At 35.9% G+C, this 72,089-nt stretch overlaps 4 protein-coding genes across 5 annotated transcripts; 2 read left to right on the top strand and 2 right to left on the bottom strand.

Moving 5' to 3' along the window:
• Positions 1–13,343: 13,343 nt before the first annotated feature.
• Positions 13,344–35,733, bottom strand: ndfip2 (Nedd4 family interacting protein 2). The gene is made up of 8 exons (XM_058777348.1): positions 35,478–35,733; positions 27,730–27,892; positions 21,450–21,580; positions 18,567–18,654; positions 17,579–17,703; positions 17,334–17,400; positions 16,383–16,488; positions 13,344–14,420 (listed from the first exon to the last, which is right to left on the bottom strand). Exons 1-7 carry the CDS (start codon positions 35,511–35,513, stop codon positions 16,385–16,387), a joined length of 714 nt encoding a protein of 237 aa, XP_058633331.1. The 5' UTR covers positions 35,514–35,733; the 3' UTR covers positions 13,344–14,420; positions 16,383–16,384.
• A 1,861-nt stretch (positions 35,734–37,594) lies between these two features.
• On the top strand, positions 37,595–47,077 carry tuba8l2 (tubulin, alpha 8 like 2). Its single transcript, XM_058772258.1, has 4 exons — positions 37,595–37,738; positions 44,448–44,670; positions 45,817–45,965; positions 46,047–47,077. The coding sequence occupies exons 1-4, from the start codon at positions 37,736–37,738 to the stop codon at positions 47,019–47,021; spliced, it is 1,350 nt and encodes a 449-aa protein (XP_058628241.1). The 5' UTR covers positions 37,595–37,735; the 3' UTR covers positions 47,022–47,077.
• A 1,399-nt stretch (positions 47,078–48,476) lies between these two features.
• stk16 (serine/threonine kinase 16) lies at positions 48,477–55,082 on the top strand. Its single transcript, XM_058772269.1, has 8 exons — positions 48,477–48,626; positions 49,921–50,054; positions 50,809–51,028; positions 51,132–51,265; positions 52,025–52,145; positions 52,242–52,337; positions 52,617–52,738; positions 53,588–55,082. The coding sequence occupies exons 2-8, from the start codon at positions 49,969–49,971 to the stop codon at positions 53,727–53,729; spliced, it is 921 nt and encodes a 306-aa protein (XP_058628252.1). The 5' UTR covers positions 48,477–48,626; positions 49,921–49,968; the 3' UTR covers positions 53,730–55,082.
• Positions 55,083–66,809: 11,727 nt separating this feature from the next.
• mnx2b (motor neuron and pancreas homeobox 2b) lies at positions 66,810–71,126 on the bottom strand. Of its 2 annotated transcripts, none has more exons than XM_058784143.1 (3): positions 70,112–71,126; positions 67,771–67,931; positions 66,810–67,184 (listed from the first exon to the last, which is right to left on the bottom strand). In XM_058784143.1, exons 1-3 carry the CDS (start codon positions 70,563–70,565, stop codon positions 66,810–66,812), a joined length of 990 nt encoding a protein of 329 aa, XP_058640126.1. In that variant the 5' UTR covers positions 70,566–71,126. The 2 variants fall into 2 exon arrangements, with proteins under 2 accessions (XP_058640126.1, XP_058640135.1); XM_058784152.1 differs by having other exon boundaries at positions 70,136–71,126.
• Between the last annotated feature and the right edge of the window lie 963 nt (positions 71,127–72,089).

The raw sequence follows: 72,089 nt of genomic DNA, 5'->3' as shown, positions 1-72,089 counted from the left end.
AAGTTCATTTTCAAGCCATTTCTGCAAAAGGTCCAGTTCAACTAGATTTACAGTGGTGTGAAAAAGTGTTGGCCCCCTTCTTGATTTTTACATTTTTTGCATATTTGTCACACTTAAAAGATTCAGATCATCAAACAAATTTTAATATTACACAAAGATAATGCAAGTAAATACAAAATGCAGTTTTTAAATTATGATTTCATTTATTAAGGGAAAAAAGCTGTCCAAACCTACCTGGCCCAACGTGAAAAATTAATTGCCCCCTCCTATTAAATCATGAAAGAACTGTGATTAACCACATTATTTTAGAAAGCCGAGTTAAATTTCACTAGCCAAACCCAGGCCTGATTACTGCCAGACCTGTTGAATCAAGAAATCACTTAAACAGAACCTGTCTGACAAAGTGAAGCATGCTTAAAGAGCAACACATCATGCCGCAATCTAAAGAAATTCATAAACAGATGAGAAACACAATAGTTTACATGTATCAGTCTGGAAAGGGTTATAAAGCCATTTCTAAGGCTTTGGGACTCCAGCGAACCACGGTCAGAGCCATTATCCACAAATGGAGAAAACTTGGAACAGTGGTGAACCTTCCCAGGAGTGGCCGGCCTACCAAAATTACTCCAACAGCACAAAGACGACTCATCCAGGAGGTCATAAAAGAACCCAGAACAACATCTAAACAACTGCAGGCCTCACTTGCCTCAATTAAGGTCAGTGTTCATGATTCAACAATAAGAAAGAGACTGGGCAAAAACTACATCCATGGGAGAGTTCCAAGGCAAAAGCCATTGCTGACTAAAAAGAACACAAAGGCTCGTCTCACATTTGCCAAAAAATATCTTGATTATCCCCAAGACTTTTGGGCAAATATTCTGTGGACTGATGCGACAAAAGTTGAACTTTTTGGAAGGTGTGTGTCCCGTTACATCTGGCGTAAAACCAACACAGCATTTCATAAAAAGAACATCATACCAACAGTCAAACATGGTGGTGGTAGTGTGATGGTCTGAGGCTGCTTTGCAGCTTCAGAACCTGGATGACTTGCCATAATTGATGGAATCATGAATTCTGCACTCTATCAGAAAATCCTGAAGGAGAATGTCCGGCCATCAGTTTGTGACCTCAAGCTCAAGTGCACTTGGGTTCTGCAGCAGGACAATGATTCCAAAACACGGCAGCAAGTCCACCTCTGAATGGCTGAAGAAAAACAAAATGAAGACTTTGGAGTGCCCTAGTCAAAGTCCTGACCTGAATCCTATTGAGATGCTGTGGCATGGCCTTAAAAAGGTGGTTCAAGCCCGAAAACCCTCCAATGTGGCTGAATTACAACAATTCTGCAAAGAATAGTGGGCCAAAATTCCTCCACAGTGCTGTAACAGACTCATTGCAAGTTATCGCAAATGCTTGATTGCAGTTGTTGCTGCAAAGGGTGGCACAACCAGTTAGTAGGTTTAGGGGGCAAGCACTTTTTTCACACAGGGCCATGTGGGTTTGGATTTTGTTTTCCCTTCATAATAAAAAACTTAATTTAAAAACGGCATGTTGTGTTTACTTGTGTTATCTTTGATTAATGTTTAAATTTGTTTGATGATGTGAAACATTAAAATGTGACAAACATGCAAAAAAATTAATAAATCAGGAAGGGGGCCAACACTTTTTCACACCACTGTAGGTCTCTTCCCAAACAATACAAATCTTTGGAGGAAGCCGGGGTGGATATAGCTCAATGACAACAGGCTGTGCGTGTCTGTGTGTCTGAAGGGTCACAGAGACCCCTCTATGACCAGTCAGCCTGGAGAGCAGGTGGTCCTTATCATCGTCTTTCCAGTTTGACTGGGACACTCGCCACATTGTGCTCCGCCAAGTTTATAAGCAGCACCTGTGGGATCGCTGGCCCCCCGGCTCAAACATGTGGTGGTGGAGTAGACCTTAGGGGAAGTTTCACAAAAATATTTTGGAGCAGTTGTGCTTCAGCTGAACTGTAACTGGACCAAATGAACAATAACTCAAACAAAAAAACAATACTGAATGTAATTTAAAAGTCATTTATCATGATCTAGAATCAGCTGTATCTTATTTCTTGAGTTTAAATGTATGTATGCATGTATTTATTTATTTTTCTTAAAATGTATTTAATTTACTTCATTTTTGTACTAGTTTGATTTATTGGTTTATTGTGGTCCTTAGAACATTCTCAACACATTCACAGATTTGGAAGCATCATCATGAGTGTTTGCACATCTTTGCATAATTACATAGTTTGCATATGACACCTCTGTCATGGTACAGGTTCTTTGTATTGCGTTGCAAGAGAGTGTGTTATCAGCTCAGGTCAGCAACGTGGAACAGAGCTATGGTGTAACTGTTCTTACCACATGTAAATACAAACTGTCGCTCAAAGATTTAAGAGAGTATAACATCCAGTACATTTGCTTGCAAAACATAAGAAACCTACTGGATTACATTTCATTATCTGCTTTAATTCATTGCACTAACTCTTAGTGTTAGTCTTGTATTTAGTATTTTTACTTTTTACAGAAACACACTCTTGGCAAGGATATAATGTTGTGCATAACATGCATTCTTGCATTCATGGTCACAGCAACAAACCTTGAGTCTCTAACTTCCATTAAACCGGATGTGTTCTAATGCAGAAGCTGCAGAAACATGTCAATTTTAACACTGAAAATACAATGCTGCACTACAAATTGCATTCAGGCACATCTCTGAATGCAATGACATGTGAAATCGCATAACAATTTTGCATAGCAAGAACGTTTTGCATGCACATGTTTGCACAGAGTATGTTTCAAGCATAAAATGTTCTTCATAAGTTTACCCAAAAATGAAAATTTTCTGAAATTTAAGCCAGCCAGGATGTAAATGAGTTTGTTTCTTCGTCAGAACAGATTTGGAGAAATGTAGCATTACATCACTTGCTCACCAGTGGATGCTCTGCAGTGAATGGGTGCCGTCAGAATGAGAGTCCAAACAGCGGATAAAAACATCACAATTATCCACATGTAATCCACATGACTCCAGTCTATCAACTGTTACAATGTCTTCACAATGTGAAAAAGGAAATCTGTGTGTTTGTAAGAAGCGCATCCATCATTCTAGTTTTAAACCATCACTTCTGGCCCATAATCCTGAGTCCATAATCAAAAAAAAAAATGCATATTTGTAACAACATATTCGTTTACAACTGACTGTTTTCACTTGTTTTCACATATTTCCCTTCTGATTCAGACGAGACAACTTTTTCACTGGAGACAGAGGACTCATATTTTGGCCTGAAGCAACAGTTTGAAGTTAAAATATCTTAATGATGGATTTGTTTCTTACACACACACACACACACACACAGCTTTTCACTATAAAAGATGCTAATTGAATTTATGTACTGGACTGGTGTGGATTGCATGTGGATAGTTGTGATGTTTTGTGATGAAATCAACTTTGGTCCCAACTTTTGGTCACAGTCTGCCTTTGTAGATACCAACTACACTGATATGCTACCTAATCATCTATCATCTCAAAGTGTTGAGATGTTAAATTTTCTCCGGAAAGTATTTTGCATACTTCATATCATCGCCACACTTTAAATGTCACACTGTACGGAGACTCTAATGTTGATCCAAACGTGCCTCGCTCGTTCACCTCAGCCCTCTGATAAGTGGAAAATTGAGTTGAGGAAATTAAGCCCAAGTTTATTTTGGGTAGTTTAGCACCATCATATAATTGGTGTTCATTTGGTACCATAATTATGCTCAGGAAAGGACAAAAATAGTCGTACTTGTCAAATTATTAATGGCCCTATAAGTGCGAAGATAAAAGTTCCCCTGTTCAGACTGTGTTTATTAAGAAAACACAGAGGTGGGTTGTGAAGGGTTTAGCCACCAACACCACGGCGGTACAAGCGAGGCTTTGCCACGTGTTATGTTCTGCCTCATAAATATTGTAACAATCCAATGATCAGCAATCAACTTTTAAGTTTCCTGTGTTATTTCAAACCTTAAAAATAAGTTAAATTCAACATCAGAATGTAGTTTTGTTTAAATGTATATTTTTTCGATTTCACAAGGGTGTGAAACTGAATGATGTTTACCAAACTAGAGCTAGAAAATATTTTGAATATTCACAACATATTTATATTTATTTAAAAGTCAATTGCAAAAACTTTTGATAAGTTTGATTAATTCATTGATTCATTAATTCTGTTGGTTTGGTTGAATCAATTAAACACTTATTTAACAACTGAAAATGTTCTTGGAAGTCTCAAAGATAAAAAAAATAAAAATAAAATAAAATGTGTAGAAAAAAAAAGTCTTTTTTTTTTTTTTTTTAAAGTTACACTATCTTATTTAATAGGCTACACTATGACAAGTCTATTAAAATGCTGGGCATCTTTAAACAGATATCTTCATTTCATAATTAAAGCTACATATCTAAAGCTGCATGATCATTATTACCATGCATTCTAAATTCTAAAATAAGATTAGTTATATTATATTATATTATATTATATTATATGTTGTATTAGAGAATAACTAAAAAAGAATAACAAAAAGCTGCTAGCGACTGATTCATGGTCAGTATTTACTTTCACACTACTCACATGTTTTTTTTTATTTTTTTGTGTCTCTATAAAGTCGCAAACTGAGTTGTGGTGAAGTGTGAGTCAATAAAGGAGGTAAAGGGAACTGTTTTCATGTGTGTTTGTGAAATATCACACCCGATAAAAAAGCAATTCATAAACTTTATGGGAAATGGAGCGCTGTGAGCGCTGTGTCAGCAAGAGTCCATACACTGAAATACAACATATTTCAATCAATCAATCAATCAATCAATAATATATATATATATATATATATATATATATATATATATGTGTAAACACACACAGTGGCCAATAATACCGGTACCCTTGGTAAATATGATCAAAGAAGGCTGTGAAAATGAATCTGCATTGTTAATCCTTTCGATCTTTTATTAAAAAAATTCACAAAAAAATCTAACCTTTCATTGGATAAGAATTTAAAATGGGGGGAAATATTATGAAATAAATGTTTTTCTCTAATACACATTGGCCACAATTAACGGCACCCTTTTATTCAATACTTTTTGAAACCTCCATTTGCCAGTTTAACAGCTCTAAATATTCTCGTATAATGCCTGATGAGGTTAGAGAACACCTGACAAGAGATCAGAGACCATTCCTTCATCCAGAATCACTCCAGACCCTTTAGATTCCCAGCTCCATGTTGGTGCTTCTTCTCTTCAGTTCACTCCACTCATTTTCTATAGGGTTCAGGTCAGAGGACTGGAATGGCCAGCAGAAGCTTGGTTTTGTGCTCAGTGACCCATTTTTGTGTTGTTTTTGAGGTTTGTGTTTCTCCAGCTGTAGTCCTTGGAGAGTCTTTAGTCACTCAAACTCTCCTTCTCACCATGCATTAGGACGATATAGACACACGTCCTCTTCCAGGCAGTTTCATAACATTTTATGTTGATTGGAAATTCTTAATTATTGCCCTGATGGTGGAAATGGGAATTTTCACTGCTCTAGCTCTTTTCTTAAAGCCACTTCACTAATTTGTGAAGCTCAATTATCTTTTGCTGCACACCAGAAATATATTCTTTGGTTTTTCTCATTGTGATGGATGATTAAGGGAATTTGTGCTATGTTTTCCCTCCTATTTATATTTCTGTGAAACAGGAAGCCATGGCTGGATAATTTCATGTTCATAATCACCCTGGAGTGCTCAAAACTGTGAATATGAATGGAAATATATTTTACTCATAAGAATTTCTAGGGGTGCCAATAATTGTGTCCAACGTGTATTTGAGAAAAAAAAAAAAAAACATTTATTTCATAATGATATTTCCCCCCATTTTAAATTCTTATTATCCAATGAAAGGTTAGATTTTTGTGCATTTTTTAAATAAGAGATCAAAAGGATTAACAATGCAGATTAATTTTCACAGCCTTCTTTGATCATATTTACCTGATATTTTTGGCCATGACTATATATATATATATATATATATATATATATATACACATATATATACACACATACACATATACACACACACACACTGCCCGTCCAAAAAAAAAGTCACATGTTGGACATTTCGTTGAACCGCCTTTAGCTTTGATTACGGCACGCATTCGCCATGGCATCATTTCAATAAGCTTCTGCGAGGTCACAACATTTATTCCCGTCCAGAATTTTTTGCCAAGATCTTGTATTGATGATGGGAGAGTCGGGCCACTGCACAAAGTCTTCTCCAGCACATCCCAAAGATTCTCAATGGGGTTATGGTCTGACTCTGGACTCTGTGGTGGCCAATCCATGTGTGAAAATGATGTAGCATGCTCCCTGAACCACTCTTTCACAATTTGAGCCCGATGAATCCTGGCATTATCATCTTGGAATATGCCCATACCATCAGGGAAGAAAACATCCATTGATGGAATAACCTGGTCATTCAGTATATTCAGGTAGTCAGCTGACCTCATTCTTTGGGCACATAACATAATCATCCATGCAGTAATTATCCAATGGGAGGATCTTACCTATTTGCTAAGTTAAATCCAGGTGGTGACTTTCAATTTCCCAAATTTTCCTTTAATAAAAAACTGTACCAACAAAAAGTAAAAAACAAACAACAACAAAAAATAAAAAATAAAAATGTAAAAGCTTCCAGGCAGCATTGGGTGAGCATACAAATGATGTTGACTCTTTTTGCATATCGTATGCGCTGAATCAACCAAACTGTTGCCATTACACTGCTTACAAACAAAGAAAGCATGTTGAATGAGCTATACAGGATTGTGGTTTTTACTGTGGATTTGGCCTCCGCCAATGATTCATTGTTCTTGTGAACATATACCGCACCGCTAAGTTGTTATACAGCCTTGGACACGTTCCACAATGATGTCAAACAATATTCATTTGTCCTCTTTGTCAATACCACAATGCCTGGCGAGTGGGAGGTTTGTGGCAAAGGTTGGCCAGGTGGCGTCTTCTAAACAGTGTGTAAATGTTTACAGACGTTACGGCCTGTTCGCTTAGCATTATTTGAGAACGTACACTAAACAACACAACGGCTGAAATATTATTTTATTATCGGATTATTTCATGTGACTATTTTGTCCTAAAGTTGACCCAGCTCGACCCAAGCGTCTTCGAATCCCCAGAAGTGAGAGAGAACTAATTGAAGAAAGACAGGGAAAGTTGTTTTTCTTGGGACAGCTGCACCGAGCTGGTCTGCACTGTCTGTATCAGATGTCCCCCCACACATCCTAATACAAATATTGTGCGGCAGTTGCCATGGTCACGACCAGGCAACAGCTGGCGGGATTCAGTTCACCTAGAACCTGTTCCTGTTGGCATGAGTCCAGGCGCTCCGAGCTGGAGCTTCTTACCGCTGAATAGGAGATGCCACGGAATATTTGTTCTGCGTTTTAATTTTTCCCTCCTGTTTTTTTCGTATGCCCCCTCTAGATGTCTGCAGCTACTTTTATTTCTTTTTCAGACCAATCCTTATATGATTATATTTTCGCTATACTACCAAAATGAATCATTTTGTTTGTTTGTTTGTTTTGTAATTCAGTTATTTGGAAAAAAAAACAATAATAATAATTCTGTTATACATAGATGTAACCTGAATAGTTGTATTATTATTATTATTGCTAGCTAGATGAAACATGAAACCTTGACTGCAGAAAAATAAATAAATAAAAATGTGGCAACTTCCACACAAGAGATAAGATTTTTTTTTAGATGGATAGATGGATAGATAGGTAGACAGATAGATAAAATATGCATATCATATTTATAATTATTTAAATACTAACATAAGTGTTACATATGAAACATCTGAAATATGCCTCCCAAAACGTGTACAGTATATATATATATTTTTATTTATTTATGCGTGTATATATATATATATATATATATATATATATATATATATATATATATATATATATATATATATATATTCAGTCAAGATTTTGTGTTTCGTAGTTAGCAATAATAATAATAATAATAATAAAACTATTCACAAGTTGTAAACAGCAATTTATATCCATTCTTTAACTAACCAACTAACAACACTGAACAATGTTACATCTGAACGTACACGTACACTTTTTTTTTTTTTTTTTCCACCAGATACTCATTCTCTGTCTGAAAAGAGTCCAAGTAATGAAAGCATTTGAGGAGGTGCGCGCGTTCCTCTCCGCAGCGCGTCTGCTCGGCTCTCGCGCTCCTATCTCGCGCGCAAGGTTCAGGTTACGGTTATCGGAAGGAATCTACGAAAAAAGCGGAGCCAAGCGCAACTGCTCATCATCAGGACAGATTAACCTTGTCAAGCGGGGGTGTACCAGGAAGCGAAGGAGAGAGAGAGAGAGAGCGAACGAGAATGAGAGAGAGAGAGAGAGAGAGAGAGAGAATGGCTGGCAGGCAGGCAAGCTGGCTCCACTGCTAACTCAACACCACTGAGGCCTTTCCTCGCTCCTGAGGGAGTGCAAACACGCGTCTCCTTTTACAGCCTCTCCTGTGCCATTACACGCGCATATCCTCCCAGAAAAACATGCGAGCATTACACCCTTCTCTCATTCGGCCCTGCTTTATTTTCACACTGCTCTCGTAGCATAATATTTTGTTCCGTTTCTGTTGCTCTCAGGTTATCGGTTGACTTTATCGCTGCATGAGTACATGCCCCTAAGTTACAATTCATTCATCAGCAGCAGTTAAAACACTTTGGTTCGGTTTAAGAGGTTTTATACTTGATCTGTAACTCGCGGATTCTTATCTATAGATTTTTTTTTCTTTCTTTTAATTTATTGAATTACTGTTTTTCATGGGACAATTTGGCGCTGATTTTCAGCATCATTACTCCAGTCTTCAGTGTCACATGATCGTTCAGAAATTATGAATATGCTGATTTTGCTGCTCAAGTAGGCCTATTTATTAATATCATCTGTTAAAAACCTTGTAATATTTCTGTGGAAACCTTTTTTTTTTTTTTTTTCAGGATTCATTTTAATTAGTTTGAAATATAAATCTCTTGTGACATAAATGTCTTTCCTGTCACGTTTGATTAATTTAATGCATGCTTGCTGAATAAAAGTATGAATTTATTTATTTTTTTTAAATAATCTTACTGACCCTAAACTTTTGAACGGTAGCATGTACTAATAAGCCATTATAAACAGACTAACCTCCAGAAACTCCAAATCTTTGATCGCATTTCACACCAAACTGCAGAAATCTTGCCAAAGTGACAGGATGACCCCTCAGGTCAGAGTTGTAAAAGCTCTGGCTCTGGGAAGTGGCCTCTACAGTCTCCTGTTGAGCGTTGGAAGCTTAGAAACACACATAAGCAAAGCTTCGCATAGCAACAAGACAAGTCTTTATCGTTAGCAAAGCTGAGGTGATTTATTAAATCCAACAGCTGCACTGCCTGTGATATCGACCTCATCAGATCTGTCCAAAAACCATAAAACAATAAATTTTTATTTGTTTGCAAAATAGCACGTTCCTCAATAGCTTTGAAAATAGCGCTGGTGTAACATATGGCCGACGTATTTTTAGACATATGTCTGACAGAGCACATTATGAAACTACTGTAAACATGGACTTTGAGGCACAAGTATAACAAATTTGGTGGGAAATATGATTCATAATAGGTGACGAGTTCAAAACTCCTCATGTGCACTTGACGTTTTAGACATATAGTTTTAAAAAATGGAAATTAAGTTCTTTAAAAAAAACTCTCTTCATGCATCTCTGGAGATTCTTTGAGTAAAATTGAACTTTGCTGATCTCCTACTCATACCAAAAGCAGGCATACAGCCAAACGGTTTGCGGTTTTCTGTCAATGATCTAGAAAAGGCACGGATGTTCTTGCCAGAAAAACAAGTGAAAGCCAAGCCACTGTGGTGCTTTTCTTGCCCACTTGAAAGGCAGTGGATCTGCTCTTCATCTCCACCCCGGTGTTCCCTGAAGCTCCGAGAAGGCATGAAAGGTGTCAGGGTTTAGTTGCGAGAAGAAAACTACAGCTAGACAGCAACACATTTAACGTGGTTTACTATTTCATTTGTTCCTAAAGCTACGTTCTGTTATTCGTCAAGATGATAGGTTTTGTTTTCAGCCTGTTTTTCATTGAATGAGTCTCAACGAAAGCCTCTTGCGAGAAGCGTGTTGAAAAACACAGGTGGAAGTTTTTCGAAGTATCTGACAGGCCGTTGACAACGTACAAGAGAGGTGTGGCACCGTGCCATGCTGGCCCCGGGCGGCACTTACCCTCAACCCATCCACTGTGGGCAAACGCCTCACGCTGCATTCAACACACACAGAGAGACAGAAAGAAATAGAGAGAGGGAGAGGCTTGCGTTAAAGGGATAGTTCACTCAAAATTGAACATTTTGCAAAAATATTTAGTGAACTGTGCCTTTAAAGAAAAAAAAATATTTTATGCAACAACAACAAAATTAAATAATCAAATAGATAAAAAAAAAAAAAAATAAAAAAAAAAATAATAATAATAATAAGTAGCATTTCTGAGAGCAGGTACATTTTAAACATGATATTCTTTGAAGTCAGAAATGAATTTTATAGAAAAAGGGGACATGTTTCTAACCATAAAAACATATTTTCTCTCTCCTTCTTATTAAAATGAAGCCTAAATCTGCATAATTCTATAGGTCGTTGCCAATAAATTCAACATCAACTAATTTTATGTAATATTTAGCTTGTTTTATGGAGAAACAAACAACAACAACAACAAAAAAAATAAAAATAATATATATATTTTATTTAAAAATATATATTTAAAAGGAATTAAAAGTCATATTGGTAAATAAATATAAATAATTCTTAAAAATACTTTTTATTTATTTCTTTTTTATTTATGCACATAACCAGCATTACAATGCAGCAAGTACCAATAAGAGCATGTAAAGTGTGTAATATTTTACATATTTTATGAAAGAAAAACAATGATACATAATCAAATAAATATTATTTTTAAAAGGGCATTTTTATTTTACTTTATGCAAATGAGCAGCATTACAAAGCAGCAATGAGAGCGAGTAGCTTTGCTTGATGGCAACCAACTTTACAGCAATTAATTTTCTGCATGAATGCACATAAACCACTGTCTTGACCAAAGGAGAGAGATGAAAGCTGCATGAATAAACGCCTTGCCATGACAACTCTCATGTAAAACGAATGACTTGGTCAGTTTGTCACCGTAAGTCACTTTGAACATCCGTTAACCCTCTGAGAGCAAACAACAACGTGTTAAAATTTTGTATGGGATTGCCTTTTTTTTTTTTTTTTAAATCAATGAATCTATCTGCATCGCAATTGCAGTGTAGAGTGGGAGTCATCCTTACAATGCACCTACACTATAAATAAAGGGTGCAATGTGACCAAACTAGATAGATGTGTTCATTTTGTTTTGTTGCATATCTCTACAGTGTCAAGGCCCAGAAATCCAGAGTGAACAGGGGGGAAAAAAACGTACAGGCTGTGAGTGCAGGTTGAGACCCAGCCCCTGACATTCCTATCCGTACCTGTGCATGCTGAGGAGTGAGTGGAGGTGTGCCGGAGCTTAAGAGAGCCACTATTTACCCGCTGGGCCGGAAAGCCTCAAGGAGGAGGAGGAGGAGAGGCCAGTGGGTGCATTACTTGGTTTAGACGTGGCCAGGAACAAAAAATAAAAAAGCCTTGAAAATGCTGCCGACAGCAATTGTCAGCATGGCCCTTGCGCTTTCTGACACACACACACACACACACACACATAATGCAGTTCACACAAACATTCATTCTCTCTTTTTATTGGATACATGTGACAGGATTTGCTCTGTATTGCTCCTGCTGGGAGGAACTTACAGTTGGTGGAGAACTGAGGAATTAATAAATAAGAAAAGAAAAAGAAAAAAAAAAAAACTTATGATATACTGGATTTTGGATGTGGCATCAAGATGACAGCATATTTCTTTAAACAGCAGTACCATTATATTATTTGACCTACAATGAAATTAATTTTTCATTGGGAGTAATATTTCTAACCATATAAACACATTGTATGTCTCTCTTTTGCTTCCAATATTTCAATTAAATTAAGTCTGTGCATAATTATATACACTAAAATATAAATGATTTATTCCAAATAAATAATTAAATAAATCACTAAATATAAATAATAATTAGAAAATAAAAATGTAAAATCTAACAAAATTTAAAAAAGGAAAAATACATTTAATTACATTTTTGGTGCAGTTTTGCCCTGAGCCCCTTTTCATTTCTGACCTCGACTTAAAATAGTTTACATAAATCAACAGTATGTGAATATAGTAATCTGTCAGTACCGTGGTGTGTGTACATATTTGAGCAGTGAGCCATCCATCCAGAAGAAAGGGCCGGAAAAATGCAGTCCACAACAGTAGTACCATGTGCCGACCGGAAAAACGTTATGTAAATGGGTCACTCATTAAAAGTTTATTAAGAATAATAAACTCTCTTTCTCTCTCTCTCTCTCTCTCTGTGTGTGTGTGTGTGTGTGTGTGAGAACTTGGAAAAGGGTAGAAGGGAAAAAAGTGCCACTCAGTGGTGGAGATGAAGGAATAGCCTTGAGAAAATCTGTACTGTGGTACAAAGACAGTGATACTTTGACATATAATACTGAACGATACATTCATATATGAAGGTTTTCACATGGTAGTAGAATATCAAAGTATTACTGCATCGATATTACTAAACAAACATGTAACATGATTAGTCCATTACACTACTTGCTTAAGACTTACTTCCTACAAAATATCATAGTTGCTGTTACTACAATTTTTGTTACTTAGTTTTAACCAGAAATGTCATTAAAATGCAACAAAACGATTCTGAATAAACTATTGTTTTACTGAATTAGTATTTTGGAAGAAACTATACTTACTATGGTAAATTATGGTAAAGGTGCAGTTCATTTGTCATAAAAATAACATGTAACATAAGCAGTCACAAGAGCAATTATAAAATTGTATTTCAGAAGGATATGGACCATCACTTTAACAAATATTATTACTTTAAGTGTAATAATTGCTATAATTTACAACCAACCAATGAATTAAATACTCATAATTACAGTGGAATTATAAAAGCGTCAATAAATCACTTTTAGTGAGAATAAAGCCAACACTGCATTCGCAACCCATTTTCCACATGACATTTTGGATTGAAACATGTCAACAAATAATGGCTAGGAACGAAAATGCATGTTAAGAATGCTTGTTAACTTGAAACAAAAGAAAACAAAATAAATGTATCTGGAAGTTAAAATTTTATTGGTATTATGCAAGACAAGAGAATAAACATAGCACACAATCATCTCTGCCAATCAGAGAATATCCAAAATCATTATTCCAACAAACGTTGGTTGGTTGTTTTACATACATTTAATAAATGTAAGTTGCCATTTTTTTGTTTGTTTACTGGATTAGTCGTTTAAACTGCTGTAACCGATTTAACCATGCATTTCTTTTAATATTCGATATTGCTAAAGAGGCTTGTGATTAATAGAAACAAATGACAGTTGCATTCAGGCATTCAAGTAACTAAAGTCATCTAGGCAGGTCACAGCTTGAGCAAAGTCACAACTTAAAACAACCAATAACCCTAAAAAACAGGGGGGAAAATGAAGGTGCAAAAGGCAAATATATATTTTAGGATAAGTACAAATTCCATTTCCAGTTTGAAACACATCAATGAAGTTTCTTAATCATTTACTATAAAGTTAAGCGAGACACAACTTAAGAAGAAGAGAAACTGTGCAATTGTACTTTACATCGCCGTTAGCTAAAGTCACGCGTCAAATTCTATCTAAACTTATATATTAATACTGCAATGCAATCAAATTTGCCAAGGCCTTGGATGCAACGAAGCAAAGAGAATTAAACTAGTCTAGTTTCATCCGTCTAAGACTGCTAACCCAGTTTGGTGAAAGACATTGCATAGGATGTCTCGGCTGCATATTTCTAGCCATCTTTTGCAGCTTTTCCGACCCAAGTACACTAATCCACTACTCCACATGCAGTGTGTGGAAAGATTAACCGTAAAGGAACTTTTTTTTTTTTTTTTGTCTTGTCCAAATCTAGTAATCAACCAGACGTTTATGGGCCGAGGCCAACTGGGATGAGAAAACTGGATATTAAGAGCTCGTTCAGAGTGCAGAAAAACCTTCCGCTTTTACCGAGTTCAGTTCAGAACGTTTGGCAGAGATACCCGTCTGATTTTTTCTCTTCTTCCTCTTCCCCTCAGTGGGATCCAGTCCAGTTCATTTGATGGGTTGCAAATCATCAAGGAATTTCACATTAGGAAGGAATGTTTTGGTGAGGCGACCTTGAAAGAGACAGAGTGAATGAGAGTGAAGCTTGTTTTTTGGAGGTTTGCCACCATGGCCTTCATTGTGCAAACTCCATATAAGCAAGGTTATGAGAGCCATTATCAATGAAGCAAATTACATCCGGCTTGCGTGGCCAAGTGAACAAAAGCATAATCAGTTCTTGTGTTGTTCTGGAACAAACTCAAGCCAAGAAAAATATGTTCAACATGCTTAAATCTGTTATTTCACTAAAAGCCTCCTCCACCATAGGTTGAACGTATATTTACTTTTTTTTTTTTTTTTTTAAAAGAGACACACATCTCATGTTATTTTGTTGTGAGAAACATTACTACTTTCTAATGTAGATTTAATTTTTCGTGAAAAGTGACTAGTTTTATACTAAAGTCCCTCCTTAAAATGGTCATTTTGGTCTGTCCCAAGAGGTGTTTAAAACCATACCACAATGCCATTATGAATTTATATTCAACTAACCATAATTTTGAATGACCACATATTGCACAAAATCATAAAATCGCAACCTTTGTAGTAAATAATCATATGTTAGCACAATAATCTTTTTAAATTTTACACAAATTGTAGTTTGGCCTGAGTAAGTCAAGTACAAGCATTCAATCCTTCTATCAAAGTTAGTCTAGTTTATGAGAAATATTGGTTTGACTTTCAGAAAGACAGACTAAATAAATGAATAAATAAAATGACCTTTTGTTCAGTCATTTGAGACATTGAGGTAACATATGACATATCAAAATATGTTTGGCTATATCGCCCAGTCCTAGTCACATGTCCTTTCCCAGAATGACTGAAATGCACATGCTTTGCCTTCTATTTTCCTGCTTGGTTATTATGCATATTGGGTAATTCCTGACCAGAAAGGAAGTGTTCCTTCTCAAGGCAGCATTCAACAAATAACATGACAGCCACAGTAATTAGGTTCACCGCAAAAAAAATAAAAAAGTGATCGAGTAAGTGTCGAGTTGAAGTCTTAAGTAAGAGCAGCCAAATATTTAACCACATTTAGCAAAAACAAGTCAGAGACTACTGTAACAGTAGAAACATAGGAGTGCATGCTGGTTCATCAATCAAACCAATCTATAGACTGGTATCAAAGCATAGAAAATGCAATTCTTGCATTAAAGTATGATGGAATCTGCAAATAATTTCACAATCTTTTTTTTTTTTTTTTTTTTAAATGCATTTCTGTTTTGACAGAACAATGGCTGATAGGGGAAAGACTTTGACTTTTTTTAAAAAACTTTACTTGTGCAACCTGGCTTGCAATGTACCTTTAATAACAGATTATAATGAATATAGTAAAACCTAATCAATTTACACGCATTAAAATAAAATCAAACATGGCATACATGTTAATGCATAATTCAGCCTCAGTACAAGCACTTTTCACAAAGACTTAAATACATGAATAAAATTACCCTTTTTTTACTTGAGGAATTACACACAATGAAATCTATGAAAAAGTTGTTTTTGCTATTTGGTTTTCAAAAATTGCAATGCACCTCTAAAAATCAGGTATAGTTAATATAACAAAACCTAATCAATTACGCTGTCATTTCTTTCCTGTATACAATTCTTGACCAGTTGTAAAAGTTGTTGTGTGTGTGTACTTGTTTTTCTATTCAGGTGGGGACTTAAACCTGAATACACACAGACTCATGGGGACTTGTGTCACGGTGGGGACCTAAATTGAGGTCCCCATGGGCAAACAAGCTAATAAATCACACAGAATTAAGTTTTTTGAAAATCTAAAAATGCAGAAAGTCTCCTGTAAGGGGTAGGTTTAGGTGTAGGGTTGGTGTAGGGCAATAGCACATACAGTAAGTACACTATAAAAACCATTACGCCTATGAATGTCCCCACAAGGATAGTGAAACAAGTTGTGTGTGTGTGTGTGTGTGTGTGTGTGTGTGTGTGTGTGTGAGAGAGAGAGATGCCATCCTCACCTCTAGTACAGGAGAAAGAAGCGGGTTCGGAGTGAAGACACCGTACTTTCTGACATGTTACGCACTTTCAGGTAGTTCACGAACCCTCTGAAGAAGAGCAGGAGTCCTGGAGTGCAAGACAGACAGGTCATAGGTCAATAACTAGTTGCTTTAATGAAAACGTGAGCGGCGCTTCCCACTCACATCCATCAGACAACAAAAAAAGAAAAGTAACAGTACACCGAGCTGGTCTTAGCAAACAGCACTAATTCAAAATTCCCAAAGAGAATATAAAGGTTACTGCAGCCATATTATTTCACACAATTACAAGATTTCCACATTTTCCAAAAGCCTCATCACAGCAGCAAGTACAATAATGCAATGATTGTTGTTTATTAATACTATCTACTCTAATTAACAAAATGCATTTAGGTCATAATGCATTTATTAATGAAAAACAATGTGCATTTTGAATCGTGTTGTCATGAAGTCAGTCAACCAGCAGATGGCGCTAGAGTACTGCAGATGAATGACTAAAACTTCTCAGTAACTATTTTAGAAGGATAGTTCACCCCAAAAAAAACAAAAAAAAAAACAATTGTCATCATTTACTCACCCTCAAGCTGTTCCAAACCTATATGGGTTTCTTTCCTCCGCTGAGCACAAAAGATGATATTTAAATAGCACTGGTAACCCAACACTCGCTGGTAAACCACTGACTTGCATACTATGCAAAAAAAAAAAAAAAGTACCATGGAAGTCAATAGCTACCTGCTCGATTACCAACTTTCTTGAAAATATCTTCTTTTGAGTTTAACAGAAGAAAGTTGCACAGGTTTGGAACAACTTGAGGGTGAGTAAATAATGACAAAACATTCCTTTTTGGTTGAACTATCCCTTTAATACTCATTCGGATATCATCAGATCATCAAAATAAAAAAGTCCTACTTAATTAACAGGAAAACAACTTACCAAGAACAAGGAAAATCCACCAGAGCCAGTACTGCCCATTGAAGTATCCAGTAAAGTAATCTGAAAACTGAAAAAGGAATAATACCGTCGAGCATAGAGTTTAATAACGATTCAATTCACATTCATAACACAATATTTAACCAACTTCAAGATAACCCCTGAGTTTTTGTAATAATTAAATTGCGAGTACCTTATCCTCCTGTGTGTGTGTTTCGAGTTAATGGATTCATTACTAAGAGACTCACCCTCACAATGAGGATCCATTTGATTAGAGAGAGGCCAAAGCCACAGATGGCACCATATCGGCCAGCAATGGTGTTGGTCAAACAGAAAGACAAGCAAAACCCGATCCAGTTGAACAGAAAGGCCACTGGTTACACAAAAAATAGAGAGAATACTGCATTAATAAAGAATGACTGTATTTAAAGTACACGTAAACACCTTCATACATAAATACGGTAACTATTTTGTATTTTTATGTGCAGATCAACAGATCTTGTAAAACTGCTTACATGACTAATCATTTATTAAACATGACTGGACTATGATCGACCGCACTGCAATGTGTTATGCTACTGACTGACTGACCACATACTGTGAATAGAAAAACTTGAAGTGCAATACAGCACAACGCCACCAGATGGCGCACACACAGCACTAATGGAGGAACTCAACACGCCATGACAAACAAACACACAAACGCTGTGACTGCATCTGGAATCGCATACTTCTCAGTGTTTGATTGAAGTAGCATGTCTTAATTCACAGCACACATAAACGAGTATGAAAAAAAGTATCCGGATGACATACTGCTTCCAGCGAGATTCTGAAGCGTGGACACTTTACTATCCTACGAGGCCATGGCAGTGAAGAGATGCAATCGTAGGTCAAACATAGTATGTCCAGATTACATTGATACTATATTGCAGAGTAATACCTCCTCAAGAGAGTATGTGATTTCAGATACAGCCAATGTTTCTAATGGCACACTTGCACACTACACACCATCATCAAAACAAGTATGTCTTAAGTGTATGCATTCTAAATCTTTAACTGCTCATATGCTAATAGGCTGATGAAACCTTAGTAAATTGCATGTTTAATTCAGTGGTTATTTTGCATGTTATGCCCAGTTTTGTGTAAAAATGTAATGCAATTTTTAGTATGATTATAATAGTATACTATTCTAAACATGCATATGAGTGTAAAGCATACGCATACTGCATGACTTACTGAAAAAGGCCAGCATAAAGATTCCATCATTTCCCACCCTCAGCTGATCAGCGTCACTGAAGTCATCCCGAACCGGAAAATCATCATCCTTTTTAACAAGAAGAGGAATAAAGAGAAACATTTAGGAAGCAACATAAACTGGCTCAGAATTCACCATGGTTGTGATGCAACCTCAATGTTTACACATCAGCAACTGCACCAGCTACATAAACAACAGTGTACTAGATACAAAGATGTTAGCCAATCACAAACAAAGTCATTTACTTATAGCAGAAACAGTAGCACAAGCTGCGTGTTTAATGCTTAATGCATTAAACCCTTGACAAATTATTGCAATTCTCTTCATTGAATTTTCTGAAAGACATCACTTTATAAAAATCACATATAAAAATTAAGACAACAGCATGGTGATATAACTCGGAATTCCTTAGCCTGATTACTCCCTTTCAAGTATACTAGCAGCAGACAGCCTCTCCAGAGCAACCTGAGGTTAAGCATCTAGTTCAACGGCTCGCATCAATAGATATTCTGTGCAATTATCTAACAATTATCTATGTTTTGTTTGTAAAGGGAAAAGTTCACCAGAAAATGAAAATGTCTTCTGTCTTCTACTCAACCTCATGTTGTTCCAAACCCATATGCTAAAGAGTTATTTTGAAAGTGAATAATGACCAACTATCACATTCCAAAAATAATTTAAAAAAATTAATAAAAAAAAAAATAAAATAAAAAAATCACCATAAACGTATCATAAAAGTGGTCTCGAACTGGGGTCTGTGGAAAAAAAAGAAATACAATTAAATAAAAACGGTGTAAAAATAAATAAATTACAAAATAATAAAATAGATTGAAATAAAAAAAAAATTAAATAAATAATAATATTTAGATTTAAATACATTAACAGTACAATTCTATTAGAAAAACGGGGGGAAAAAGAATGAAAAAAAAGAAAAAAAAAGGACACTAAATATTTTCCAAATAATGTGTTATATTTAACATTTTTCACAGTATAAATGGGTTCTTTATATACAGCTGTCTTTTAAATTTAGTATCATTTAAGGGGAGGACTCTTGAACACATATGAACATATTTTGGGGTTCATGGCACCTAAAAGATTGAGAACCCCCGGTCTATACAACTTTAATCAGATATTTCAAGTCTTCTAAAGCAGCTTTTTACACCAGCTTTAACAACATTCATCAGTTGGCTCTGACATCAGGAAGTGTTGCATCTAAAAAAAGATGTCTGTCATTTCAGCAAACGACATTTGACTGCAGGACAAGTGTTTGAACTGAACTGCTCTGTAGACATTCACTCTCACTGTATGATTTCACTTTTGCACAGCACGTTTGTGTTCCATGGGTTTGGAATGACACGAGGCTGAGAAAATGGCAAATCTTCATTTTTGTGTGAACTGCTCCTTTATGACCCAGCCTACGCCTCTGGTAACTCAGCCCGGCTCCACGCTGATACCGCAGCTCACAACAGAGCTTCTGAGGTTGTATAACAAGTAAAAGTCTTGAATAATGCTCTAATTCATTCTTTGTTTCTGAAGTGATTTCATAACAGAGCTCCAGCACTTGGGTGCTTGCACCTTTTCTCTCTCTCTCTGCATGTCCTCAATTTGCAATGAAGCTACTTTCCAAAAGAAAACTTTGGAAATTTTGGAATAATTAAAATATTTTTTAAAAGAAGTCTCTTGTGCTCACCAAGGCTTCATTTATTTGATCAACAATATAGAAAAAACTATTAATATTGTGAAATATTATAACAATTTAGAAGATCATTTTTCTATTTTAATATAGATGTAAAATTTTAATTATTCCTGTGATGCAAAGCTGAATTTTCAGCATCATTACTCTCGTCTTTAGTGTCACATGATCCTTCAGAAATCATTCTAATATGCTGATTTGGTGCTTAAATAATATTATCCATTATTAGTGTTCATTTATTAATTATGGTCTTTATTATCAATGCTAAAAACCATTTTTTGCTGCTTAATATTTTTGTGATACTTTTTTTCAGGGTTCTTTAATGAACACAAAGTTTCAAACCATTACATTTATTTGAAATAGAAGTCTTTTGTAACATTATAAATGTTTTTGCTGTCTTTTTGTATCAATAATGTACGGTGTCCTGACTAGAATTAATTTACTTACTTCAAACATTTGAGTGGTAGAGTATCAGGGTTCCCACAAAGATATGAAGCAGAACAACACTATTCAACATGTAATAAATGTTTCCTGGGCATAAAATCAGCATATTAGAATGATTTCTGAAGGATGACACAAATAGCTGCTGAAAATGTTTTAATTATTATTATTTTATTTTTTTTAAGTCAAGTCACAGTATTCAGTAAGCAGTAATTTAGTACTCCATTTCAAATATAGAAACCACCTTGGGACTCGCTGCGCGGAGCTCACTGCAAAAGAGGCTCAGAAAAAGGTTAGTTCTGAGAAAAGCATCGTTTGTTTGCAGATGCCAGTTGGTTTGTCATTCTGTTATCTAACGCAATGACATTCAGACCATCTTAAGAGTGTCCAAATACTTTTTGGGTCCACATTACATAAGACTTCTTGATCTGAGCTCAGAGAAATCAGAGTATCTGTGGGATTCGCTTTCTAGGTCATGGCTTTTATGGCACACCACATCCTCAGAAAGGCTCTCCTTATGTTACTTCTAAAAGCCAATCACACATGATTTTAAGAGATGTCCCATTTAATTTTGGTCATCATTAAACATCATTTAGCATTACTACAGCAATTTATTTCCATTGAGGGAGTTTTGGACTGTACCGAAGCCGCAGTGGAAAGTTGTGCGAATCGAGGGCTTGGCGTTTGATTCGGCAGAACATGTGGGTGCGTAGGCCGATGAGATACTCACTCGTGGAATGACCTCCACCGCTGAGACAGCCATGGCTGCCGCTTTGGCCTTCTCTGCCTCATCGTAAGTGGGCAGAGACGTGGCAACGCTGTATGGTGGAGGAACGGGAAAGTCCCCTGGAAATGTGCTCTCTGAAAAGCAATAGAAAACATAAGTCAGCCATACTCCACACATTTCTAGGTATGAGTCTTCTAAACAATGAGTCTTCCTAACATCAGTCAAGCATCACGATTACGATTGCCCATATTTAGAGATCTGAATAAAAGCCATAATTGCAAAGCACCAAGCGGTGACGCATAACTAGCCATCAGACTTACAAGTTTTGCCTTTTATAAAACACGCATAACAACTGATACACATACACAAGACTTGGAGGTCAACCTGGGTCAATAACTAGAGACCTAGCAACTACACAACAATGCAATAATTTCAGACTTAGATTTTAATTGTAATCTTAAGTGTGCTAAAAAGTAAAATTTTTAAGTATTTTAAGCTTACCAAGCATTTATTTGATAAAAAATACAGTAATACTGTGAAATATTATTTAAATGGATGAATAAAAGTAGAGATGTTCCGACACCCTTTTTCCCTTCCCGATACCTAGGCTCAGGGTATCGGCCGATACCGAGTACTGATCCGATACCTGTATCTGGTTATACAGCTATATGTACTACTAGACCTGTATGAATTGATACAATTATTTTATGGTGTGCTTCACCATATACTGTGAGATAGATAGATACAGTGAGGAAAATAAGTATTTGAACACCCTGCTATTTTGCAAGTTCTCCCACTTAGAAATCATGGAGGGGTCTGAAATTGTCATCGAGGTGCATGTCCACTGTGAGAGACATAATCTAAAAAAAAATCCAGAAATCACAATGTATGATTTTTTAACTATTTATTTGTATGATACAGCTGCAAATAAGTATTTGAACACCTGTCTATCAGCTAGAATTCTGACCCTCAAAGACCTGTTAGTCTGCCTTTAAAATGTCCACCTCCACTCCATTTATTATCCTAAATTAGATGCACCTTTTGAGGTCGTTAGCTGCATAAAGACACCTGTCCACCCCATACAATCAGTAAGAATCCAACTACTAACATGGCCAAGACCAAAGAGCTGTCCAAAGACACTAGAGACAAAATTGTACACCTCCACAAGGCTGGAAAGGGCTACGGGAAATTGCCAAGCAGCTTGGTGAAAAAGGTCCACTGTTGGAGCAATCATTAGAAAATGGAAGAAGCTAAACAGGACTGTCAATCTCCCTCGGACTGGGGCTCCATGCAAGATCTCACCTCGTGGGGTCTCAATGATCCTAAGAAAGGTGAGAAATCAGCCCAGAACTACACGGGAGGAGCTGGTCAATGACCTGAAAAGAGCTGGGACCACCGCTTCCAAGGTTACTGTTGGTAATACACTAAGACGTCATGGTTTGAAATCATGCATGGCACGGAAGGTTCCCCTGCTTAAACCAGCACATGTCCAGGCCCGACTTAAGTTTGCCAATGACCATTTGGATGATCCAGAGGAGTCATGGGAGAAAGTCATGTGGTCAGATGAGACCAAAATAGAACTTTTGGTCATAATTCCACTAAACGTGTTTGGAGGAAGAAGAATGATGAGTACCATCCCAAGAACACCATCCCTACTGTGAAGCATGGGGTGGTAGCATCATGCTTTGGGGTGTTTTTCTGCACATGGGACAGGGCGACTGCACTGTATTAAGGAGAGGATGACCGGGGCCATGTATTGCGAGATTTTGGGGAACAACCTCCTTCCCTCAGTTAGAGCATTGAAGATGGGTCGAGGCTGGGTCTTCCAACATGACAATGACCAAGCACACAGCCAGGATAACCAAGGAGTGGCTCTGTAAGAAGCATATCAAGGTTCTGGCGTGGCCTAGCCAGTCTCCAGACCTAAACCCAATAGAGAATCTTTGAGGGAGCTCAAACTCCATGTTTCTCAGCGACAGGCCAGAAACCTGACTGATCTAGAGAAGATCTGTGTGGAGGAGGGCCAAAATCCCTCCTGCAGTGTGTGCAAACCTGGTGAAAAACTACAGGAAACGTTTGACCTCTGTAATTGCAAACAAAGGCTACTGTACCAAATATTAACATTGATTTTCTCAGGTGTTCAAATACTTATTTGCAGCTGTATCATACAAATAAATAGTTAAAAATCATACATTGTGATTTCTGGATTTTTTTTTAGATTATGTCTCTCACAGTGGACATGCACCTACGATGACAATTTCAGACCCCTCCATGATTTCTAAGTGGGAGAACTTGCAAAATAGCAGGGTGTTCAAATACTTATTTTCCTCACTGTAAATAGACAGATAGATAGATGGTCTGGCGAGTAAACAAAAAAATATAATATATAATGTTTGGAAAATGGCGCATCTTTTTAAATATCTAAAAGTACACTCTTAACATCAGTCAGTCAAGCATTATAAATATATTACGATAATCAAGTATTATTAAATGATATAACTTTAGCATAACTGAACTTAAGACTGGTGGTGGTGCTTTTTTATGGTGGTGGTGGAACTATCAGTAATACTGATAAGATAATAATCATACTATGAATTCTACTAAGAACAATATAAAACGCACTAAGGATTAACGAGCTGCTGGGTTCATGAATATTAATCAGGTTGTGTGCGTTCGCTCAAACTGATTTTCTGAAATCAAAACAGGGACGATAAAAGGTGAGCGCCAGCCAATGAGATTGTTGTTTGCGCATTAGCTCCGCCTACTCCCGGAGAACCCGGCAGTTCTTAAAATCTGAAGAATTCCAAAGGAACTCCGTTATTTTAACAGGAAAATACAGCAAAGAACATCGTTTATATACCATGCAGAATTGACGCGCTACATGTAAGACTCTCTCTCGCTCTTTGCGTGTGAGGAAAAAAGCAAAGCGACGGCGAGGCGTGCGCTTCACACTAGAGCTTACGGTGCGTCAAATACAGCTGCACTGCGCATTCATTCAGATGATCTGAAAAATAGATCGCTTGACGGAGACAGAAACTCTGAAGCGCTCAGTCAAGATTGTTCGGCGAATGACAATATATCTGTGCTAAGCTTATAAATTGCCTCCAACTCACACATTGACGAGTAAAATCTGATTATTTATTAGCATATGTGAGTGATTTACTGGCAATGTGCTAGGCTAGCACGTTTGTATTTCTTCTTCGCCGCTCTAAACAGTGGTTGCTTGTGGCAACACAGCACAACTTCCTGTGTTTGCATTCTGAGCAGCGAAGAAGAATTGATTTCCGTTTTGCAGCGTTAAGCAAAGCTAGCGCGCATAACTATAGGTCTCGTTTAAGAAAATGGTATCGGATCGGTACATGGGTTCAAGTACTCGCCGATACTGATGCCAGAATTTTTTGTGGTATCGGCAGAATTTCCGATACTAGTATCGGAATCTGAACAACCCTAAATAAAAGTCTTCGTTAAAGCGCTATAAGCCATGAACCAAGCCAACCAGCTATGAGGTGAATCACAGCAGTAAACTTTAAAAAAAAAAAAAAAAAAAAACTTTTTCAGACAAAAAAAATCTGACAAAAAGGTACAAGACCGTGTACCTTAACAGCTAATGAGGGATAGAACAACTATCCCATCACATAACTGAAAAAAAGGAGAAATATAAAACGACCCATTTCAAGTTGTTGATTGTGTATACAGAAACAATATATTTTAAATTTATTGTAAAATATGCATATATACACAAATATTTTAGTGTTTTAAGATACAAGGACTCGATTACATCACTTGTGAAATTTACTTGCTGCAATTTTCTGATTGGTGGAATTTTCTTCACAGCATCACGCATGCAAGCAAGCATGTCAAATAGCAAAACTAAATTAAAGTTTTAAAACAAAACCCAAATCAAATAAACAAATAATCAAAATAAAAGAAATATCTTCATATAAACAAACTGTGCTCTTTCCATTTAAAATTAGAGCAACCAATCCAAACAAAGATGCTGAATGCATGCAGCATGAGCAGTTTTTGATTTAAATTAGACTGTATAATTTCAAAATTTAAAAGCAAAAACACAATAGTCTGACTTTAGCTTTGTGAAACTATGCTACATAAAACATCTGCACAAAACAAAAACAGCAGATGTGCTGCATGACAATGCAAATTCATTCTCTGACTAGGGCTGGGTATCGTTTAAAAATTTGATACCGATACCGGTTCCTGAACGATACTTTTTTCGATACCAATTTTATGAAATCAGTTTTAACAAGATTACATTATCTTAAAAAAAACTTTGGTTTTATTTTTTCAGCTTGTTGACATTTATACAGACTCGAAGCCTCATCTCCTGAGCCACTGCACAAAGGAACAAAATATATCCAACAATAAATCAGTGCAAATAATTTTAATAAAGTTCAAATAGTTTTCAGTTTACACATCTGTTAGCCTACATTTACACTAGTGCGTGTTCGTTTTAAAACACATAGCTCAGACAGAATCAGCATTTCTATTCATTTATTCTAGGTTGTTAAAGACTTCAAGTCTTTCATTTATCTATAAATTATTGAAAATCAAAGTTTATTTATTTATTTATTTAGGCAAACAGTTTACTATTACAATTAACACATGGAAGAAATGTTGTGTGATCATTACTTAAAAAAAATTAAGTTTTAATCATTTTAATAGTAGCCTAGTAGTAACAGTTTGTACATCAGGCATCCTCAAATCTGGCCCACTCCTGCAGAGTTTAGCTCTAACCTTAATCAAACACACCTGAGCATGCTAATCAGAGTCTTCAAGATCATTAGAAAATCACAGGTAGGTGAGTTTGATCAGGGTTGGAGCTAAACTCTGCAGCAGATTGGCCCTCCAGGGAAAGATCTGAGGAACCCTGTTGTACATTCTGCTGAACAATAGTAATGTATTTCTGCCGCAGTGTCTTCCAAGTTAAACCGAACTTTTATTTTGACGGGTTGCTGTGAATACCTTTACAGTTCAGTCAGTGTGTATATGATATGACGCTAGTTTTACTCAAATCAAACGGTAAAATGCTCATGAAGTGACTCTCAGAGCAGTTCTGGAGATGTTGTTCATGTCCTCATTTAGTGAGACGGCAGACGCTGAAATCACGGTGAGCGTCACGCACGCTTCAGTCTGTGTGTAGTAGCAGACTGCTCCGTACGCTTTCGAGTCGCTTCTAGTCGAACACACCTAGTGCTGCAGATTAACAGGCTTATTGCCTCACTGACATTGATGAGATTAACCCCGTAGGTATCAAAATTTGGTACCGAACGACAAGACGTTTTTCAATACTCTATGGTATAGAGGCAATTCAGTCGGTGCCTAAAAAGTATCAAAGTCGATACCCAGCCCTATCTCTGACAGCAGGTGGCGCTTATGGAACAGCAGCTATACAGTGTTTGCTTGGTTACCGCTGTAAACAAAGCAGCACTGCACTACTTTAATATGAATTATACAGAGACAAAATTAAAAGAAAATACCATTAAACTTTTCTGAAGACAGTGTTCACCTCAGAGATACCGCCCCTGACTGTATCGCGATTCATTTAACATTTCAACTGATTGATTCAACTGAATCGTCACATATTTATAGATTTTTTTAACCGGCTTGGGGTGCATTGTTACATTCCTACTCAAAACAAAAGCTGAAATAATGCAACAAAAGCATATACCATCGATTAACAGCCATGGCGCTCACAGTAGGTCTGTCTTTAAAACTTTGTAAGTTATTGTTAAAAATCAATTTCCCTATGCAGAAAATGAATTATGTTTTTCTTCTGGAACCAGACTCTTGCACTCTATTGTCAATGTTGAAAACAGCTGTCCCGCTTAAAAGTTTTGTTGAAATTGTGATTTTTTAATTCTTTGATGCATAGAATCTTCCAAAGAATAGCATTTATTTGAAAGCTAAATCTATATATGTGTCTATTGTCATTTGTATTCAATTTAATTAATCTTTGCGGAATAAAAGTATTAATTTCTTTAAAAGAATTAATCCTACTGAGCCTTTGAACAGTAACCAATGGCAATGACGTCATTGTAATATTTGCATAGTGAATTGAACAGAATCCACATTATGTTTATTTTCATACACGGCAACTAAAAATAAAACGTTGAGTTCCATGGCAGCTGCAGCTGATGCATCTTTTTTTTTTTTTTTTTTACGCATGCCGAAAACTTTTCTATTCTATTGCAAACAATATAAATTTCTAATCTAGTAGATTCCTGCTCTTACACTGGAAATACTATCTTTTTCCAGGTGTCTGTACCTGGTGCAGCTGTTGCTCCGAGTGCCACGCTGGTATAAGGAGGAGGCGGAGCTTCCGTATCCTCCGCGGGGTTGCTGATGCCTGCGACGGTGGCAGCGGCCTGGGAGGATGTGGACGGCTCTGCGCTGGCGGCCCCTTCAGAGGGATCGTCCTCATTGTGCAACTGAGGAAGGATAGAATCACAAAAGTTCAGACTGAAGAATCTTGTCGTTTAATTTAAGACCAATCTGACAAGGTCTTGTGTCTTGCGTTGGCTGAACTGACACCATGATGTACTCTATGAAGGGAGGATATCATCTAACACTGCAAGGAACATGTCAACAACTTGAGTCAACAACATGGTCTCTTGGGTCGCATAACCTTACTGTCCTCGCCCTACGATTAACAAAATAATCAGAGAAGCTAAACTTCAAGAGGGAAGTGTTGAAAAGAAGCACTGAATAAAACATTTAGTATTAAAAAGGAGCCTTGAATCTCAATCTGCACAAAGTGACCTGAAAATGTCTTCTGAGGCCTCATGGTAATGGGACAGTTTAAGATTGCACTTGGCACATCACAACACAGTAAGATGCACGGTTGTCTGCCAACAAAGTTAGCTAACAGCGAGATTCACACAGTAACAGGAGAGCGGCGGTAATGCAAACCACGAGACAGAGGCACAAGGCTGTGCCTTCATCTGCACCTGTTTGATGTGTCGTTAGAAAGCAATCGTCCAAACAGATATGAGCGATTCACCAGGGTGAAATTAGTCTGGTGCACATTTTGGGAAGTTAGTAGTAATCCTCATAGTAGTTGTGTCACAAAACCAAAACTTCTGTAGTTCACACCAATGCTAAAATGCTTAGGATTTTAATACAAAATATTAACTACAGCAAAAATGCATGCGCTTTATTTAAAAAGCATTAATATCAACATCACCAAATTAAAATTTGAATAGTAACTTTAACATCAATTAATGAAATAGCTACTTAAACTCTAAATATCAATAAATGCCTGAAATATTCCTATAAAATTGAACCAGACAGCTCTAAATTCAAATTGTATTAAACAGGTTAAGCATGAAATGATCATTATTTTAGTTACTCTGGATAAGGCAATGGCATGGGTTTGAAAAAAAACATTTAGGTACTGGCTAATTTCTAACTAACTAACTAAATGGCAAAACCGATGTAATATTATTACGTTTTTCAGATTTTAACGGAAAAATATTAAAAAATAAAGTAGTATTATTTATTTATTTACAAAATCATTCATTTAAGCTTAGCAGTGACACAGGAGTACAGCAGTAACAGATTTGTATGTGCTGGCTAAATTTATTGCAAAAAATAAATAAAGAAAATAAAGTAAAGAAACTTCCAAGTCTAACAGTAAAATAAATTGGTAAACATTATAAAAGTATATAATATTATAAAAATCATATGACATGCATTTATTAGGCTATCATCGAATTGCAATTAGTTTGTGAATGTTATTGTTCAAACTCTACTGGTTACATGCTGCTAATAAATAAAATACAGAAAATAAATATAACTTCTGTTTACAGCTCATAGACTATCCTACAAAAAAATAAAAAATCAGAAAGCTGCTGCAGACCATATAGACATAATATCACTAATATAACGATAAATATCGGTTCACTCTTTGGAAGGATCAAGCCATGACAATCTTTTATTACACCACACCTCCTGATAATATCTAAGGCCTCCTGACAAAGCTGAGAGCCACGGAAATCTATGCATAGGTCAGTGCTCTTAGGTTCAACTCTGCTATCCTCTAAGAGAAGGCGAACAGAAACAGCATTAGAGATCCAGTGAGAGACAAAGTTCACATGAGAATGATTACACTGTAACATCAGGGCCACATCAAGGACAGCAAGAACGCCAATGGTGAATTGTGCAGACAACCTGATTGGCATTACATAAACACAACAACTGCCCAGAGACAAAGCATGCATCTCCAGTGGTTGGCAATGGACTGTTAGAAGCACTATCATACTGTGTTATGACTACGACTGCACAGAATCAGTTTGCTAAAAACCTTTAAAAAAAGCCCTCACTTGACAATGTCATTCAAGCTCTTCTCAGCAGAAATATTAAATAGGCCAATCATTAAAATGTCACTTTTGTTAATAAGTAACATACAAAAAATAGAGAGATGCATTTGGATATACTGGTTCAATATGAATTTAGATATTTATATTAGAGGGTTTTTTTATTATTATTATTATTATTGGTAGACTCTACACTCTCAGAAATAAAGGTACAAAAGCTTTTCAAAAGGTACACTTTTGTACCTATTAGGTTCAAATGTGTACACTAAGTACTAATATGTATCTTTAAGGTACCAAAGTGGAGCTTTTAGGTACAAACATGTACCTTTTGGAAAGGTACCGCCCCAGTGACAGCTTTTGTACCTTTATTGCATTTCCCCAATTTTTACATTTAGACTACATTTGCCATCTAACATTCACTTATCCGTTTTTAACTTAATTCTTAACAGTGTTACTAAATAATGAATGTAACATCTAACAGAAATTAATCTCAATCTGAATATTTTTAATACTGTACATTATAACGTTGTGATGCTAAAATTAATTTCAAACGATTTTAGTTTTTAAGTGTAATTTAAAAATGCATTTGTTCAGACAAAATGGAACAGAATTTCAATCAGCCATTTATCATTATGGGCCATAACATTAAATAATGATTGGTTTATCATATTGGCCACCATTTTAATATTGGTGTATCCATAGCAAATAATTACATTTCATACCTATTTTATTTTATTTTATTGCATTGCATTGCCCAAAAAAGTCAGTTTAACATGTTGGCCTCCATCACCGCATTCATTAAAAAATAAAAAACAATAAAATAATAATAACAATAAAAGGCTATGTGATTTAGATTTTAGGGAATGTCAGGAAAGTCTTTACTACTGAAAATTTGTTTGTTTATTTATTTAATGAGGGACAATACACATTGATAATACATAACACTTAAAATGTATCAGATTTAGCCAAATTTTCATCCGTAGTCCCTTGGCAGGTTGATGTTAAAGACAAATCACTGTCTACAAAGCTTAAAAGCTTCATCATTTCCAAACAAAGTCATCATCACACCACCACATTGGCGTGACAAAGAAAATATTTCAAAACTGGCTTCTCGCATAACTGCCGACCAATAAAGATGTCCAGTTTAAAATTGCATAGTTGCATAAAATTGCAGTTCTGCAGTGTGCTGACTAATAACGAGTTCAGAACGACAAAGATAAGTGGGAGACAGTGATATCATGGTACAAGTATAATAAAACGGATAAAGATGAAGGAGAGCTCGTGCAGTGAGAGCTGAGCTATGAAATATTGCAGGAAAAGACTTCTGAGAATGGTTCATGTGGTAAAACCACAACCACCTAAATATCGATTTACCTTAAAATGGAAAAAGCAGCTATGCTTATTTGTTGACACATCTAAGAAGCGCTATTCTGCGGTGGTTGCTATAGAAACATTCGAACATGCAGCGAGCTCAAAAAAGTTTGTGACTAAGCGAGCTGGTTTTTTTTCTCCTTCTTAGAAATGATGAAAAGGCTTCAAAAACACACAGAGGCCTGCTGGATGAATTACTCAACACTCCAGAAACTTGCAATTGCTGCGCTCTTCTTTGAAAATGAAAATATATATATCAGAACGTTGTCCTTGTTATTGACCAAGACCTTCAGAGCAGAAAATAACCGGGTTTTTTGATGAAGCATACAATAATATTAAGGCTGTACAATATTTTAGCCTTATTCCCTGTTAGATAACATTTACCAACAACCTCTGAAGCTCAAATCCAAAGTTTACAATCTGTGCTGTAGTGCGTGTAAATACTGTTGTATTTACATAGCACTACAGTCCAAAAAACATGTTATTACCATAGTAATTCTTTGTAAGGGATAGAATTTGTATTGTATGTTTATAAAAGATATTATATTCTGGGATGCTTCACATAACCCTTCCCAGCTGAGCAGTGAGCCACCAGATTTCCACAATAAACAAAAGGCCCTGGATCCAGATCACTTACGGTCCAGGCCTGCTCTATTGTTGAGGGTGGAAAACACACACTCACACACACAAACCTGTGATTATACCACACTTGTGTTGTTTATGATACAGTAGAAGGTCGTGACTCCAACTTAACCAAGTGTCATCAAAGAGGACATGACATTTGCAGCCAACGCCTCAAAATGCATTTCAAAGATCCGCACACAGACCTGACCCCTCAAAACTTTTGCTAATAAAATTTCAATATCAAAATGCCTTTGAAAACACCCAAATGTACCAATAACAACACCCAAACACGATTAAAATGCTTTAAAACGTTGTCGAGCATACCAAACACACCTATGATGCCTTCAAAGATAATAAACATGCCTATCATGCCTCAAAATGTGTTTACATGATCTAATGGCTCAAAATATATTTTAATGTTTAAATGTTACACGTGGGCCTACGATGACGCCCCAAAATGCATTTGAAACATATGACTAATGACTAAAATGTGTCTGTGGCCTTTTAGCTGACAACTCAAACTGCACTGGAACACCACTGATGCTTTAAAACGTGTTATAACAATTGTTTCAATTACGCCACAAGCTTTGAGCAGAGGTGTAAAGTATTGGAGTAAATTGTACTAATTGCTGTACTTGAGTATCTTTTCGGATACTTTGTAGTTTTACTGAGTATCAAATATATTACCAAGGTTTACGCTCTACTTCGCTACATTTTTGAATGAGTATCTCTTTACTCCACTACATTTGAAATGAGTGTCGCAGATACGCATTACATTTTGCATGGGACCTAGTTTTTCTGCAGTGGTTTATTTCTACAGGGCACTGAAAGTACTATATCTTGTGTGATTTGCCTTTACTCACCCAAACTTGTCAACAAGGCTACTTTACATGAATGTAAGCTCCATAGCAAGTAGTTTTGAGGTGTTCAGTTTTATTTTGGTTTTAGTTCTCTGTGCCTTGTCTTAGACTTTTATGTCACTTCCTGCCTCCCGTGGTGTTTGCAGTCAGTTTGTATCTTATCTTGTTCAGCTTGTTAGCTTCCTGTATATATAAATATATATAGGCCCAGTGTTTCTTTAGTTCTTTGTGAGTTGTTGAATGTAACGGTTGTCTGTTTGCCTGCCATTCTGTTCTTTGTTCCTTTTGGTTTTTTGCTTATTGTTTGTTCTAGCTTTTCCATGAAATATCTACACATAGATCCTTGCCTCTGCCTGTCTTCCCCAGCTTCTCCACAACGTTACAGTTTTTGACTGGCATGTCTCTTTGACTAGTGCATCTTTGAGCCTATATTTAGTCTAAGTAAAACACTTAAGTACTGTTAAAATCAGATACTCGAAGACTTTTACTCAAGTTGTTTTGGAATTGGTGACTTGTAACTTGGAGTAATTTTCACTGTAGGGTATCTGTCCTTTTACTGAAGTATGGTTTTCCGGGACTCTTTACACCTCTGGTTTTGAGCGCCCCCGAACATATCTATAACAGCTGAAAATGCATTTAACGTTCCAAATGCACTTAAAGTTCCATGATTACCCCCCGGTTTCACAGACAAGGCTTAAGCCTAGTCTAAAATGTAAATATGAGCGGTTTCAACTGAAAGAAACTTGCACTGACTGATCTTAAAACATGTCAGCGCCTTTGTTTTGTCTTAAGACGAACACCAGTAATGCTTTTTTCTAAGGCATGTTTATAAAAATTACTTAAATGTCCTAATTGAACTATGGCTCAATCCTGGCTTAGGCTAAGCCCTGTCTCTGAAACCGGGCCTACATGTGGCCACTCAAACTGTGATGGAACGCCCCAGTGGTGCCTCAAAATGGAACGCCAAAATGCATCCAACTTCCCATAAGCCTATACGTCTGTGACAATTCAAAGTACATTTAACACCCCTGAAAGCGTAAAATGTTCTGAGTGTGCATGTGACAACTCAAAACGCATCGGTGATACCTCAAACTTCAACGCCAAAATGCACCCAACATCCCATACATGTCTCTGATGCTTCAAAAGGCATTTGAACCCCAAAACCCCAACTTTATTCAAATACAATTTAAACTGACTACTTGTACTTTTACTTGATTGCATTTCTGAAGAATAAAACAGTACTTTTTACTCCTTACAATTTTATTTTATCTTATGCACATTAAATATGGGAAACTGAAGCTCAAACGTGCGTGTTTGACGTGAGAACCAACGATCATTGTTTTCACGCATCAAGCACACAGTTCTACTTCAGTTATGACTTTCATCAGGTAAATGTCTGGGTTCAAAAGTTCACCATCAAATCTGAGGAAGCATGTTGAGGTAGCAAAGTTGTGTTTTCCCCAAAAAAAGTTTATTCATTATTCTTTGTTTTGATAGAATTTGTCCAAAAAAGTGTTTAAATGAACATTGTATGTTTACTTAATTGTTATTCATGTTTAGTGATGTTCCTACTAGGTAGTGGATAAGTTGTATTAATAATATGTCATTATATGATGCATTGAGTAGGAATTTGGACTCTCAATTAATATTTTTTTAATTGCAATAATTACATGATTTGCTCATTAATTCATATAACTAGTGGCAAAAATTATGTAGCAATATTTGCTGAGAAAAAGCTGTTTTGCAACGATTTGTATAGTGAAAAGTGCTATACAAATAAATTTCCTTTTTAAGTTTCCTTTTAATCCCTTTCCCTGCAATTGTGTGTGTTCCGCTGTGCTGCATTTTTATTGTTATTGCTGCACTAGATATACGTGTTTGACCTGTGCCATTGCATTTTGTTTCGTTTTCTCCCTTTAGCCAAACTTCTGTATGCATGTCAGAAAAAAAAAAAAAAAAAGTAGCCTACTTCTACTTTTTTAATACTTGATTACAATTTAAAGTTGTACTTTTTTACTTTTACTCAAGTATGTTTTTGGCCAGATACTTATACTTTTAATTCAGTAAAATTGTCACTGAGTATTTTTCACTTGAGTAAACTTTTTGAGTACTTTTTACACCTCTGTGGAACTCACTAGTGATGGCTAATGGTCAAAATGCGTCTAGTGAACATTTAAACGAATCAACACCTTCTGTAAAGCCTCAATACAATGTGCAATATAGCTACATTTTTCGAACGCACTTATGGTGCCATAAAATGTTTTAAAACCTTTTTATTGCGACAAAACAGTCTTAGTACAGTATGTTCTTAGAAAAGCAACATTGTGTTTCTATGGTAAAAATGTCATTTTTATTACTCAACATTGTAACTACTGGTACCATGACTACTAGCTATATCAGATCTCCGGCTCGGTAAGGAATCGTTCAAACAAGACGCGTTCCTGAGCTATTTTTCGTTGCGTTCTTGCGTCTCCGTTATTCGTACGCGCATATCAGATGAACGTTTTTGGCGTTTAATAAATCGAGACTTTCTGTTTAATTTTGAAGGGAATGGAAGGGAAGGGAGGAGGGCATTTTTTAAGTTAGGGCGACAATATAAAATGAGTTCAGCTTCGCAATGCTTCCATGCAGTTACGCGCCGTTTAAATGATCTGAACGCCAGAACGCGTTCTGTGTGCACTGACGCGCACTTTGTAGCGGTGAAGGTGTGATGATGCGGAAGTCATGAATGATTGAAGAGAATCGGACAAAATGCCAGTAATCAGCAGCTCGGATATGTCATGTCTATTGTATAACATGGGATGTTTGATCGTCTTATATAACGATGGGTGAATTAGACTTACCACTTGGTAGCGGCTCGCCGCCTGGTCCATTTTCATATACGGCCAGCCCAGCCAGCGGCGAATAAAACCTGGAAATCCTTGTTTAATTCAAGTTAAAGACAGCCCTCGATCTTACTTGAGATCGTATGGCACGAATCAGTCATATACGGAGACGCTAGTTTTTCCCATTTACACAATAGCCATGATTGAACGCGAACGCTCATGCACAGACAGTCACGTCCTACAGCAAGAAACAAAGCGAGTGGGAGGAGACGTCCATGACGCAAGCGTGGCGACGCACTGTGCGCGTCAAACTCTTTTTATTTAATAATATACAGAGATCGACACATATAACTGTATTTGAAAAATCATTATAAGTGCTACATAAGTAGCTGTTATATTCTCACCAGGTATACCCAAATGTTTCATTTTCATGCAAGCGATAGACTGGGAAAAAAAAAAAAAATAAAACAGGTTGATTTGACAGCTTTTTCTTTTTATTTATTTATATATTTTTCAGTTTGGTGAATGGAGTTTTGGAAATATAAAATGAGCCGTTGTTGTAGGGGTAGGCCTATATAATTATATTATTATTATTTTATTTTTATTATTATTATTATTATTATTATTCTTTTTATGTAATTCAAGCTCTGTGTGTTTTTGGAAAAACTGAAAAACTTTTCCACTTGAATATTTGTCCTTGAAATGTACTTGCTCTTCAAGGTGACCTGACTATAAATGTTGTGTAAACACTGTCCTGTATTAATTTGAGTATATTGATGGCACCGTTAATTCACTGAACAATTTCTATCCCCATGTGTTTATATCTTATCTGTCCAATTATAAATCGAAGGTCAAAGTGACAGTGCAGTGATCCTTCAGTCAACAACTACCAGATTGCAGTTCTGAAATCAAGCATGCATACCTCCATCTACTGGACAAATAATGCAAAAGTGGTGTACTGTAAGTTAAATATGACAGTTCATTTTGAAATATGAATAAGTATATATGCAATATAATAATAATAATAATTATTATTTTATTTTTATTTTTTAAGATTTGAAGTTCGAACAAACTTATTTGAAAGACAGAGAAATATCAGAGAGGCTATCTATCACACACAAAAAGTAAGGAACAGTAAGGAACCGTAGATGAATATAAATATGTAATTTATCTAAATATTTTTCAAAGTGGAACATTTTACCCCATCATGTGTAAAAACAATAAGTTCAGACAATATTATGTGATGTAGCAGTATGACACAAGTAATCATATTAATGAAACGTAACATCATATAAAGATTCAAAAGCAGCCCAGCTCGTAGCTTTTAGCACACTGTTAATGTGATTTCTTTTACAGGCACTAGAGGGCACCTTAGGCAGGGCCATAAACATGACTGTTTGTTATCATGCAATGAAGTGGTGCCAGATGCAGCAGTCCTATAAACGAACAATACCTACTGACTACCATTTCCACTAGTCTGTTGTTTTCAATAAAATAAAACACTAATACGAAATCATATATATGTATATAGATAGATAGATAGATAGATAGATAGATAGATAGATAGATAGATAGATAGATAGATAGATAGATAGATAGATAGATAGATAGATAGATAGATAGATAGAAAAATGTATTTATTTGTTTGTTTGTTTATTTGTTTATTTCACAAGTACCATGACAATAATAATAATAATAAAAAATGCTTTAAAGTGTATAAATTCCAGAGGGGCAGTTTAGTTTTGCATATATACTGGGGTAAAGGTGAAGACAAAAAGAACATGGACAATGATATTAAAATAAATAAAAATAAAATAGTATATGAAATATATGCTATGTGCATTGATGTGTATGTATATATATATATATATATATATATATATATATATATATATTGAATAATGTAATTTAAAGTTGCTCAGTTATAATACATAATATAATAACCTTGCAAAATATTTTATACAATAAAGTAATGACGAGTAGCTTAATAAAAATAATGTATATTGACCTAAATCATTTTTCCTGAACATTTTTATGAGGTGTTGTTGTGCATGCTCTTGCTTTATTTTGTGTCTAAATATATTGGCCTACATAAGCACAGGGAGGTTTGCAGGAGTGTCAGGTTGCCCCTCCTCTGTGCTGCTGTAGGTATAAAATCAAACTCCTGTCAGTGAGACGGTGACGGTGTCTCACTCATACCCCATTGCAGGTACGCAGTGAGAGGGCAAGTGATCTTCAAACTATTTTCCCGGCAAAAATCCCAATTCTAAAGCAAAATGGTGAGTAGAATATTATTTGTTAATAGTTAATTCTACTGTGAAAGTTTCTTTGCCTGTAAGTAAACATATTGCACACATTAGGTCACACTGAGCTAAGGATAGAGTATATGCACATGTTTGATCTACTTCATTGAGTGTAATGAACTTTAATAATATATTAAAAATAACTGAGAATGGAAAAGAATTCTAATGCTCTTGATGACTCATAAATTATAATTGCATACAATAGCAGCAAAATAATGTGTGTAACCTTTGAAATTATTATGCTTAAATGTTTATACAACATATAACATTTACATTTACATTTATTTATTTAGCAGACGCTTTTAGCCAAAGCGACTTGCAATTGGGGAATACATCAACCATAAAACCACTCCTAGGAAATAAGCATTTATGCAACTGGACATTTCACTCAAAATCTTGAGATATCCCTTGTGACTACTAGCCCCAGTCTCTTCATATAACTAAATTTAGTCTGTCTCTTTAAAAGTGGATACTGAAATGGATGCTTAATGTTTAATTTGACTGTTTTATATGCCATATTATTTTTATAGATAGCTGTGTGACCATACTTTACCACCACTTCATATTTACAGTATGGAAACTACTGAGAGCTTTATGTCTTAAGTAGCGTGGTTATGGGTGTGTTTGTGATTTTACTGAACGCTGATGTGGCTCTCAGCATGACTGTGTGTGTCCCACGATCCAGAAAAAAGTCACTAAGCTGTTCATGCTGGTTGAAAATATGTGAAATAATAATAAGAGAAAAATGCATCTTACTCAGAGAGTAAAATTGAGCAATAATGAGCTAGAATAGTTGTTCCTGATATTAAGATGACGTCACTCAGGAAGCTGGGTTATGTAGGCCTATAGTCAATAGTTTGTGAATCTCATGGCTTGATTAAATGTGCGATATATTATGTGCCAAGGCTACATTGTAAAATTGATTCATTGCCAACTCGCCCCCAGTATACAACTAGAACAGTGTAGTAGGTCTCAAAGCCTGTTTTTGCATGGAAAATACATTAGAACCACATGTGTAGGAGTTTGTTTGTGCTGAATTCCAAGGACAAATGTTTCTCACATTCTAAAGGTCCCAAATCACACCCCTGAGGCCTTTGTGTTTGTCTTTTGGGTGCTTTGGATGCCACCACGACCTTTAGAAACATTTCATAAGAGACTGATTGCCGTCAACCTTAATATTTTGCAAGCTGGCTGTCTAAAACATGATGTTTGCGATGTGAAATGGCTAGTTTATTTTTTAATATCTCATGAAAAGCATTTCTGTTCTCTTCTTTACAACTCATGAGGCAATGCCACAGTAAAGTTATCAATTAACAAACTTTAGTCTGTCGTATCTCACCTCACACTTTGTAGCCATGAGTCACTTATTTGCTTTTTCTGCAATCATTACCCAGAAAAAGGTTGAAGGAGGAAACAAATGTCAAATTCACTTATATAAATTAGTTTTGAGATCATTTTAAGATAATTATTTCCATTTTTTAAGTCAACATAAATTGACATACGTGTTAAGAAAGTAAATACAAAAAACTAAATAGGGTCAATTTTGTTATTATTCTAAAGAAATAATAATCGTTTGTAATCATTCATCAAAATTAAATAGCTTGCCCCACCCTAAAAATGTTTTCTTTTTTTCACTGACAATACCTAGGACAAGTCAGTTATTATGTTAACAAATAGGCAAACATCTAGTTGGGCGTTGTTTTAGTAAACTCCTATTCAGATCTGGCTCCGTTCTGATCAATTCAAACAGTTCCCAAAGAATAAAATCCCATTTTCAATGTTTACGCTATCAAAATATGTCGCATTGTAAGAGTAAAATGGATTGCAAATCCTGTTTCATGTGTAATTCTGTGCCACTAGCACAACCTAATGGAATTGCAAAAATAATGATTGTTTCCAAACAGGTTTCCCAAACACATTTATGGCATATTTCAGTCGTAAAGAGGTCTTAAAAAGTCTGTGGCCATACATTTCACTTGCCATTAGGGCTGTGCAATTAATCTAAATTCAGTTTCGATTTCTGCCTCCAACAATTATGAAAATACTATAATCGAGATAAAACGATTATTGTGCCCCATTCCGCCCCCTTTCCAGCAGTGCGCTTTCACTCCTCCATAAAAGCCCATTTTCACGTGCAAATCAGTAAAATCATGTAACGTGACTTTTGCAAACTGGGACGTGCTTGAGTTATTAAAGTTGATTTGATTTATTAATGTTTTTAAAAAGCGCAAAAGAGAACTTGCGCTGTTCCTCGGGATGGTTTCTGTGTATGCGCTCAGAGATGGAGCAGAGCACGGACATGTACAGTCATCTTTTAGCGCCTAAACGGTCAAATACAGCAAAAATGTGTCAAAATGCGGCGCTTGGTGATTATTCACGCAAAACCTCGTCGGTTATGTAATAACTGAATGTAAAGAGTTGAGAATGAAAATGCTTGTGTAACAGTAAATTGTATCCGTGCGGCTCTTAAAGTGACAGTGGGCTATATTCCTGCTGCCGACTGTACGCTTAATATTAATCAAACAACAAAAGACAAAGAGAAAATCACTCACTGCTCTTCACAGAAGGTCTTTTGTAGCTTTAATAAGAAACAAAGGAAGTTTAATTCTTACAGCGAAGACTATGCTGTTTTATTTTACATTTGATTATTAAATTTCTATTGAATACTGAATACTTAAGATTTGCATTGAATTTTGTTTTGGTTATATGGCCCACTAACAATCGTGTTAAATAATTGTGATTACAATATTGACCAAAATAATCGTGATTATGATTTTTGCCATAATCGAGCAGCCCTACTTTCCATATTGAGAGAATGAGAAATTTATGAGTCAGCAGTCAGTCACAAGTTAAACAAAAACAAACAAACAAACAAACAAACAAACAAAACGCCTGAAGACAAGATATCAACTCACTGTGGGGTCAAAAGACGAGCAAAAAGGGCTCATGGGATGTTGTTGAAGGGTTTGGTGGGGGAAGAAGAGCTAGTGGGGAAACATGACTTGTAACAACCCATAAATAACTTCTAACCTGGCTGCCATGCCCAAACTAGGCAGTCCCATGTGCCTGTGTAATCTACCATCCCCCTCCCCACTGACTCACCAATAGACAGAGGGACGGAGAGTAAAAATAGGGCCCAACCCCAGGAGAATGAATTCAGAGGAAGAGTCATGTCCACAGAGAAGAAGCAGAGTCTGGATATTTCTTTTCAGGCTGATGTAGGCCACCTCTCTGGAGCGCAGGCACAGATTTAGGGGCTGAATCATTACAGAGCATTTTTATTGCAACCATGTGACTCTTATTTTTGCATTGGTGTCGTCAATGCTTTGATTACACAATGGCAGTACACTTTTGCATTTGGCAGATACTTAGGCCTATCCAACGTCATTTGCATTTTATCAGTCTATGTACTGGGAATCAAACCCATGAGTAGAGCTATAAAATCATACCTTCACATACTGTATACAGAATATGTCAAAGAATATTTGAAGAGTTTATTTGCAAAAAAAGATAAATGCTACTTAAAAAAAAAAAAAAAAAAAAGCTGATTGCCGTGCATTAGTCTCGACATATAGCGCGATCTGAACCCTAAACACGTTTATCAAAAAATAAATAAATAAATAATAAAATAAAAATAAGCCGGTATTGTCCACTTTCAAGGCATCACGAGATCACGTTTTACTGCAGAAGCCGATAAGCGCCCTTGTTGTTTGTGAACAGAAGCCGATAAGTCCATTTTAGCGAATCAGCGCGCTGTATTCAGGTCAGGTGACAAGGCTACTTTCACTTTGAAAAGACGTGCTAGTTGAGAGGAGTTTCGTCAAAGTGATCGAGGATGGATAATTTCGACGAATTTGATGAACCTGTGATATCTTCTTCAGGGCGAAAAAGGAAAATAAAAGCTGAAACGTTTTCACGGAGCCTTGCAAAAGCGGCGCGTTACAATGGTGAGGAAAAAGCTCCGCGTGTTATCACATTTATACAGTCTACGATCACAACAACAACAACGTTTGTCAAGCATCTACATTGTCATTGAGGAGATTACATAGATTAAACGAGTGATTTTTAAAAACTCTAAAACATGAAATGTGGAGTTATCTGCTTTTGCCAAAAAAACAAAACAAAAAAACAACCGACAGTTGGCCTGCGTCCCAATGTGCATAACGTTACTATCCATCCTAAATTCTATGTGATATTAGTAATTTTTAATACTATTTAGGGCAGATAGGGTGGATAGTATGCACATTGGGACGGGATTGGAGTTACGTTATCTGTTTTTGCTATAAAACTAACTTTTAATATGTAAAAATAAAAATTTCAATGAACTTTAATTTTGTAAATTACCTGTATTTGTTTGACAACCCAACTGCAGTTTGATTGATATTACTTGGAATGCACAAAAAAAAAAAAAAAAAAACGTGATTTCTGAAAAATAAAATAAAAATGGAGTTATCGTTTTTTTTGCAAATGAACTCTTCATTTGATTCTGGAACTCTGGAATAGTTGATTCTGATTGGCCAATCGCAATATTCTGTTATCAAATCGTTTGAATGACAACCAGTGCTTCTTGTATCACTCCTCACTCTCTTCTTTTTTTTTCTCGCATAATAAAATCAATTTAACTGAAATCCATTAATCCATTTATTTATTATTTGATGTGTATTATAGGCTATATAATCACTTTGTATCAGGGTCCTGGTCATGGTTTATTTTATTTACTTTTTTTTTTTTTATAATAACTTCTTGACTGTACATTACCCATCAGTATACCATCATGTTTTGTATGGTATTTACTATGTTTCTGGAGATTTTACAGTGTTAATCATATCATGTTTTGGAGATTGGTATTCTGTAAGTGTATTTTATTTTATTATTTCATTTAAAAGTCTGAGGTTGGATTTTAGGTTTTTGAGTCTTAGCTTATGCTAACCAAAGCTGTATTTGTTTGATCAAAAATACAGTAAAAACGGTAATTTTATTATATATTAGGTCTATTACAATATCAATAAGTTTTGTATTTTAAAATGTGTTTTTTGTGATGCAAATGCCAATTTGCAGACTTCAGTGTCACACGATCCTTCAGAAAACATTCTAATATGCTGATTTGATGCTCAAGAAACATTTCTTATTATTATCAGTGTCAAAAACAGTTGTGCTGCATCATACTTTTGTGGAAACCGTGATACAGAAATATAAATATTTTGTTGCATTTTAAAATCTTGTCACTTTTGGTTAATTTAATGCAAAGTGTTTTTTTTCACCCCGTAATTTAGTTTATATACACACATTTATTTTGAATGAAAATGTGTTATTGTTTTTAAGTTCATAAAATGTTCCATTTTGTCTTCTCATCTCCTTCATTTGCTTTTTCCCTCCATTTTCAACTCTCGTTCGGCCCCCTTATAGGACACATGCAATAAATTCCACATTAGGGTGTAGCTGATATAAACCTGTTGGGGCTGTTGTCGACACCTCAAGCCTTTTCATGCCTCTTCCGACACGCAAGGGAGTGTGTGACGAGCGAGGAAAACAGTGTTTCTGGTTTATGTGTGAAAAGAAAATAATGGCTATGAGGGTTAGTAGGTCTGTCTGCCATATGTGGCAACTGTCACATCATAAACGCTTCCCAGGACGAGTCTTTCAGGAAACTCCCTTTGCAAACAAACGGGTGTTTAACATGCAATAACATGAATTCAAGCCTGGCTTGGACTTTATCTCAGGATTGTCATCAAGATAAGCATAAACCCTGACGACGAACATGTTTGGAGGCTTTGAGAGATTCAGCCAACACCTTTTCTCTGTCCTGTCAGCTGCAGATGTCAGTCATCTGTGACTGATGTCCTGTAATGGACCAACCGCTGACTATAAAATAACTTTTTTTTTGTTTGTTTGCTTCTGCCCCCTGGTGGGCAAAACGAAAGTTCGAAAAGCAGCGACTTATTTTGAATTTGTTATATTGTTATATGCAGTTAAAATCATGTTGTTGTTGTTATTTTAAATATTTAGTTATTTGTTTGCTTGCTTGTTTGTTTTTGACATTTTTGCATCTTTAGATACGGAACAGAAAAGAGGAAATTGAATGTGTATTAAGAAAGTAAATATAGGGTTGATTTTGATTTAATATTGATTGAACCACTAAATGTTCTATAACGGTAACAGAGCATGTTCAAAATATACTGGCAAGGTTCTGTTAAAGTTATGAATAACGTTCTTCTAGTACTACTGTCAATAGCATCTTAGTTCTGGTCTTTAATATTGTTCGCGAAATTATAGCACAAAATCATTATTTATATAGCCTATCATTCGTAAAACTTTTTTTTTTTTTTTTATGTTTTAGATTAGACGTTTGTCTAACACTTTTTAAATGTTGCCATTTGTTTCAGAATGTTCAAAATTAACATTCCATAATGTCTGCAAAATAATAAAATAGGATGTTCCGTTAACATTCGCACAACCAAAAAAACAAAAACAATTTTAAACATTGAAAAATCTGTACATTTTGAATATTCAGAGAATATTCTGAAGTAACGTTTTCATAACTTAATGGGAACATTAGCAGAACATTCTTAGTATTTGTTTTGTTAGCTGGGTAGTTGTAAGAGGAACACTGTGGAAATTAATGTCACCTGATATGTTATGCAATACCATGCAACACAGTTGCTAATAATCTGTTTCCTCTCCACAGCGTGAGTGTATCTCTGTCCACGTTGGCCAGGCTGGCGTCCAGATGGGGAACACCTGCTGGGAGCTGTACTGTCTGGAACATGGTATCCAGCCCGACGGCCAGATGCCCAACCGCAAACCAGTGGGTGGCCATGATGACTCCTTCACCACATTCTTCAGTGAGACTGGAGCTGGCAAATATGTACCCCGCGCCATCTTTGTAGACCTTGAGCCAACAGTCATTGGTAAATATCATAATGGTGTATTATAATTTGTATTTGGGGAACGTAAATGAGTACAATCATTGCAGCCATAGGTTGCGTTTATAATAGAAAGAAAAGGGATGGCACACTGTAATAATGCTCTCACAACATTTAATAAACAGGGTGGACAAAGTTTCAACAGTTTTAGTCTTCATCACATCATTTACATGTAATAATTTAGCAGTCGTTTATATTCAAAGCGACTTACAAATGAGGATAATTAGAAGCAATTAAGCCAACAAAAGGGTAACAAAATGCTGTGACAGGTCCCAATTAGTCACAGTACACATAGTAAGGTTTAATTGAATTTAATTTGCATTATTATAGTCAGATAATTTGTAATATAAAATAATTTGAATTTAAAGTAAATTGTTTTAATTATTTAATTATAATTATTATTATTCTAATTATTAAATTAAATTAAATAGTTTATTATTAGTATTTGTATAAATCACATTACCTTGAGAAAATCTGGTTTATATTACTGAGGATTAAATGTGACTCATTTTTAGGGGTCAGATCGGTATTAATTTAATATTTTGGATTAGCTTTTATTTTATATATTTTTATTTTAGCTTAAGTTTTAGTAATTTTGTAAACTGATGTAGTTTATTTATTCTCATAAAGGTCAGTGATATTGTATATATGTGTATTTTATCATTTAATTTAAATTATTATAATAAAACAATTTGTATATAAAATAAATTAAGTGTAAATTATTATAAATTATTTTTCATAATAAATTATACTCTTATTTATTACAACATTAACATTTTTAATAATTCGGGTGATAGAACTCATTATCAGTGTTATTTTAGTATTATTCATATGTGATTATAGTATTTTTTATTTTGAATTAGCTTTTATTTTCATGTTAATGTTTTAGTTATTTCTATCTAAGTTTTTAAATATTTCTATTTATCTTTAATTTATTTTTATTTCAGTTAGCTGCCAAGGAAACATTTCCAATTTTTTAGAGTTCTGTTTTTCTGCATTTTTCATATAATATTTATATTCTAGTTTCCAGCTTCATTTAAATGACTAAGAATGGTTTTCAATAGTTTATTTTTAAATAAATACACCAGTCAGTATTTGGTTTTATGCGGTATTGTTCTGTTATGCTTTCAGACGAGGTCCGCACAGGCACCTATCGCCAGCTGTTTCATCCCGAGCAGCTCATCTCAGGCAAAGAGGATGCAGCGAATAACTACGCCCGTGGGCACTACACCATTGGCAAGGAGATCATTGACTCCGTACTGGACCGCATACGCAAACTGGTAATTAGTCTTACATTTACTTACAAAAGAGCTCAAAACAACAGAATCTAAATTGCCAATTTTCTCCCTTCTTCCACACAGGCTGACCAATGCACAGGGCTGCAAGGTTTCCTGGTCTTCCACAGTTTTGGTGGAGGCACCGGCTCAGGCTTTACCTCCCTTCTGATGGAGCGTCTCTCTGTTGACTTCGGAAAGAAGTCCAAGCTGGAGTTTGCCATATATCCGGCTCCGCAGGTGTCTACGGCTGTGGTGGAGCCGTACAACTCCATCCTGACCACTCACACCACCCTGGAGCACTCCGACTGTGCCTTCATGGTGGATAATGAGGCCATCTACGACATCTGCAGGAGGAACCTGGATATCGAGCGTCCGTCCTACACCAACCTCAACCGGCTCATCAGCCAGATCGTTTCCTCCATCACCGCCTCTCTGCGCTTCGACGGCGCCTTGAACGTCGACCTTACGGAGTTCCAGACCAACTTGGTGCCCTACCCTCGTATCCACTTCCCCCTGGCTACATACGCTCCGGTCATCTCCGCTGAGAAGGCCTACCACGAGCAGCTCTCAGTGGCTGAGATCACCAACTCATGTTTCGAGCCCAGCAACCAGATGGTGAAGTGCGATCCTCGGCATGGAAAGTACATGGCCTGCTGTTTGCTGTATAGAGGAGACGTGGTGCCAAAAGACGTCAACGTCGCCATCGCAGCCATCAAGACCAAAAGAAGCATCCAGTTTGTGGACTGGTGTCCCACTGGCTTCAAGGTGGGCATCAACTATCAGCCCCCAACCGTGGTTCCTGGAGGAGACTTGGCCAAGGTGCAGCGGGCCGTGTGCATGCTTAGCAACACCACAGCCATCGCTGAGGCCTGGGCTCGTCTGGACCACAAGTTTGACCTGATGTATGCCAAGAGAGCCTTCGTGCACTGGTACGTGGGTGAAGGCATGGAAGAGGGAGAGTTCTCTGAGGCCAGAGAAGATATGGCAGCACTGGAGAAGGATTATGAAGAAGTGGGCATCGATTCATTTGAAGAAGATGAGGAAGGGGAAGAGTTCTAAAGGGAAAGTGTTGTTTTTTACCAAATAAAAACCAAATAAAATAAAGCTTTTAATTATGTTGTTGTTGTGGTTCTTTTCATAATTTAGTGTCTTTGTCACATACAGGCATTTTCTAAAATATATCTGTCCATAGACACTTGGTTAAAAACCTTGGTTATGATGACATATTTTTATTACAATTAATCATATTAATGATAGAGATATTTATATTTAATATTACTTATTATTATATTAATTATTAGTAATTATCATGTTAATATTTAGGCCTAATAACGGCATTATACATAATTATATAATATTAAAAGCCATAATTTAATTAATAATAATTTGTTTATATGCTAATATTAAAAATGGTATTATTTAATTAATTAAATTATCCAATTTAAAAGGTGTGTAGCCTATACTATATTGAATTGTAAATCATGCAAACGTTTTATCTAGGCTACTAGAAGAACCTTAATATGACAATATAAACCACAATCAATTAAATGAGAAACATTTACGCAAAATGTTTTATACCTAAACTCGTTAGTCATTTTTTATATCCTACACACAAATTTATACTTGCATATTGAAAGTGTGCATTACAAATAATTACGTAATATTAAAATATAACATTGCAATTATTTAATAATTTGATGTTTTGATAATATTAACAATTATATTTATTTAATTTGAATTTGAACTGTAAATTACTCAAAGCTTTTATCTGTTTAATTATAATTAATTTAATTATAGACCACAATACAGATTCTTTATTATTTATTTGTTTTTTTTAATTAGATTTATTGCAATAGCCACGTTCACACAGCAGCAGAATATGGCTGTCAATCCTGTATTTGAGTCCTTAATACGGTTACGTTCACACACAGTTCGGTTATTTACAGGCGTGACAAGTAACTGAACTCACTCCTGTAAATTTTCAGGACTCACAACCGCATTCTCGGAACACACGCGCGGTGTGAACGGAACAGGACTGGACAACTACACTGCGAAAGAGCCGCTCTGCCACACAAAAGCGCGTCTACCGTGTGTTACGTGTTTTCATGTGTGTTTTCGGTAACTTGCAGTAACGGAGAAATGAGCAGCCTGTCATCTGAAAGTTTTAGATCCCGTCAGTTTTCCACCGGAGCCGCTCCCGTCAGTTTTGTGTTCTGCGCGCGATTCAAATTCTCCGCTCTTTTGACGATTTGACGAAGAACTCGCGGCTCGATTGGAGTCTTGTCGTGTCAGAAAGTGACAAGAATTTCAGTTTTATGGACGTCGCCATCTTTGATTTTACTGTTGTCACTGTCGCTATGGTTACTGGTGAGGAATAAGGGCTTGACTCCAGTTGCACGTTCATACAGACAGTATTACAAACGCAACTGTAGGCGGCTGTGTGAACGAGACATTTCGAGACTCACACCTGTAAAATAAATGCGGTTGCCAAAAGCCAATCCCAAAAACTGACAGTGTGAACAGCCCTTTTCCTAACCTGGGATGTACCAGCACTGCATGGGTTAAGTAGGCGGTCATAAGTATGCGTCACGCTGACGTTTTCTTTGTACACGGAAGAAACCGGAGAAACCAGCGGAGGAGAGGATAAGGAGAGCGTCTCAGAAGGTAAACCGAGTCTCACTTTAATCCTTCTCTTAGACCCATATTAAATGGGTCGGTTACAACAACAAATAATTAACTAAGAACCTAGTCTACGTCTGAATGTCACGGGTCTCGCTCGGGAATTCAAATGCTGTGAAACACAAAACCAGCTGACGCCACGTTTACTGCGGACACGAATTCACGAGTCGATCGATGTTTTCATCAATTATCCTAACGAATTCACGGTAAACACGTTACACTGTCAAGCAACTCTATCAAGTGGCATCTGTAACATTTTTGAGGGCAACAGCCAACGTCACAAAGGTAAAATATAAGGAGCCAATCAGAAAGCTCCCTTCTACACCGTGAATAATTTATTTTAGTGGAAAATTGGACACAGACAGTGGCTTACGTGAACAGTATGAAGGAGTCTTATGTGAACAGAGGCAGTATTGAGTCGACTTGACTTCTTGGTCTAAATTGGCTTGCATTTAATTAATAATAAAAATGTAATTAATAGGCTGTAGTGTCTTTTTCATGTCGCTTTACAGAAATCAAGACCATACAGTTAAATAATGCTATATTCCAAAATAACCTAATTTAATCAGTAGATATTGTCATTGGTTTGCAGTTGATATAATCAATTAAAATGTTGTATTTTAATGGTTAAATCATAAGCTTAATACATGCCACATTAAACTGTAAACCACATGTAACTGATATTCATTCTACTTATTTAGCTGAAGACCAAAAGAAAGAGAGAGAGAGACCCTTAAATAAATTTGTTTATAGCTGGACTTGTTGTACTTAACCATTCATACTTCCATATATAATGTGTGCATTTTAACATTGTGTAATTATTTATTTAAAAAAATGTTATACTAACTTGTAATTTACAGAAATCAAGAAAAGAGGATATGCTTAACCCTGTTACAGTTGTGTGGTTTTTGAAACCACAACGATATTGAATATTTCTCCAGACACATTCCCATGGGGTCATAGAGTTCTATATTAAAAATGCAATGTTTATTCCAACATTTGCTGAAATGAAAACAAACTGTTACCAACACGTATATCATTGATTTGCAGTGGACCAAAACAAAAATGCAACATACTGAGTCTTAGCCTGCTGCACACAAAAAGTCATTTACACTCTAGATTTAACATTTGGTTGTACTATACCAACCTTTCCATTACAATCCTACACATTGCTCCATTCTGAATATGGAAAGGAATAAAAACAGAATAAATGAACAAGGAATAGAATAAATTCTGAAAAGAATATGAATATAAGTAATCAAGTCTTGATCTATAACAGTGCCTCTCCTCCATCCATGGTGGGTTTTAATGCAATGCTCCAGAGAAGATGGGACAAGCTCTGTGTATCTGCTCCCGCAGTGCCATCACCATTGACAACAAGAGATACTACTTCATCCAGAAACTAGAAGAAGGGTAAGACTAGTCAACTAGACTATCCAGTCCTCAAAACACTTGAAAACTTACTGGAATTGTGTGAGCCCAACAATAGAAAAAAAATATCAAGAAAAAATATGGTTGAATATTGTTAAATGATGCTGAAAAGATTATCATTTATTAGATATAATTAACAGACCCTTTTATCCATAGCTGTTTACAAATAGGAAACATCATGTGCAGTTTCTCATGATTCAGATTATGCATTAGTACAAAAGCAGAAAAAAAAAAGATTTTTATATAAACAGATAGGTGTTACAGTACATTCCTTTGTTTCTAGATGTGAATTAGTCAAGTGATTGTAGAAGAAGCGTGTCTTTAGTTATTTCTTTGAGGTTTTGATGATCAGGTGGATGATGGGAGCTTATTCTACCGAAGAGGAACAGAGAGAGTAAAGATTTTTGGAAGTGGCTTGGTGTCTCATTGTGAAGGAACAGCCATGCACTGCTTGTTCACTTACTGTAAATTGCAGGAGGGGCTACTTTTACATTTTCATTCATGCATTAACAGATGTTACTATCTAAAGAGACTTGCAAAGCAATTGGTCAAAGAGCTAACAATTGTTGTAATATACAATTATGCCAGGTTTGTTAAACAACAAGATTAGGAAATATGGATAGTTTTGTGTGTGTGTTTTCATGATTATGCATGATAGTTTTCTCAAGTGAAATTTATTATATAAAGCAACTGGTCTCATAAGAAATAATTGTATTTCATTCTTTGCTTCTTCAAGAGGTTTCAGCTATGTGGATCTGGTAGAAGGTGCACATGATGGCCGCTTCTACGCTCTAAAGCGGATCCTTTGCCATGACCGCGAGGGCCGCAAGGAGGCTCAGACCGAGATGGAGATGCACCGCCTTTTCAACCATCCCAACATCCTCAGCCTGACCTCACACACCTTCATGGAGCGCGGCGGGAAGTGTGAGGCCTGGCTGTTGCTCCCATACATCAATGTAAGTGGACTGCGTTTTGTTTTTCAGTTCCAGGCCTCTAACAAGTCCATCAGTCCAGTATGTCATTTAAAAGCGTTTCATGTGCTGAATTGTTCCTGTGCAGAAGGGAAGTCTGTGGTCAGTTCTGGAGAAGCTGCGGGATAAGGGGAGCTCTATGCCTGAGAGCCGCATACTACACATTCTGCATGGCATCTGCGAGGGCCTCAAAGCTATTCATGACAAAGACTATGCACACAGGTACTGAAAGTAAAATTCAATTTAAACCCAAATTTGGTAAATTATGTTATTACTTTTGTCTTTGTTCTGCATTCAAGGTGAAATTTGGGAAAAAGAACTAGTTGCTTAATAGTAATTAATGTAATTGGTAACACTTTGCATTTTCCAACTGCATTAGTTAACCTGAATTAACAATAGTTTACCATTTCTAAAATAGCAGCAACAACATTTGTGGTGAAAGATGCAATGTTCAATACATAAAGATTGTATTCATAAAAATAATCATCAAAGTGTTCTAATAATTTTGGCCACCAGTGTGTGTGTATAGATATATCTATATATATCTTTTTTTTTTTTTTATAGTGTTTATTAATAATATAATATTTTGAATTACCTTTTTGTTTTTGTTTTTGGTTTTCATTTATTTTCATAATGGTTTAATTATTTAATAATTGTGTTATGTGCTTTTCGCATTGTCGTTTTAGTGCTTCAACTTAAATTTGTTCTATTTCAGATAATTGCCACGGCAACATTTCTCATTTTCATTTAAGTTTCTCAACTAATGTTTTGATTTTATTTCATATCAGCTGTATTTCAATAGAGAAAACAATTTTTAATAATTTAATCTGATTGTATTGCTAGAACTATGTGTTTTGCATACTATATCACATTTTAATGTAGTGTTACTGATGAATCAGTTTTAGACTCAATAATGCCACTGTGATGTCAGTTTGTTAGTTCCTGTTGGTATTATTACTCTAGCTGTATTTCTGAAAACAGGGACTTGAAGCCCACCAACGTCTTACTGGATGAGAACGATCGCCCTTTATTAATGGACTTGGGCTCCATGAACAAGGCCAGGATTGAAGTTCGAGGGTCAAGGGAGGCCATGACGGTCCAGGTTAGATCAGAAAATCGTTCAGCGGCATTTATCAAAAAATTATCAGCAGCGAATCAAGACATTAAATGAATTATGTTTTTACACTTTCTCTATCAGGATTGGGCCGCTCAGAGGTGCACCATCTCCTACAGAGCACCAGAGCTCTTTAATGTGGAGAGTCACTGTATCATTGATGAGAGAACAGACATTTGGGTAATTCTCTTTTGTGTGTCTGTGTCTGTGTGTGTGTGTGTGTGTTGTACGTGTGTAGTAGTTTTCCCTTTTCAGCTCATCTTTCTCAAAACAACATGCTGCAACAATCAAAACCAACCCATGCCATGTTGTTTTATTGCTGTTCAGTTTTGTCTGCGCAGGGCTAATGTCAGCAAACTTTTGTCACTTCATATCTCTACTCCTTCAGATCAGCATAATGTTATGTCTATGATAGTCTGTTGTGTCTGCTGTAGGTAACCTTTGTATTTTCTGCTCTAGTCTCTCGGTTGTGTGCTGTACTGCATGATGATGCTGGAGGGACCGTATGACCTGATTTTTCAGAAGGGTGACAGCGTGGCTCTCGCCGTTCAGAATCCAGTCTCCATTCCACAGTCGTGCAGGTGAGCTTGAGGTCTTTCAAGGCCATTATTGTGTCAAACTCAGCCTCTGTGGACCTCATTAGAAAAGGCAGCACTTTGCAAGGGCAATTCATTGTTTTTGGTCATAATCTTCAATCGAATGTCATAATATTATAATTTTATATTTTAAGTTGTATTATAATATTGTATGTTGAACACATTTTTCCCTCTTTAAAAAATGTACACATTGTGTAACTTGCTTAAATGTGCAATATTATTATCATTATTTTTTAAAATATTATATTATGAACTAATTTCCCCTCATTATAAAAAAGCGAAATATAAATGTGAAATATTATATTTTAAATAATTGTATATTTTAAATATAATATAATATTATTTTAAATATTATGCATGCAAGTTACACAATTTTGTGTACAACTTTAATGTGCAAAAATTTATATAAATTAATTTATAAAATTCATATTAACTGTGGAATATTACATTTAAAATAATTAAATTTTTAAAAATACAATATAATACTATAGTTAAAATAATATTGGAATGTTACATTTGAAACCAGTGTTTCCACATAAAAAAAATAATAATAATTGTCTCTTTCTAGTAAGGTAAGTAAGATTTTAACCCATCTAAAAAAAAAAGCCATTCAGTGAGTTGCTTCATGTATAGATTACATGACCAAATGAATACTAGTCACTTTTAACAGAAATCTGCTTGTTATTGAACGCTTTTAGTCATGGAATATGAGGCTAGGATTTGGCTTAGCGCTGTAACATTTTCTAATAGAAATATATTCCAGCATCTTGATAAATGGAGAATGCCACCTGCCAAAGAGACGTCCTATCTTTAGCATATTTTTCTCTTTGACAGTTATTCTCAAGGTCTTCAAACCCTCCTCAGCTCCATTATGGTGACCAATCCTCAGGAAAGGCCCAGAATCAGCTGGGTCCTTGACCAGGTCCAGAACCTTCAGGACTCAAACGGTATAGATGTAGATACCAACAGAGTATGATGCTTCCACTGAGATTTCATGTCTGTTTTCCAGTGGACTCTGGACGTTTTGGACTATGCACTCGGACAAAAACAACCCACTGAACTCACAAGCCTTGCAAACATTTGCTCTGTCTTACCTCAGTGAGCTCAGCACCATGATTACACACTCAAACATGATCACACTAGCCTTCGCATCAATGTCTCGTATTTCACCCCAAAATCCATACTGAGCAATGAAATTATGATTTTGGAGTAAAATATGAACAGGGCATGTTCCTGATTTTGTGGGATTCACTGTTATGGCACACAAACCACACAATAGAGTGCAATAGCTCTATTTGGCTGCATTATCACAGGCACCAGTTATGTATGATCGAACCAGTTGTTTTCAGATTGTAATTTGGCTTATGTGTCTTTTTTCAGATTTATTAGCTTGTACATTTTAAGCAACCGAAACCAATATATGTTTATGAGGGTTTTGATTGGAATTTTAGCTGTTTAAAATTACATTAGTCAGGTTATTTAAACAACAGTTCTGCTGATAAAGCAAGACATCTGAGGTTTTTCTGGGACCTTTTATTGCAAAGGCCCAAAGATAAAGCTGTGTTACTGCCATTGGTCTTCATTTGTGAAACAGATTTCTGACTAAATGGTTAGCAACAACTTATGTATGTTGAAAAATAGTTCTGCTCTTGTTTGATGAAGGAAAATGTGTGGATTAAACAATAAGTAATTTTAAGGAACTTGTTTGGCTCTAGCGCTCAGCGTTTATCAGCAAGTGAAAGTGGTGTTAGTTATGCTACGCTCAGTATTTCTTTCAGACTTTGAGAGGATGTATAAAAAATGCTCATGCCTGTGAAAACTTGTTATTGCTAGTTCACATTACTTTGCAAAAAGGATGCGTCCACTTTTCTTTTTTTAACAGGTACAAATTTGTTTCATTTAGTATAAGTTTATTTAATTGCTTACAGTGTTAAGGTGCTCTTTAAAGGAACCTTGTAAAATATATATGTTTTAAATGTATTTAAGTATGCCTACATTTTAATTGAGAAGGAAATCCACATTCCTAGAGATAATTTCTGTATTTCGTTATTTGTTTATCATGTCTGATAAGGCTCTGCTAGTGAGGATGAATCTCAAAATAATGTCTGGGTCATATTTTATCCCAAATATTTGCAAAATAACAACAAATTATATTTTGCATAAAAATAAATAAAATGAATCCTGTTTGTTGGACCATTACTTTCTTGGCATTGTGTTCATATGACCCAGACATGTTTTTAAGAGATATATGCATTACATGCTCTTTCATAATTCAGGACTAAATTAACTGAAGCATTCTATATATATATATATATATATATACAGTGAGGAAAATAAGTATTTGAACACCCTGCTATTTTGCAAGTTCTCCCACTTAGAAATCATGGAGGGGTCTGAAATTGTCATCGTAGGTGCATGTCCACTGTGAGAGACATAATCTAAAAAAAATCCAGAAATCACAATGTATGATTTTTAACTATTTATTTGTATGATACAGCTGCAAATAAGTATTTGAACACCTGTCTATCAGCTAGAATTCTGACCCTCAAAGACCTGTTAGTCTGCCTTTAAAATGTCCACCTCCACTCCATTTATTATCCTAAATTAGATGCACCTGTTTGAGGTCGTTAGCTGCATAAAGACACCTGTCCACCCCATACAATCAGTAAGAATCCAACTACTAACATGGCCAAGACCAAAGAGCTGTCCAAAGACACTAGAGACAAAATTGTACACCTCCACAAGGCTGGAAAGGGCTACGGGAAATTGCCAAGCAGCTTGGAGAAAAAGGTCCACTGTTGGAGCAATCATTAGAAAATGGAAGAAGCTAAACATGACTGTCAATCTCCCTCGGACTGGGGCTCCATGCAAGATCTCACCTCGTGGGGTCTCAATGATCCTAAGAAAGGTGAGAAATCAGCCCAGAACTACACGGGAGGAGCTGGTCAATGACCTGAAAAGAGCTGGGACCACCGTTTCCAAGGTTACTGTTGGTAATACACTAAGGCGTCATGGTTTGAAATCATGCATGGCACGGAAGGTTCCCCTGCTTAAACCAGCACATGTCCAGGCCCGACTTAAGTTTGCCAATGACCATTTGGATGATCCAGAGGAGTCATGGGAGAAAGTCATGTGGTCAGATGAGACCAAAATATAACTTTTGGTCATAATTCCACTAAACGTGTTTGGAGGAAGAAGAATGATGAGTACCATCCAAGAACACCATCCCTACTGTGAAGCATGGGGTGGTAGCATCATCTTTGGGGTGTTTTTCTGCACATGGGACAGGCGACTGCACTGTATTAAGGAGAGGATGACCGGGGCCATGTATTGCGAGATTTTGGGAACAACCTCCTTCCCTCAGTTAGAGCATTGAAGATGGGTCGAGGCTGGGTCTTCCAACATGACAATGACCCGAAGCACACAGCCAGGATAACCAAGGAGTGGCTCTGTAAGAAGCATATCAAGGTTCTGGCGTGGCCTAGCCAGTCTCAGACCTAAACCCAATAGAGAATCTTTGGAGGAGCTCAAACTCCGTGTTTCTCAGCGACAGGCCAGAAACCTGACTGATCTAGAGAAGATCTGTGTGGAGGTGGGCCAAAATCCCTCCTGCAGTGTGTGCAAACCTGGTGAAAAACTACAGGAAACGTTTGACCTCTGTAATTGCAAACAAAGGCTACTGTACCAAATATTAACATTGATTTTCTCAGGTGTTCAAATACTTATTTGCAGCTGTATCATACAAATAAATAGTTAAAAAATCATACATTGTGATTTCTGGATTTTTTTTTTTAGATTATGTCTCTCACAGTGGACATGCACCTACGATGACAATTTCAGACCCCTCCATGATTTCTAAGTGGGAGAACTTGCAAAATAGCAGGGTGTTCAAATACTTATTTTCCTCACTGTATATATATATATATATTGTAGTTGGAATTTTATCTGTGAATAAGGACCTACATGTGTTGCTGCTTTTTGTTTGTTTTATTTTTTAACAGCAGTAATTTTCTGATTTCAGAAAAAAAAGAAAGAAAAAATATATCTCAGTTCAGGAATTCTTAATTATGCAAGCTTGTTAATTTATAGGATATAAGACTGGAAACCTGTTTCTTGGCATTCATTTACGCATATTTTTTTCCTTTTATAAATGGTGAATAAAGTGTGACTGAAACCGACAAATGGAGGGGGTTAGGTTTTCTTGAAGGTTTTAGTATCACCACTCGGGGGAGATGTTGCTCCAGTTGTGTTGTGATCTCTAGTGGACAGTTGTAGCAAACGGAAAACGGGGTTTGGTGAGTATTTATTGACATTTTGTATTGATATTGTTCTTTTTGACATCTGTAGTGATGTCTTTATGCCCCAAAACACTGGTAATACCATGGTGTTTTAGAAACTAATATCGTGTTATACTTTGAACTTTTATACCATATAAATAAATGATGTGGTTCACAAATGTCATGTAGTTCCATGCATGGCATAAATGAAATTACATGGTATTGCCATCTGATACATAATTTTATAATAACACTCTCTGATAGAGTCGGGGGATGTATGTATGTGTATGTGTGTGTGTGTGTGTGTGTGTGTGTGTGTGTGTGTGTGTGTGTATGTATACATAGATAGCAGAAGGGAAAAGAATTGCTTGCAAAGAAAGATTCTCTGTATACCATTTTACTTAAACCATGATGTATTCAGCAGTTGTAATATTACAGAGTTGCGACATTCAATATTAGATGCATAATTGTTGCCTCTTTTGAAAAAAGAACTGAAAATTTGAATTAATTCAGAATTAATTCAAATCATTAAAAAATAGTTCAACGACAAGCATACTTTAGAATGTTGTCAGAAATACAATAAATTTATGTAGAAACTTTAGACAGACCTTTTGTTTTGGACAAATGAATTCAAAATTTCTTTGCTGCTGACCTGAGGAGGGCATCCAAAAAAACTGACTGATGGCTGCTTTGCCTCTCTAACAATGTGATTTTTTTTTTTTTTTTTTTAAATGTTGTTTATTTAGTGGCTGACCTTCACAAAAACAGTTTTGTCAATGACCACCTACTGAAAGACTGATCAAACCCCTGGTTGGTCTACGCTGTTTTGAAGGTACGAAACCAATATTACAGGCTGTTTAGGCACCTGAATTTATGGTTCATGGGGGTTGTGAGGGTCAAAAGTGACGTTCTGACTCAATGTTCATCATAATCAATCTCATCAATGACCTTACGCCACCGACGGGGAACAGAGAGGCCATAAACTGCATATGGACACACGTTCCCCTAAACATCGCCAGTTTCAGACGGAGAACGCAATGCACAGACATAGATACAGTTCCAGTGGGATGAATTACAGTTTAATTAGCATTTCCTTCCATGCAAACCATCCCACTTAAGTCCAGTCGGCCCTCTCTGGATAATCATTCATTATACAGAAACAATGTTTATGGTCTGGGGAGTGTGTGGGACTGTCCTCCATTGGCCGGCCGTCTCTGCTTTCATGATCCCACAGGCTATGAAATGATGTCATGTTATAGTCCACATCAAGGTCAAACGAAACCTTCTTTTGTTTCGTCTGAGGCTAATATTTTTTAGTACGTTTAATCAAAAAGCTTATATGATGATGGTTATGGTAATGTTTGCAGTCTTGTAACTGACTATATGCATTTAGAACATCTCCAGGTTGCATTTCACCCCAGCAAAGGACAGATATTAATAGCATATAAGGAATATGAACATATTCTGCATTGTAACATTATTTTCTTGGTGATTAAGCATATTTTCCCCACGAATCCCCATTAATTAATATGTGCTAACTGTTGTGCTGTATGTTTATTTTATTTTATTTTTTATTATTATTAAAGCAGTCAAAACCACCAAGTATTTGCATCATTTCCCCCCAATTACAGTAATGAAAATTTGAAGAATTAAATGTAATGCTATCAATCAATAAGTTAAATAAATAAATGCAATTTTACTCCTTTATTTATTTGTTTGTTCATTTAGCTATTCCATGGTGGTCTATCATGTTGAAACTACATTCATTTGGTGGTAGTCTGGCTTATTAACCATTTAAACCAGTTTACACCAGCTTAAAACCATCACCGGACAGGATCTAAATTAGCCAATCTGGATTTTCCAGCAGGTCAGTTCACTCTTTTGTTTGATTAGTTGATTACTGGCCAAAAAAAGTCTAAAGTTAATGCCTATTTTTTTTTTTTTTTTTGTGGTTTGTTCAAATCACTAACTCTATAATAATAATTATTATCCTGGTTGCAACCAATTGGTCACCTATGCTATACCAACACAATAAACCATCTCCTGCTTTATTGATTTAGTGATGAATCAGTTAGTGAATTATTTAATTAGCCAGGGATTATGGGTCAGTGTTGAGTGCCTTTGATCCTCCGGAGTTTCCCTCCTTTAGTAAATCACAGACGTGGCATAAAGGCCACAGGGAGGAGTAAATGCGTCGCATTTGTTAAAGTTCTGTTGCATTGATTGGACCTTTTTGATTGACGCTATTTTATTTTTATTATTATTTATTCCTTTCGGTTTATTTCCAGGTTTAAATTAGATTTTGAATCCCGGACCATCTTGCTTTATTGAACACCACTGGGTTGAAGTTTACGTCTTTAAAACAGTCATTGCACAATCATCTATAAATTTAGGTTTGGCTATATAGGCCTAACATTGAAATTAGTCACTAGTAGTGTATAAAAGTAAACATAAGCCGTTTTCTACGTGTAGATTCAGAAATCACATCTCAAGGATATAGGTCGATTGTTTATTGCGGCAAGGAAAAACAAACACGGCCTTTTGCTGACTCCAAGCCAATCATAATCATCGTGACGGGTAGCTAGTCGCTTATCTTGATTATTAAGCCACATTTCGCATCTGTTTGATAGATTTCCCGCAAGCATAATAAATGCCTGTCCCGAACGCTAGCTTGCATTTAAAGAGAAAAGGCTGAGCCTTTTTCAATAAAGTTTATTACTAAAACTTGGCCTTTTTGTGTGTGTTTGAGCTGCGGTTAAAGTCGGGACAGATGTGAATTTATGGGGCCAGTCTCTCATTCTCTTACCTTCCCATTAGCTTAAGTGACACGACAAGGCCGAGGGAAATCTCAAGCAATAAGGGTGATTACTTTAAAAGATCACACAATCTGTTCATATTCCCGTAATGAGTCTGATTGATTAAACTACAGAGTATAAATATTTTACGGGGTCATGTCGCTCAAGTTATTGTTGCTGATTTGCCGGCAGACAAATTGGTTGAGTCGCATTTACTTATTTCACTATGAAACTGACATTTTCATGCGGATAAAAGGCTTGGAGCCATGTGTAAAGTCGGGATATCTTCGATGCCGCACGTTCATGACTTTGGGTCAGTGGCGTAATGCTTAGAAGATACCGGTAGTCAGCATTTCTGTCCGTCTTGTGGCGTATACAAGTGTACGATAAAACCACCTGAAGCATTTCATTGGATATATGTTCTGTTAAAAGGCAGATTGAGTGTTTTGCTGTTAATAATACTAATCAACATTTCTGACATGACTAATTATATTAAAGATTTATAGTGGAGTTTGATAAGCCAAGAATCATTATTGCTATTTGAAAGGTTGGAACAATCCTAGACTCTCAGAAATAAAGGTACAAAAGCTGTCACTGTCACTTTTGTACCTATTAGGTTCAAATATGTACACTTTAAGTACTAATATGTACCTTTAAGGTACCAAAATGGACCCTTTAGGTACAAACATGTACCTTTTGAAAAGGTACCGCCCCAGTGACCGCTTTTGTACCTTTATTTCTGAGAGTGTACTAATCCAGTGGTTCTCCATAGTCCCATGAATTTTCTAGTTAATTTACTAGGCAAAGATTAAGGACAATGATTTAAAAAAAATAATAATAAAAATACTAAAAGAATATTTAATAATGTATAAAAATGTATTTATTTTTTTCTATCTAGGCAGTAGGAACCCTGTTTCTTCTTCAAAAAAAAAAAAAACGTTGAACCGTTGTCGAGAGGGTAAATTAAAATAATAAATAGCCTACTGTGATTTTTTTTTTTTTTGTCTTATTTTGTCAAGTAAGCATGTAAATTATCATGAGGCCCTCTTCTGGAAAACCACTGCCATAATCTTAATTAGCGTGTAATTTGTCCGATGCCAATAAATATCATTTCGGATTACACACATGAATGACACCTCAAATCATGTGACGTTTTGAGTGACTTCTAGGGTTCCCTTATGAAAATTAACCATTTTACTACAGAAGGAAAATTCTAAGGAGGAAAACTGTACAAGACCAGCAATTTCCTTTTAGAACATTTGAAAAAGTGTAAAAAAAAAAAAAAAATTAATTACCTGTTTATATAATGAAACGTTCTTTAATCTTTTTTCTATTCTATCTACTTAAAAATATATATATATATTATATGGCTGTCAAAGTTAATAACGCGTTAACGCAAATTCATTTTAACGGCACTAATTTTATTAACGCGGCGCGCATTTTCTGTTTGACCCGTGGCCTAGCCCGTAGTTGGAGAAATGGAGATGCACAGTATTGCCAGCTTTAGCGCCTTTTTTTTTAATTTCCTTCAAAAATGCGCCAAGCGACAAATCTTTAGGGTTTGCCCAAACCTTAGTTTCTGAGACTCGCCGATACTGTCGCGCGAGCGCGAGGTCTTGCTGTCCCAGCGCGCGCGCGCACACACACCTCTTTCTCTGTGCGTCTGCTAGGAAAAAAAAAAATACTATGGAAGTCAATGGTGCCCCAGAACTGCTCTGTTTCCCACATTCTTCAGAATATCTTCCTTCGTGTTCAGCAGAACAAAGACATTCATACAGGTTTGGAACTACTTGAGGGTGAGTAAATGATGACAGAATTTTCATTTTTGGGTGAGCTATCCCTTTAATGGGTCGAGTTTCCGTCACTATTTCATATTCATTCCGTTGTCTGACAACAGAAACAGTAAAATATATCAATGAAAACCGTTTTATTGTGAATTTAGCTGCATCAAAAAACAGTATGTGGGCACAGAGAGGCAAACAATTGTAATAATAAATGTACATTTTGCATGTTCAGAAGAAGTGAGCTGCCCTCTCCTGCAAAAATGTAAACAGGTTTGTAAGTAAATTGCTCAGTGCAAAGAAAGAGAAGTAATGGCAACCTGGTATTTGTTTTTTTCATGTGTCTAATAGACATGAACAAGTTCTTTGAAAAACATCTATGACCTTTGAAACATGTCTAGTCTTATGCTCTATGTTGATTATGGTTTCAATAATAATAAACATACATTTGCATAAAGCATCCATATTTGCCCATGCCCATGTTGATTAGAGTATTAAAAACTTAAAAAGTATTAATTTAAGGTACATTTAGAACAAATACAAATGTGCAATTAAGTTGCGATTAATCACGATTTAACTCATGACAATCGTGCGATTAATCGTGATTAAATATTTTAATCGATTGACAGCCCTAAAAAAAGCCTTGCAATGTGTACTGTGTCAGACTAACTGAGACTTGTTACAGCTCTTACATATCATTGCTCTTTTGTTGGTTTGATTTCTTCTATTGTCCTCATTTGTAAGTCACTTGGGATAAAAGCACCTGCTAAATGACTAAATGTAAGATCTAATAACATGCAGCCTAAAAAAGTAGGTAAACATGTAAATGCATGAAAACTGCTGCACTTAGCAACACTTCACGATTGATCGTCTTCTGCATTCTGTGACTTCTTCTTTTCCTTTTTGTCACGTCTATTTTTCACCTTCCCTTGCAAATAGGCCTATGGAAAATAATCACCACTTTGGATTATATAAAATTAGACACTGTAATAAACTGTAGTACTCGGTATACCTAGAATCAGTTTTTGCTCACCGCATTGAAAAAAATTCAGAGATTTCAGAGATGGTATAGATTTTTAAAGACAATGTAATTGTAAATGTAATTGGCATTTGCCTGTGCAACAAAGTTGCTAGTTCTCAGTGCTTTTAACAGGTTGTTGTTTTTAAGGTGTTGTGGGTGTTTTATTATGGGCCCAAATCAACAGAGTTTAAGTAAAAAAAAATGGTCTGATCTCAAGATATGACTTGGGTGCCTCCTTCAATTTTTTTTTTTTTTTTTTCTGCTATTTTATTATCAGCCAAGCAAAAAAATTACCACTTGTGTGCCATACTTTCTCTCCTCTATGAACACTGTGATATGAAGTGTAGCTTCTTTTGAGTTCTGTAGCATTTCTGTTGCTCAAACTAATGCATGCAACTCCAAGGTCATGTGTTTGATTCCCAGAGGATGCATGAACGGATAAAATGTACACCTTGTAAGTCGCTTTAGAGAAAAGTGCCTGCCAAATGTAATGCAAATGTTAATGTGAAATTTACCTAATCAGGTAGACTGAACGAGGTGTCCTTTTCTTGACTTTAAAACCAATCCAGTGTGAAACTTTTGAGGGTTTCATTGACAACTCTCAAGTTGTAAAGTCCTATAATCTCCCGGCAGGAAGCGTATGTTATTCGCCTTACCCGGGAAATAAACCTGTGTAGTCCAATCTCTGAAAATGAGTAAACTCACTCAGACTGTCCTCGATGTCCCGGTCTGGTGGAATTTTAACAAGGCAGATGCACCTTTCTGAGGCCAGTTAAAAATGCATTTAATCACTATATAAACATGCTGTCCCGGAGCCCCCATGACAGCGAAGTTACGCCGTCTGCACTTGTTCTGCATTTAATCACTGCCCTCACACAAACGCCCAATAAAGTGCCTTGTTTCAGTCGTATTCCGATCATTTAGCTTTTTTTGAAATTTATTTTCTTTTTTTTTGTGCGTAAATGTAATAACCGTGATGACATCACCACCAAGGGCCTAATTACTTTACTTCCTCTTCATTAACTTAATTATTTGACTATCAGTAAACCCGCCTGAGTAATTCATATTTGAGAGGCTGGGCTGTAAATAACCTCTTTCAGCTGGTTTATTATGGGCAGCAGATTTGCAATTCTCCAGCATGTTAATCAGCCTCACTGGTTGTGTCTGAATCTGAAGGCAGCTGTCTTGCTGCCCACTAAGTCAGTGACTTAAAGGCATAGTTCACCCAAAAATGTTAAAGTCAAAATTAAAGTCATTAATTGCTCACCCTCATGTTGTTCCAAACACGTAAGACCTTCGTTCATCTTCAGAACACAAATGAAGATATTTTTGATGAAATCTGAGAGCTTTCTGACCTGCATAGGCATCGATGCAACTGACACGTTCAAGGCCCAGAAAGGTAGTAAGGACATCATTAAAATAGCGGTTCAATAATGTTATGAAGCAACGAGAATACTTTTTGTGCACAAAGAAAACAAAAATACTTCAGCACAAGAGTACCATGACAAATGCACTGATGTCACACGGACTATTTTAATGATGTCCTTAGTACCTTTCTGGGCCTTGAACGTGTCAGTTGTGTTGCTGTCTATGCAGGCTCAGAAACCTCTCGGATTTCATCAAAAGTATCTTCATTTGTGTTCCGAAGATGAACAAAGGTCTTTCAGGTTTTGAAGAGGGTGAGTAATTAATGACAGAATGTTTATTTTTGGGTGAACTATCCCTTTAAGTAATTTGCTTCTTTCAACCACTCCATGAGATGCAATTTTGTCTCTTAAGTAGGCTATTATTCTGTTAAACATAAATATTATATTTGTAAATGTTTACTAGATATTATTTTTTACTATGTTAAAATAAATACATATTAAGTAAGTATTAATTTGGTAAGAGTTTTCAAACATTAACCACTAAATCGCTGTTGTGATTATTCGGGGGGACATCGGGAAAACATGAAAAGTACTTATTTATAGCATTTATATCACAAAAATATCTAAATAACTTTTGGATAATTAACGATCACCTTTAAAGTCATAGTGTAGCCTAATCTTCACGTTGCACAGAATGTTAAACAAATATGACTTGAATTCCTAACTCCATATAGACTGCTGCCTCTAAAAGGAAGCTTTATTCAGATTTTGAACACAATCATTTCCACAGTTTTGTTTTTCATTTCATTTATTTGCAGCTATTTACAGCAACAAATACAACATTGCCATAACAGTGTATCGACCTCCCTTGCATGTTTCAATGAAAATAAATTACAGACTTTGACTTTCTTAAATAACATTAAAGTGAACAAACATTGAGCCACATGAATGTAACCATGACATATAGATAGGTAAAAAAAAAAATTTACATATAGGTAAAAAAAGGCATACTTTTAATGCAAATAAATATTTATATGCACATTGTACCTTTCAACAAAACAAAAATATAAAAAGTGAATTCTAATACAATGTATTTCAAGCTGATTTAATGCCTTTTAGTTCTGGTTTGACACCACATGAAACTACCTACATTTGAAAGACATTTTGTTGTACTATAATGAGTGTATCCTTGTAGTCTTAGGAATTGATTGGATTATGAAAAGTGCCTGTTTCATACCACAATGAAACACTGACCACCAACTTTCTGACCTGGTCATGGAAGCTGAAGGTCAAACTCACCCTCCAGAGAGAATCCAGGGGTAATGCATCTATTTCAGATCATTTTGTCATTTTTTTGCTATTAATCTGTATTGTTACAGTAAAACAGTAATTTGTAAGATGCTTACATTATTTCTTTGGAATAATGTGCACTAATGAATCTTGCACAGTAAGACCAGATACAGTATGTATTAAGAATGGCAATTTAGATTTTCTATTCACTCTTGAAACCAGCACTTAAGAAACTTTTTTTTTTTTTTTTTTTTACAGAGTTCTTGTATGTTTAGTGGAGGATTACTTGCAGCTGATAGTTACGAAGCAAAAGTGTTTTACTGCAACAACTGCACATGTCTGATGCTATTTACAATGAACAAAAACAATAAATTAACATTTACGTCTTGTAGAAACAAGACATGGCTCTCAGACATTGAATCAGAAATTGTAATCAAAGCTCTGTTCTAGAACCTTGTGAGCTGCCTTGCTGCCTGTATAGGCTTTCTGCTAATTAAAGTGAAATCTCGTAAGTGACTCATCTGAAATGCTCTACATAGGCAGCATTTCCATGTGCCACACAAATAGCACAACACATGTGAACAATTGATTCCAATAGCAGTTAAAATTGGAATGTTGCTAAGTTAGCAAAATATTCTATATAGCAAATATTAGGTAGAATAGACAATGCTTATTATGTTTTATGGTATTAAATTAATAATATATACACTACCATTCAAAAGATTGGGGTTGGATGTTTTAATGTTTTTGAAAGAAGTCTCTTGTGTTCACCAAGGCTGCATTTATTTTTGTTTAAAAAAAAACAGTAAAAACAATAATTTTGTGAAATATTATTAAAACAACCGTTTTCTTTATTAATATATTGTAAAATGTAACTCCAGTTTTTAGTGTCACATGATCCTTCAGAATTCATCTTGTTCATTATGTTGATTTGATGAATAGGAAACGTGTCTTCATTATTATTATTATATGTTGAAAGCAAATATTTGATTTTTGTGAAAATCATGTTACTGTTTTTCAGGATTCTTTGATAAATGAAAAAGTTCATAAGAACTGAGAATAATTATTTGTAACACGATTCACTGTCAAGTTTAATCAATTTAATGCATCCTTGCTGAATAAAAGTTTTAATTTCCTTCAAAAAAATAAAAAAATAAATCTTGATAACCGCAAACTTTTGAACAGGTGTGTGTGTGTGTGTGTGTAAAGAGAGAGAGAGAGAGAGAGAGAGAGATTCTGTGATGCACTTTGCTGTCTACAAGTTTTGGAACACAGCTTGAATGTTTATTATTATATTTAACGTTTACTCTGTATGAGTTTCATTGACACCTGTACTTACCAGCACCATCACATATCAGTGAAATTCATTCTGGTGGTTGGCTTTTCGTGCATCTTTCGGTGGCTAAATAGTTTGGCATTTATAGTCTCTGTTCTTTAATTTTACCGTTGACACAGTCAGACCATAGCACAGGGCTGTAATGCTGCTGTGAATTTCTGCAGTTTCAGTTTCCATATAAATATCTTTTCATAACCCTGCCCCAATCTTCCTGTCGCCTCCTCCCACCTCCTCCATGTCGTCCTCAGAGAACGGGCTGTCAGGGTGGTATCTTAACGCAGACGTGTGGTGCAGAAAGTCTGTGGAACGTGGTACATTAAGGTTGTCGTTTATGAACTTGTGTTGCCCTTCCTCCTCATCTTCCTCATCCTCCTCCTCAAGATCGTCCTCTTCCTCATGCTCCTCCACACTTTGAGCGATGGCCCTGCGGCCGTCCCTTTCTGGCCTCTCATTGGTTGATTTGGTTCCCCCGCGTTGACGATCGACCTCGACCTGCGCGGCCTGTTCTTTAGCCTTACGACTGCGTTTCCACTTCATTCGACGGTTCTGGAACCAGATCTTGACCTGTTTTGCATACAATCCCAGAAGGTTAGCAGCAAAATAACCATTTTCTACCAATAAACCAATAGAGACGTATAGAAAAGAATTGATGGAATCATGGTTTTTAGACACTACAGTCATGGTGATATGGTGTATGTATCAATGCTTTATTTAGTTTGTCCTTCCTAATAAGTTTTATCCAGTGTAAAAAGTGTATATATATGTGTGTGTGTGTGTGCATATATATATATATATATATATTAATGTTGATAATAACTAGAGATTTTTGAGTATCAAATCAGGATATGATTTCTGAAGGATCACGTGACACTGAAAACTGGAGTAATGGTGCTGAAAATTCAATTTTGATCATCGGAATGAATTACATTTTATAACATATTCAAATAGAAAAAGTTATTTATTACTGTAATATTATTTCACAATATTACTGTTTTTTTTAATCAAATGAATGCAGCCTTGGTGAGCAAAAGTAGCTACTTTTAAAACATTTAAAAATCGAACCTTTTTTCCTACGATTTTTTCATAATCTTAAAACCTCGGTTTACCATTTGTTCCACTCTCTCATTCTCGCACTTTCACACTCCTTTACCTGTGTCTCAGTCAGCATGAGCGATGTGGCCACTTCGAAGCGTTTGGGTCTGGAAAGGTACTTGTTAAGTTTAAACTGGTTTTCCAGCTCCAGTAGTTGTTGACTGGTGAATGCTGTCCGCGGCCTACGACATTTACCCATCAAACCGGACTGGGGGGCGGCTGTAAGACAAATAGAAAGAATGAGGACATGAATAGATCTTAACATAAATTATGAACAGATTACACACAAAAGTGAACATTTAAATGAATGTTTCTAATGTGTTGTTTTAATGCTAGAATGTTTCTATAATGGGTGATTGTTAGGTGCGTGGTTTCCTACTGGTCCAAGTCACAGGTGATATTCTGTTACTCAGATGTGGTTCAGATCTTTAGGGTTAGGGGTTTGTTCAAGCCTGGGCACTGCTAACAAGTGCAATTATTCTGCTGCGGTTTAACATAACTTTATGCTGATCTAATATAAACTTTAAACTAAGAACATAAACGTCTAGCAGCATTTTTACTTAAAAGCCTGTACTAACGTCATTGCTAAAACTGTAAATCTGTTCCAAATTAATAACAGGCCTCTTGTGCCTGCATATAAAAATTAAGCACCAGCCAAAAGGGATGCAAGCAAGGTACTGTAATCCACGTCTAGATTATTTTTATGAGATTTTTGTCTCTTTTATATAATGTCAAGGACTTGCAGGGTCAGACACACACACACACACACACACAAAAGAAAGCCCGGAATTTGCAGCTATCATTTACCATAATAGCTTTACTGCAGCTTATTGTTAAACACAGAGGAAGCAGGGCTGGGCGGCCATAAAACGCAAGAGCAAGCCATTAACTTAATGAAAATTCAATGAACGCTTTTGGGATTTTATTGATGAACTACAGTATGTTTAAGGTGTTTGTTTATAGTTTCTCTCTCACACAAAGACAATTTCCATCGGGCTGACATTTATGGCTTTATAAAGAAGCCAAAAATAAAATTATATTATTACAGTTTGGTGTAAATCCTGGTAACACAATGTGGACCATTGTTCAGTTAGAGTGTCAGAATGACTTTATTGTTGAGTTGTCGTTTTTTTAACTATCCAAGGATAATATAATCTTTCAATCATGTCTATGAAGAGTGTAATGTCTGGTAAAATATACTGGCTATATGTTTGTTCACAACATATTATTATTGTTGTTTATTTTATTGTATTATGTATTTAAAATTTCTGCTTTCAGTTTGTAAAAATACGTTTCCCTGTATTTTAGTTATTAGCTATTTTTAATCGCAAATAAATTTAGAAATAACTAATATATAGTCATAATTTCCTGATACTGCTTTTTCATTTAGGCACTTAGATTGTCATGTGTAATTCAGCAAACTAATTTCGCCACATGTGACCACCATGATTTCAGTTTAATAATCCATCAAACAGGAGTTATAAACATCATAATTGCTTAGTGACAAATTAACTCCAGGTCATTCAAGAGTCACAGGTGTGTAAGCACATCTCTCTCCCTCTGTTTGCTTTTCCTCACCTTTGATTATGTTGAAAAGGATTTCATGAGCTTTTACAATATTTGCTTTCAAACTGACAATGGCGGTAATGCAACAAAATTTGGTGTATGACAGTAATGATGCTATAATGATGAAGGTGTACAAATAATAAGGAAGACACCCCCCCCCCCATTTATATCAGATGCATTTGTAATTTTTAATTACGTAAAACTGTAATTTGCTCATGTTAATTGGGAATTACAAAACTGGAATAAAGCATTATTTATTTTGAAAAAAAGTTCAAACCAGTTTTTGAACTTTAAGTGAACTTTAATAACTTTGAATTAATATTACAATTAAAAAATAATATTATTGTATTATGCAATTCTTTACAGATCATTCAGTTATTGATATTTAAACAGGTAAATGTCAATAAACTTATATATATTTTAAATTCTATATTCAGTATAGGTTTGTTCATATGGAAATGCACATCAAGTTTTTGAACAGATTATTATGTTGAATTATTAATGAAAGGTTAAAAAGTGTCACTCAAATTTCATGAACAAACATTATTCAATCATATATATAATGTTAAACAGAATTTTAATTCATGCATTCAAAATAGTAATAAATGTCATAAAACTTTCATTATTCCTATGCACTGTTAAAAAAAAAAAAGGTTTTAAAAGATTTTGCTATGAACTGTGAAAATTACTAGCATTTCTGAGTGAAAATTGTTACTATACACCTTTTTTTAATTTATTTTTTTAAGTGCATATTCGATTTTTTATGGACAGTAACTTTTGACGTGTTAAGGGATATGTAATGTTTATTAGTGATTTAATAAATTGTTACCCACTCATCTGAATGCTACCCCACTCACAGGTGTAATCGGGCAGTCGTGGTACCATGATGCCAGCTCGTATCCAGTGCTCCAGCGGTAAAGATCCGGCCATCGCCGCCGCCTTCAGCTGCTCCGGGTACGAATGCGTCAGCTGCGTAAAACCCGAGTACGCCAGGGCAGGGTGCTGACCTCCCAAAGCTGAAATGGGGTACATGGGCGTCGTGTACATGCCTGGAAGCGAAGCGAGTCCTGGGTGCGGGAGATTGAGCAGTCCTGGTTTAGGTATGATTCCGGTTTGGAGATGTATGGCACCGGGGGTCCCGCGCGGGGACGGAGTGTCGGCGCGCCTGCAGGACATCGGGCTGCCCGTCGGGCTGTCGCTGCTCAGTCCAGGTGATACTTCTCGGGTCCCTCGATGTGGTTCTTCAGCCAGAAGGGCGTCGATCCTGAAGTTCTTTGATTTTTCCATTGCAACGCTTTTAGGGTGTTTGGAGTTGCAGGAAAACACTTTGATAGCTGCGTTTTACGCACAGATACATGCGTTTTAATCGCGATTACTGATACTGTCTGTTCTGTTAAAATAGATATTTAGAGTTTAGTCTTGCTGATATTTACCCATTTGGAACCACGAGACGGCCAGAGTAGGCTAATTCAAGCAGCCTATCTCTAAACTTTTTTTAAAACGCACAGAAAAAGAAAACTCGCCCAGAAAGGATATGCGCGCTTAATCTTACTATATATATTGGCGCTCTCTCTTGTTTAGAACTGTATCTCTGTCATCGGCTCTGCTCTCTGAACCTCCCCGCGCGTTCACAGCTCACTCATAACGCCTGTGTGAGCGCTGATTGGCTGCAGAGGATGTCCTGCGGGAGTCGATCACTTGACATTTTTCTAATTAACTAATCATACTGTAGTATAGACACTTCGAGCACGTCCTTGGACTGAGATGTGTTCCTCGACCAACATCAGAGCGGAGCCATGCGTTTCTCATCCTCTCCGTGGCTCACAATTAATTGCACTTATTGCAAGTATAAAGGTATCCCTAAATCATCAAAAATCATTAAAAAATGAAAATAATAATTTATTGTCGCTGTTTATTTACTTATTAAGATGATGATGCTGATACTATTTCTGAGACCTGAAACATGTAAATCATAATTATAAAGTAAATGTATAATATAAAATATAATGTATTATTATTATTCAATATCTGATAATAAAAAAGTCTAATCTCACTGAGCAGTTGTCCAAGATGTATCCTACATATTAAAACTAATATGTGATGTAATATTTTTACGACTTATTTAAAGAATATCGGCTATAATATCAAAATAACTGCATTTTACGACTTCACATTATATGTAGTCCATAACATTGTGCATTAGCCTATATATTTATGATTTACTCTTATCAGTGCGTCAAATATTTACAGCCTTAAAGAGTTTGATGAAAAAAAAAAAGTGTCCGTTAACGTCCTATGGTGACATCTGTATCTAAAGTAATTGATTTCATTCAAATATTGAATTATTTAGGATGACTAAATTTGCCAGACCGTTTTGATTTAGACATTAAATATTTTTAAATTAAAAGTCAGATTAGGTAAATAGCTCTAACTGCATACATCCAATATCCAATATAGCCAGCATTAATAATAATGATAATAGGCTAATAATAATAATATCATTTATTTATCTTTTGAGATATCATTGCTTCGTAAATATAATTTGTTGGTAATTTTCATGGACTTGAGCATTTATCATATAAGGGTCATTCCTTTAAATAAATTTAAGACGCAACAGTCGGTTAGATACGAAAAGGCATAAACAAGAATAATTTCCCACCGCATAAACATCGTAAAATAAATAAAAATAACACAATATAGGCTAGGCTGCAATCTTCTGTAGCCTATCCAAGTGCAAACACTTCGTATGCAATATATGGGGGGAAATACAAATAATAAAAAGAGTTGTAGATCTGTATAAAATAAATAAAT

Source organism: Onychostoma macrolepis, chromosome 01 (assembly GCF_012432095.1).
Source record: "Onychostoma macrolepis isolate SWU-2019 chromosome 01, ASM1243209v1, whole genome shotgun sequence".
In the NCBI taxonomy this organism is placed as follows: Eukaryota; Metazoa; Chordata; class Actinopteri; order Cypriniformes; family Cyprinidae; genus Onychostoma; species Onychostoma macrolepis.
The sequence above is the reverse complement of the archived record's forward strand: the minus strand, read 5'-3'. Positions and strand labels throughout refer to the sequence as shown.

Coding starts and splice junctions, on each gene's coding strand:
- ndfip2 (XM_058777348.1), bottom strand. CDS start 35,513: ATGAAAATGGACCAGGCGGCGAGCCGCTACCAAGTG. Junction 18,655..21,449: donor CGGTGGAGGTCATTCCACGA/GTGAGTATCTCA, acceptor CTTGTTAAAAAG/GATGATGATTTTCCGGTTCG. Junction 17,704..18,566: donor CTTTATGCTGGCCTTTTTCA/GTAAGTCATGCA, acceptor TTGTGTAACCAG/TGGCCTTTCTGTTCAACTGG.
- tuba8l2 (XM_058772258.1), top strand. Junction 44,671..45,816: donor CCTTGAGCCAACAGTCATTG/GTAAATATCATA, acceptor TTATGCTTTCAG/ACGAGGTCCGCACAGGCACC. Junction 45,966..46,046: donor TGGACCGCATACGCAAACTG/GTAATTAGTCTT, acceptor TCTTCCACACAG/GCTGACCAATGCACAGGGCT.
- stk16 (XM_058772269.1), top strand. CDS start 49,969: ATGGGACAAGCTCTGTGTATCTGCTCCCGCAGTGCCATCACCATTGAC. Junction 51,029..51,131: donor TGTTGCTCCCATACATCAAT/GTAAGTGGACTG, acceptor GTTCCTGTGCAG/AAGGGAAGTCTGTGGTCAGT. Junction 51,266..52,024: donor GACAAAGACTATGCACACAG/GTACTGAAAGTA, acceptor TTCTGAAAACAG/GGACTTGAAGCCCACCAACG.
- mnx2b (XM_058784143.1), bottom strand. CDS start 70,565: ATGGAAAAATCAAAGAACTTCAGGATCGACGCCCTTCTGGCTGAAGAA. Junction 67,932..70,111: donor GTGGGGTAGCATTCAGATGA/GTGGGTAACAAT, acceptor TTTGTCTTACAG/CCGCCCCCCAGTCCGGTTTG. Junction 67,185..67,770: donor TCATGCTGACTGAGACACAG/GTAAAGGAGTGT, acceptor TATGCAAAACAG/GTCAAGATCTGGTTCCAGAA.